Below are 72,089 nucleotides of genomic sequence, written 5' to 3'. Positions count from 1 at the left end.
GGGAAGGGATGTTTAGAATCAAGTCACTCTCCCTGCTGAGTAGGATATACTCAGTTAAGACTAACTTATTTTATTTTTAATTTATGGAATAAAATAAGCATTTCCATAACATAGGATCATAAAAAAAGATGATTGCAAGTGAAACTGCACATTTGCTGTGTACAACTTAACAACAGTTGAGACCAAAATGAATAAGGTTCTCCCAGGACTCGACTATCTAAAAGGTAGATATTTGAGGAAGCAGCATAAATTATGAGAGAAATCACTTTGAAGATGAGGGAGAAGAAGAAAGCCAGGCAGGCAAAGACATGAGAAAAATCATGATTTACCAGCCAAAATCAATCAGTCACTGGGGTTTCCAAATGGCTTTGGCATCATAAAAATAAAATATATTTCATTTTTAATTTTTGAAATAAAACAAGTATTCCCATAATAAAGGTAATTTTTAAAAGTACATTTGTAATGCAAATCCATTATGTGCAACTTGTTAGTCCTTTTAAATGTATGATAAAGTATTCGTTGAAATTGTTCAAAGTTTATTTTATTTTTAGTTTTTGAAATAAAAGAAGCATTTCTGTAACATAGTATAATTTAAAAAAAGATAATTACACATGAAGTTGCAAATCTATGACATACAATTTGTTTCCTTTTAAATATACAACAAAGTAGTAACTGAAATTTTGAATTATTGAGTAGAAACAGTGCTGCAGGAAATCCTTGATAACACTTCAGATGGAATGTTTCGAATTACATTTTATGCTTAGGTTTAGTTCATCTGATTTGCTCAGGTTCATCTGTTTCATTGCAGATCACATATAATATTATCAATAAAAAAGGGAACAGGAAAAAATAGTCTAGAATTTCACAAAGTCAGGGATTATAAGTCCAATCCTAGGATATCCTATGAAGTATTCCTAAGGAAGTTATACAACCCTGCACAAAAGATCCAGAATTTAAATGTTAAAAACCTCATCATTTAAGAGTACACTTTGACAAGAATCTTTCAGCTGTAATGCTCATAGATGGAACCAGGTAGTCCAATGAGTTAACAAAATGTGGTGCCCACAAGAGTTATTTTTTATTCTCATTTTTTTAGTGAGTGGAAGCAATGTGACTAGGCTTGACTCAGTTATTTTAAAACCAAGAAAAAACAAGATCAAAAGGAAGAACTTAACATTTCCCACTTTTGAGTTGTCCAGGAGGTCATTTGATCCTTTGATATGTAATTCAGAACTTGTAATTAGCAGAAAAAATTGGATGCTATTGGGGTTTTTTATGGCCATAGGTATTCTAGAGACCAATGATGCCAGTCAGAAGTGCAAATGCCTCAAGACATTGGAAAGAGTTCCTATACCCTCGATTAAAACAGTACTTATCTCACCACCTCACGGAGGCTGCCGAAATCTAGAATGCATGTAAGTAGCAAGTAAGAAAATTGACTTCTCTTCTCCTAATTCCATTAAGTAAAATGAGGTTAATCTGAGTTTCTCTTGCATGCCTTCCAAGGTCACAGTTTGTCCTAGGTCAGGGGTAGTGAACCTGTGGCCTCGAAGCTACATGTGGCCCTCTAGGTCCTCAAGGGCAGTCCTTTGGCTGCATCCATCGAGGCTGCAGGACCTGGGTTATGTATCTTCTGGTGTCTACCTCAGGTGTTGGGGGTTGCTTTGCTCCTCACTATTTTCTGATGTAGGAAAGTCCATCTGTGTATCTTCTAACATTTACTAAATGGTATTCTGAGCTTCTGTCAAAACTGACTCTCCTCTCCTATCCAAAGGAACAGAAAGCAGCACTTTTATTAATGGTGGAGAACCTCACTCAGGGCATTGGAGGCAGTAGTTCTCTGGGTTTAAATCAGAGGTCTAAGCCAGGAGTCTGGCAATGGATTTGTTAAAAACATTTTGATAACTGCATTTCAATATAATTGATTGTCTTTGTAATCCTATGTATTTTATGTCCTTAAAATGCCATTTTCTGAAGCGGTCCATGAGGCACACACAAAAAACCCAAACATGTAGAACCCCTGACCTATTCACTTCTCCATTTCTTCCAAAGGTCTGTTTTAACAGAAAACTCATGATTCTGGGCTGTTTCAGTTTAGTTTTTTTCCCCCTGAGAGGTAAGGAATTTAGAGTTAGATACACAGTAGAGATCCATAGGATGAGAAGGCAGAGATGACCTGTGGTCTGTTTTGTGCTTATTATGGTGCTTGGTATAGAGTAGGCACCTAATAAGTGCTAAATGATTGATTTGTGGAGGTAGTACCCACATCAAGGTAATTGTAGATCCATCCAAACACCAAAGAATAAATACCATTCTCCACTAAAGTCCTACTCAGATACTGAATCACAGCTTAGAGGTGACCCTGGGTTCTCAAATGTTATGCCAACACAGCATTGGCCAATTTGACCAAAATGGGAAGCCTTCACGTGTAGACTCAACAATGAGTTTGTTTCAGTTTCCTCATCTGTATGGGGGAGAAGGGGGGCAACATGACCTTTGACATCCCCAGAATCTCTAAATATATGACACTATGAAAATGAATGAGTCAGAAATGAACACATTGGACAAGGCAGTCTCCAAGGTCCCTTTTAGGGCTAATGTTCGGTGATTCTATAAACATTGCATACAACCATCCATAGCACTGGTCTCTTTATGTTATTAAAATAGGCATGACCTCCATGTCTCTGAAAATCTTCATCCTTTTAGACTCTATCTGCCAAGCACCTGCCTTCTCCTCATTAATAAAAGAAAAATATTGACTTTTTGTAGGCATACATACTACCTGGTCTTACAACCTCTGTCTTACAGAGGTTAGATTCGATACTGGACTGGCCCTCCAAGCCCACGGCTTTTTCATAAAAAGTTCACAGAAGGTGTATGTTTTCTTAACTCTCCCCTGACCATCTGCTAGAATTCAGACCCTATAGTACAGCTCATCAATATACCATAACATAACCCAATTTCATCTTGTTTTATCCTCACTTAATTGTCATTTGATAGAGGTGTGACATTTAGGATTGAAAAGCAATACTTTGAGAATTTGGTTTTTTGCTGTTTTTTTTCCAGAGTCACACTGAAAAATGGGAAGAAAGTATGTGTGGTTCCAAAGAAAAAATGGTTAGAGGAGGTCGTCAAAAGTAAAAGGTAGAGCAATTAGATACCACTTACTTTTAGATTCTGAACACTGTTCCTTGAGAATGTAAAGATTCTATTTCCTACACTGATCCTGTAGAATGAAGTCTGGAAAGTGAATGCTTTGCTTCATCAGCTTTCCATAATCAGCTATTCCAATTTACATTTCTCTGCAGTTAAAATTAATTTTTTAATTAAATTTTAAAAATTAAATTAAAAAGAATCAGTCCATTGACTGGTGACTTTATGTCCAGCTTCTTTTGTCTTGTTTTATTTCTAGTGGGAAAAGAGATTTTTTTTAAAAGTAAAGAATATTATTTAGCTGTAAATTTATTTATTAATTAGTATCGATTGATTTGCTCCTTAGAATCAAGGCTACCACACCAAACAGGACTGTTGAGAGACAACGCCAGGATTCCAAATAAGAGCATCTGGGCTTCCTGTTGTGAATTCTCATTTCTTTTATTAATTGTTTTTGTTCTGATGAAATACTCTTTTCAGACACTTCCTTCCTAGAATCAGATAGCCAAAATGATCTTTCTGCAGCAATCCAGCGACACATTAGCTTCTCTTTAACCAAGCGCTTGATTTACATATGCTTGATCAATATTAGTTAGCAAACTTATCAGAAATATTTAAAGATTCTTTCATATCAAGGGCACACCCAATTTCAACCAATGCTGGGAGTAAGAACAACCATGCAAGAACCTCAGTTCTCACACTAAGACTTTCCTCTATGGAAGGGTAGTTTGGACATGTCACATTGGAGCAGTGGGCATGAGTGAGGAAGGAAAGCAAGGGATCTTTTCTCCACCTGCAGAGAAATTACTAGGAGAGAAAGCTGCCCAGGAAATTCACACAGTTTTCATTGGAGAGTCTGGACAAAGTCATGTGCCAGTGAACCTTTTGGTCACAGCTTAAGCAAAAAGAATTGGGACTTGGTGACCCTAAAGATTTCCTCCACCTTAATAAACTGCAGTAAAAGAAAGCCAGGGGATGGGGCTGTGTTATGCTGTTGACATCAATAGCATGCCAGAGGCTATAAGGCAAAGCATACTTTGGTAAAATCTCACCTTTGATGGTCACTCTCTCTGCAACCTTGAGTAAGCCACCGAGCCCTCCTGGGCTTCAGATCCCCCATTTCTAAATTGCAAGGAGTTGGATGAGATAGCCCCGGATGTCTTTCCCAACCCTCCAGCTAGCATCCTTCCAAGGAACACCCCAGAATCAAACCCAGAGCAGTCAGAATTATTTACAGCTAAGCTTGTCTTATGCACCTCTTACCTCCTGTGATGTGTTACACACCAAGGAGTAGAGAATTCTGGACATAAATGTATTTTTCTAAAGTGTATCACTCATGTACTGTTCTGCAATAAACACGAACAGATGTTTTACTTAATTGTGGTTATTCTTTCTTCCTCAGCAGTCACACAAAGACTATGGCTATGTTTGTGGTGGAAATTCTGTTTCTTCATCCTGCAAATCATGACTCGGTCACATTGAGCTTTTTTTAATATCGTGTGTTATTTTTATTTTCCATACAATCTAAAATTATATGGACATGGTCAAGGGCAGTACTATTTCTAAGATCTTCTTAGTCTTAAAAATTAAACATTTTTCCACTGTCTTGTTAAAGACTAGCATGTCAGTAGGAAGAGTATATATTGAACATGAGGACAGAGGAAATCTTAGTTAAGCACCATAGATTCTTTCCATTGTCTCTTTAATGTCTCATGATATAAAAAGGTTTTAATTTTGGCATAATGAGGGTAACTAGCTGCCATTTATGTAGCTTGATATTTGAAGACTATTTTATAAACACCTTATTTTATTTTCAAAACAATTCTGAGAATTAGGCAACACCATTACCATCTTAGAGCTGAGGAAACTGAGGCAGACAGAGATTGAATGACCTGCCTAGAGTCATATAGCTAGTAAGTGTGTGAGGCATTCAGACCTCCACATTCAAGGTTCAGGATTACCCATTATGTTGCTTATCTATGCCAAAGAGTGGACTTCGGTGTCTTCAATGTTTGCTCACTGTCACACCTCCTATCTTTTCTTTCTACCATAACTACTCCCCAATAAATCTTCTTCTACCTTGATCCTATGCCATTCCACCCAAGCTTTCTACCATCCTTCTACCTCTTACTCATTCCCTTATTCATTCATTCATTCTTTTTCCCTCAAAAATTATCCTGATTTTTTTCATAGTTTTTTCCCTTTGATCTGTTTCTTCTTTTACCACTCTGAGTAATAATAGAAATATGTTTTACATGATTGCACACATACAGCCTCTATCCAACTGCATTTTAGGAAGAGGGGAGGGAAGAGAGGGAGAAAAATTTGGAACACAAAATCTTATAAAAATGCATGCTAAACATTGTCTTTACATGTAATTGGGAAAAGATAAAACACTATTAAAAAAATAAACTCACCACCATCCTGCCAACTCAAAAAAATTATCCCCAAAGTGTTCAGCAGCAAAACATCCACACCAAAGCTGGATATCCTACTTCAGTCTGGGTGCTTTACAATGGTCTTTTATTTTAATTAAACTTTTTTCAATATTGAACGTTGTTGATTTTATTGAATTCTTTTATATGAGTTTGTGTTAAGGAAGGGAGATCTTATTTGATTGGCATCTCCTGGAAGAATTAGTGTTTTCTTCAGTAGGCTAACATAGTAGAAAAACAGTGAATTTGGAGCCAATGAACTGGCTTCGATTTCAGTCTCTACCCTACCACTAACTACGTATGTGACCTTGAGCAAGTCACTTAATTGTTTTGTAGTACAATTTCTTCATCTATAAAATGAGGCGGGGTTGAGTGGGGAAAGTAGAGAGGAATTAGATTGGCCTTCTCCAAAGTTCTTTGATCACATGTCCCCTTCAGTTAAAAGTTACTCAACCTATATAATTTTATGTGCTGTTTATTTTAATACTTTATTTTTATTTTAATAATTTATTCAGTCATAACTGAAAATGGTACAGCATTTCAAATAGATGTGTCATAATAACTGCAGGTTGTTGTTTCATTTTTCGTGTTATGGAATATAGACTAATACATAGGCAGCTAGGTGGTGCAGTGGATAGAGCCCTGGGCATAGAGTCAGGAAGGCTCCTCTTCCTGAAGTCAAATCCAGCCTCAGAAACTTACTATCTGTGTGACACTGGGCAAGTCACTGAACCTTGTTTGCCTCAGTTTCCTCATTTGTAAAATGAGCTGGAGAATGGCAAACCACTCCAGTATCTTTGTCAAGAAAACCCCAAATGGGTTCACAGAGAGTCAGACATGACTAAATGATCCAATAGCCAACAACAAAAAGACTAATGCGTATTATCTTCACAGTTATAATCTACAATTTTATGTTTTTTCCACAATTCTCCCTTTTGTTATTTTCTTGAAAACATCACATAAGAGTATCATACAGTTCTTTGGAGCCAGTGGGAAACGTGGGATAGAGGGATGGGTATGATCATATTGATGTGTTTGGTCCTTTCCTTGGACTTGGCTAGCAACCAGTCTATGACCTTATGGAGGTTAGTTTTCTACTTGGGCGTAGATGACTTTGGATAAGAGAGAAACGGCGGGGGAGGTGGGTTGGAAAAGGGCATTCTTGGAGTGGCGTGGTAGGCAGGGGCACTGTGTGTGCAATGGTTATCCCCAGGGAACCATACAATATGGATCAGTTACAAAGAAGACAAAAATTCAAGTGAAGGTCAAAAGAAGGCAGAGTGTCTCCTTTGCATGTCAGAGCACATACTGGCCTGGGGTCTCTGGGGGAACCATCTCCTTCATGAAGTCCTCTCCCTTGGAATGTCTGGATCAAAGGCATCCATCCTTGACCGTCATCTGTAAATTGTCCAGTTTAATCTACCGAGATTCAGAAATATGCCTCCTTGAATACATAACTTAAGCATTCTTAACTGGGTTGTTTGCTGATAGGACCTGGAACGGAGTCCTGTTTCTAGCACAGATTTGCAGATGTTTCTGCTAGTAGATCCATTTTCTAGGTTCTAAGTCATTTTAATGCTGCCTGCTAGTAATAAGACAGTATAATTTAATACAGCCTTACAAAACCTAATGATGTTGGCCTTCCAGTAATCATTTTATATGGTGAAAGCCTGTTCAGGCCTTAAGGAGTTAGCCTTAAACATCAGAGTAATAGGGAAAACATCTAATTAAGCTCCATCTAACTCATCTGAAAGTTTAAAGAGTTTCAGTCTTCACATACCATTCGTTCTTTTTATCTGTATCTGAACCTTGGATGTGATATGGATAATACCTAGAAGCTCGAGGAAGAATCTCTGTTTTCTTTTATTCTTTCAATTTTCAATTTATAGAATAAAATAAGTATTTCCATAAAAAAGCATAATAAACAAAATGATGAAACATGAAACTGCAAATCTATTCTGTACAACTTGTTATTCCTTGTCAATATCTGATAAAATTATCATGTAAATTTTTTAGAGGAAGAATTCATGAAGAAGCAATGAGGACCTGACTGTGAATATTCAAATGGATGCAAAAGAGATTCAGTAGCTCCCTATTGCTTCTGGGATAAAATTTAAAATATATCATTTAGAACTATCAGCTTTACCTGACTTTTTCTATTGTTTTTCATTGTCACAACAGCAAAAGTTTTAAGGCTACTAATACAATTATGGTTATCATGAGTCCTTTAAGTACATTCTTTTACCCAGTGAAATATTTGAAAATCAATCACATATATTTTAGTTCTCAAATGGAAGCAGGTTAATCTTATTGTGTTCCCCATTATTCCATTAAAAATGAAAACTTTTACATCTTTATCACATTGAGTTTTTATCCTAATGCCCTTTGAGGATATATATTATCCTCATAACATCCAAAAAGAGGTGATACTATATGGACCTAATCTTATACATGATAATGTATGAATAACTCAATGAGCAAGGAGATTTCAAATCTAAGAACGAAATTTCCTCATTTACCCAGATTAAGAAGTTAATAGTTACTAGTCACAAATTCAGAGTAGTAAAACCAAACCAGGAGACTCTATTATAGCAGTTCATAGGTATGTAATGATTATAATATTAAGATTCATTATTAAACATTTGCAATTCTTCTTCCATAGAGTAGTTTACTAAGAAAAGAGGAAAGATACAACTGTAGCAATAATAGGATGGTTCACTCAGGTCCAAGACTAAAGCCACAGATTGACTTATCATAGGTATTTCATGGGAAAACTCCCTTAGCTCGATTTGATTTCAGGTAAAAGTCATAGATACTTTTTGGGATAGCCAGTCATGTAACAGAGTTCCACAATATTTGTATTTATCATAGCCAGGCTCAGAATCAATCAGGTGAGAAACATTTCTGCTCAAAAAGGAAACAGCACAATGGGAAAACTGATTGAAGAGGATCCTGTTGTTATCTTTCTGAGGTTGTCTTTTCAAGATTCATAGTCATTTATATCCAGTGGTGATGCTTCTCAGCTCACACTAGCTTTGAGTAGCTCATCAAATAGTTATGCCTGAATTCAAACTCGGAGCAATTCAAATCACAGTATTGCCTCACATAATCATTTCCAGTGTTTACAGTTTAGATCAGCTTATACTTGCTTTTTTTTAATGTTGTTGCAATTAGTTAACAATACATAAAAACATATACCTTTAGTACTTATTATGTATAAAGTTTTTCCAAAAGCAATCAGTCATCACTTTTCTTTTCTAGTTTAATGACATCTTGGAATTAAAATCAGTCATTAGAAATTAAGAAATCACATTCAGGACTTTAGTGAATACATCATAGTCCATTCAAAACCTAGAAAAACACTGGTCACTGTTAAGACTTCAAACTAACAGATATCTATATCTTGAGAAATACCTCAAGATTAACCCTGAAGACAAAAATAAAATCTTTAAAATTGGGGTCTGTCTGTTGGCCCAATATGTGACTTCAATTAATACTACTCTAGGTGTATTTTGATAATTTTCATAATCAGTAGTCAGCTCATTATAAAAACTACTTTTATAATATAAGAAAACTTGTTTTAAAAAACGCTTTTACCCCCACATTTTGGTTGTGAATGTTTGTGATGGAGAAGGAACTCTCAGTTTCTCAGTAAATCAGTTCACTATCTTAGAATTTCACAACATTATTTCCACAATTTCTTTCCTAGAGATTATAAGATTTTATGATTTCATGAAGACTAAAAATCTAAGAGACTGAAAATCTGGCAAAAAAAAATAACTTTATAGATGAGAATTTACAAAGTCTTTCATTTTTTTCCCAAATACCAAATAGTTATTATTCTTCCTTGTAAAGGAAAATATATCCACTTAAGTACTTGAGCATTTTTTAAACCATTACTACAAAAATTTCTTTTTTTAATGTTTATTTCTTTTTAGTTTTCAACATTCATTTCCACAAAATTTTTGAGTTCCAAATTTTCTCCCCATCTCTCCCCTCCCCCACCCCAAAATGCCAAACATTCTGGTTACCCCTTGCCACAATCTACCCTCCCTTCTAACATCCTTCCCTTCCCTTATCCCCATCTTCTCTCTTGTCTTGTAAGGCAAGATAAATTTCTATACACTATTACCTGTATTTCTTATTTCTCAGTTGTATGCAAAAACAATTCTCAACATTTGTTCCTAAAACTTTGAGTTTGAATTTCTCTTCCTTCCTCCCTCCCCACCCATCCTCACTGAGAAGGTCAGCAATTCAATATAGGCTATATGTGTGTAGTTTTGCTAATGACTTGCATAAGAGTCATGTTGTGTAAGACTAACTATATTTCCCTCCATCCTATCCTGCCCCCATTTCTTCTATTCTCTCTTTTGACCTTGTCCCTCTCTGAGAGTGTTTACTTCTAATTGGACCCTCCTCTCATTTGCCCTCCCTTCCATCTTTCCTCCCTCTCCCCACTCTGCTTCTCCCCTTCTCCTCTACTTTCCTGTAATGTAAGATATGTTTTCATACCAAATTCAGGGTGCATATTATTCCTTGCTTGAGCCAAATGTGATGAGAGTAAGCTTCATTTTATTCCTCACACCTCCCTCCTTTCCTCCTCCACTGAAAAAGCTTTTTCTTGCCTCTTTTATGAAAGATAATTTGCCCCATTCTATTTCTGTCTTTCTCCTCCCAATATATTCCTCTCTCACCCCTTAATTTTATTTTTTATTAGATATGATCCCTTCTTATTCAATTCACCCTGTGCTCTGTGCATGTGTGTGTGTGTGTGTGTGTGTGTGTGTGTGTGTGTGTGTGTGTATAATCCCTCCAACTACCCAAATACTGAGAAAAGTCTCAAGGGTTACAAATATTATCTTTCCATGTAGGAATGTCAACAGTTCAACTTTAGAAAGTCTTTTATGATTTCTCTTTCCTGTCTACCTTTTCATGCTTCTCTTGATTCTTGTGTTTGAAAGTCAAATTTTCTATTCAGTTCTGATCTTTTCATCAAGAATGTTTGAAAGTCTTCTATTTCATTGAATGACCATTTTTTCCCTTAAAGTATTATATTCAGTTTTTCTGGGTAGGTGATTCTTGGTTTTCCTCCCAGTTCCTTTGACTTCTGGAATATCTCATTCCACGTCCTTCAGTCCCTTAATGTAGAAGCTGCCAGATTCTGTTATCCTGATTGCATTTCCACAATACTCAAATTGTTTCTTTCTAGCTGCTTGCAATATTTTCTCCTTGACCTAGGAACTCTGGAATTTGGCTACAATATTCCTAGGAGTTTCTCTTTTTGGATCTCTTTCAGGAAGTGATCTGTATATATTTTCAATATTTATTTTGCCCTCTGGTTCTAGAATATCAGGGCAGTTTTCCTTGATAATTCCATGCAAGATAATGTCTAGGCTCTTTTTTTGATCATGGTTTTCAGGTAGTCTCATAATTTTTAAATTGTCTCTCCTGGATCTATTTTCCAGTTCAGTTGTTTTTCCAATGAGATATTTCATATTGTCTTCTATTTTTTCATTCTTTTGGTTTTGTTTTGTAATTTCTTGATTTGTCATAATGTCATTAGCTTCCATTTGCTCCATTGTCATTTTTAAAGAACTTTTCTTCTGTGAGCTTTTGAACCTCATTTTACATTTGACTAATTCTGCTTTTTAAAGCATTCTTCTCCTCCTTGGCTTTTTGGACCTCTTTTGTCAATTGAGTTAGCCTATTTTTTCTTCAGCAACTTTTTGGGTCTCTTTTAGCAAGCTGTTAACCCGCTTTTCATGATTTTCTTGCATTGCTTTCATTTCCCTTCCCAATTTTTCCTCCACCTCTTTTACTTGATTTTCAAAATCTTTCTTGAGCTCTTCCATGGCCTGAGACCACTGCATATTCCTTTTGGAGGCCTCTGATGGTAAGCATTGTTCTTTCTCATCTGAAAGGATGGAAAGAAGTATCTGTTCACCAAGAAAGTAATCTTCTATAGTCTTATTTTTCTTCCTTTTTGGGGGCATTTTCCCAGCCAGTTACTTGACTTTTGAGTCCTTTGTCAAGAGAAGGGTTTATTCTGGGGACCTGTAAGTTCTCAATTCCTCCAATGCGCCACAATCAAGGGAGAGGAGTTTACTCCCTGGCTGGGTTCCTGGCTGAGATTCAGATCAGCTGCTCATTTCCCCCAGTGCCTTCAGGCTGAGAGCTCCACAAAGGGAAGCTGCTGCTGCCACCACCACCACCGTGGCGGGGCTAGAGCCAGGGTGAGACCCTGCTCCCCTCTTGCCCTTCGAAAAAGATGTCTCACTGACCTTCCAAGCTCTATTTGGTGCCTGTGGGTTGAGGGATCCGGGAACCTCTGCTGCTGCTGCTGGGGACCCCACCTCCAAGGCCTGCTTCAGTTTCACTCTCCCAGGTGCCAGGTGGCCAAGGCCAGGATGCACTCCACCCTGCATCCAGTGTAACTGACCTTTCCAGTTGGCCCTCCAAGTCACCCTGGGCTGGAAATCTCTTTCACTCTGTCGTTCTGTGGCTTCTGCTGCTCTAGAATTTGTTGAGAGTTATTTTTTACAGGTATTTTATGGGCTGTGGGGGAAGAGCTAGAGTGCGTGCATCTATCTACTCTGCCATCTTGCCTCCACCCCCCAAAAACTTCTAATAAATGATAGTTTGAATTCATAATTTCACAGCATTCTGATCATGTTAATCTCCTAATAATACAAATGCAGTACACTACATACAATTTTACAAATTAACAGAATTTCTTATTCAATGGTTTCACAAAATCACATTATAGAATAAAATGGGAACATAATAACAAAATATTAGGGACTTAAAACATGAAAAAATCTTATTGCTAGTCAAATGATATCAATTCAGTTGAATGCATTTCTGAATTACTTTATGTAGAGAATAATTTCATTCGTTCATCAGCTCTGAAATTCTATACTAACTGTATTCAGAGACTAGTACATTAAATTAAATTGAAATCAGATTACTTTTAGATTTCCAAAAAATGTCCCCAGTAGTTACCATTCAAAACACAGATCAATCACACTATAAACTGTAACTGTCCGTAATTAATTTTTTAAAGTCCAATATAAACCCAAATCTTAAATTGCTCAACTTTAAATATTGTTACACAATTCATGCTACTTTTCTACATCAACACAAATTTCAAGATTGGAATGGGCAGCACCAAGTACTAGACCAGTCTTGTTTGGGGGCAGGGGCTTCTGCTGCTTCACTTCCCTCTCCCTTCAACCTTTCTGTGAAGTTCTCACTGCTTTGTTAGAACTGTCTTATACAGGAGACTACCTGATCATCTAGCTCTCTGTCAGAAGACCCTTTATCATCTTGTACTGGGACAGATTGACCTGTTCTCACCCTCAACCCTAGTGTTGATGCGTGGAGCCATGTACTTGTGATGCAGCCCAGTGAGCCCAGAAGCCAAATCTTTAGTGGCTTCTATGTGCAGAATAAAAGTATTGAGTAACCTCCCCCCCAAAAAAAGAATTTCAAGATTGGTTAAATAAAGTTTGGAAATCATGAGATATCTAAAAATTAATTTCTACTATTTAGGGAGGAAAAAAGTACTACTATGGAATAATAATTTTACGAGCATGGAAATCTTCCTATTCTCCTCTATTCAAAAGAGATATAAGACTTAAGCATTTCTGTCGAGCTGTAGTAAATGCTCAGTCTTTATTTATTTGTTTGTTTGCTTAAACCCATGCAGGATATTTTGATAGCTGACAAAGATGAGAACCTAGTATGGTACCGACTTACCTGGAAAGTCACTGGTTTTTCATTCATGGCTTTGAGAAATTAAAGTTGAGTTGTATTTAAAAAGCAAAATACACCTTTTCTGCTTCTAAAAATACTTTTACATACTTCTCATTAACCTCTAATTGAACTTCATGTTCATCCTGTGTTAGGGTCAACTTCCTCCAATTCTCTTTCCCTTTCTTCTATGGACTCTGACCAAAGCCCTATAAATCATGGAATTTTACCTCTCTGCTTCCTAATTATGTCTCCCTAGGTCTCTCCTTTGCAAATTTAGCACATAATTTCTTACACAACACCAATTAGTTGCAGAGCTTTTACTGTTTGGATTTTTAGGAGTTTACAAGTCTATTCCTATTTTTAAAGATAATTTTGCTTCTAATTTGCCTAAACAATTAAATTTTGTAAGATCATTCATGGAATAAAATACAGTGGCCAGACAAAACATTCTCCCAAAATTAAATTTTGCTTATTCTCAAGTTACTTCTTGATTTAAAACAACAGCATCTATTTCTTTCCACAGTAGAGAGAAGAGTTAATAATAGGTAGCTCTTAAGTACCAAATAAATTTATACAAACTAGAAAACTACTTTTTTCTCTCTCTCTGTCTTTGAATTTCACTGATAAAACTTTCCAGCTAGTTTTAGTTCTCTTTATTCTCTAGTTGGTGAAATCACCTTCTTCTCTTACACTGAATAATAAATCTGTTACTCTACAGAGGAGAGAGCAATAGAGGAGTGTGCTATTTGTATGAGGATGTTCTAAGAAGCTACAAACTTCAAAACCCCACTAGGATACTTCACTATTCACTTTTTAAAATTTCAACTTCATTTTCATCATAATTTTAGAAAGGCATGGCAAACAGATTTCCTTTCAGTTCATAAATTCAGTTTCTAATTATTTTACTAACAATATAAATTGCTGCAAACTGGAAGGAATTTCTTTCCATTGTATTTCCTTAAAAAACCTTATGACCCTTGGCTATTTCTCTAGATCATCTCTTTTTTCTTCCTCTTCAAAGATATCAATAGTCCTGTTTAGAATGGGGAACTTCTTAAAAACTTTATAAATATAGTAATTTGTAAGGATTGAAATCCCCCTCATCCGGTCATTGCTGATTCCACTCTTTGTACTCTATCCATGGTGCTACGTAGCTGCCTGATCTAAGAGCTATTAACCCCTAAAACTTGCAAAGAATTTAATTCTAATTTTTTCTTTAAAATCTCTAATCTCCTTAATCTCCAAATCTCCAACATCTATTAAAATGTTTTCAGTAATTCTATAAACCAGAAGAAAAGTTTTTCTTTCTTAGGTTATCTGACTTTATCTCTGTAATCCCAACATGGGCAAGGCTGAATGACAGAGAAAAAAATATCTTTCAAAGTTTTTTTTTTAATTTCATCTCCCACTGAAAGCCTGAAGTGGAAGTTAAACCTGCTAACTGGGACAGAGAGTTTACTATCTGGGAGAACTGCGCCAAATAGGAAACTTCCTTAATCTTCCCCAGCACACTAAACTCTTTAGCTTTGGCTTTTCAGTAGTCTCTGGCTGTCTGCATTTTCCCCTTAGAAATCTTTCAAGATAACAGAATCTACAAACAATTAACGTGACACAAGACAAAAAGGTTTTGTGTTTTATAAAGAAACAAAAACACAGACAAAACAAGACACATACTTGCTAGCCTCCTTATCTCTTACTGAAAGTCTAATTTCAAAGCCTTTAATTTGCCACCAAATTGGGGACCCATTTGGATTATTCTGCATTTTAGCTTAATCTGAGAGCTCTGTCTTTTAATCATCTCTTCCATCCTGTAGGGGAAGATCTAGACAAATAAGAATTTCTCTCAAAGGGCTTTAATTTCTTCCCTTGGACTCATGTCAAAAAAATTTTATTGAAAGGGGAACCATTTGATATTTTACTATTACCAGAGCCCATCATTCCCTTAAAAGGAGTAATCTTTCTTCAATCTTCAAAGTATGAATAGACCTTCCCCAGCAGTGTTGGGGTAAACCTTAGCCCTTACCCAACCTTCAGAGTAGGTCTAAACCTTATTGTAGTTCAGAAGAATTTAAAATCAAGGAGAGTTTGACCTCTGGGGGCAAACTTCTGTGAAAAAGTCCCTCAATGAAAGATTATAACTCTAGAGAGTTTTTATGAAAGGTTGTCTTCCTGGGGGCTGGAGTTCTGACAACCTGGCATTGTGAAATTTGAAATAACTGAGGAAACAAAAGTTCAAATTTCCAAGCATATGAATTTATTAAACAATGCATGCCAATTTCTTAGCAGATTGGGACCAGGACTCCTTAATTTGGCCCTGGACTCCAAATACAGGAGTAAACAGATTCTTATGCATTCAAAGTAATTAACCAAATAAGACCAATTAATTAAAATAAAACTATTAGTCAGAATAGAAAATTGGGCAATCTGATTTCTAGTTGGAGGAAAGACTAAAGACTTTCTGAGTTGGGAGGGGGTGCGCAAACAGGTACAATTCCCTAAAGTCAGAAAAAGAATGAAGTCAGTGTGGCTCACTCAGTTCCCATAGTCCCCTCATGTCTGAGTTGGGAGCCAAGAACAAACTACATAGATTTAACAATGAAAAGTAGCCTCAGGACTCTGGGATGAGCCTAGTCATAAAAACACAATGATAAACTGCACTATGCTTAAAGGAAACCGTGAGGAATCCATGAAAGGAGAGGGGAAAGCCTTGCAATAATCAGGAGATATGGAATTTACCCCTTTGCAATAGGTTCTCTATAGGTCTGAACTTGTATTTCTTTGGATTCTGTATATACTGGCAGAAAAATGTATCACAGACTTGAGAGGGATGTTTGGTATCAACTGTTCTTTTTACATCTCCTTAGGAAATCCTTCTAACTAAATGCAAATTCAATCTGGCTAGTTCACTGATACCACTGGGGGCAGCATATTGGTGGGGTCTTGTGATCTTCTAGAATGAAAAAAATAAATAAATAAATCTTCTAGAATTAAAAAAATAAAAAAATAAATCCTCTCCCCAGACCTCATAAGGGGACATGTAGCAGTTGTCCCCTGGACACTCAACTTCCTAACCCAAGGGTGGATTAGGAGATAGAGTCCCAGAGTCTATGTTACAGAATGGAGACAGATATATTGTCATTTTCTCTTTTTTTGGGGGGGGGGGGGGGGAACTTAGCTTGATTATTATAATTATGTGGTGTTCATTTTTAATTTTTTAGTTTGTCTCTTCCATTTGTGTCTTTTGAAGTTATTGTGTATATTGTTGTTCTGATGGATCAAAAAGTATGGAGATTTTAATCATTGTTTTAATTAACAAAATTCCTTCCTAACTGCTTTCTGGAATGTTTGGACCAATTCAAAATTCTACTAACCATTGCAGATTTATCAACAACACTGGGTGGTCATGACTTTTGTCACCTTTGCCAATTTCCTGGGTTTGAGATGAAACCTAAATGTTGTTTTGATTTACGTTTGTTTTATTGATGATATAATGAGGTCCTTTGCATCATCAGTAATAGTTTTCAATTCTTCTTTTGAGAACTGTTTGCTTATATCCTTTGATCCCTATTCATTGTGGAATAGCTTTTGTTCTAATATATTTGTATTAGTTCCCTATACATCAAGGATTGCACACAAAGATGCCTTTTAACAATGAGTGAGAAAATATGTGCTTTCTGACAGAAACTCATGCTATGAAGATTTTGAAAATGGATGGTTGGTAATATGTCTGTTATATGATTTATGTGGCTGAAAACAATGTGCCACTTAGAAAACATACATATCAGAAATATATTTTTAATGCATTTGAAAATCTTCCAAAAGCTCTGTTTTTGTGGGTTTTACATCCATTTATTAAAAATACAGAAATATAATACATTCACCTTAGTACGCAAAAATAAATGACATCAAAGGAGGTGGGAATTCACTGGCTCCATTTCAACAAAACCTTTTGCATAATTGGTAGATGGGATTGAAAAATGATAATCATGACTAGAGATATGCATTTACCCATTTGAGTACATCTTCCATTTGGAACGATGTATCTTTGTGATGCATCATTTGTATTTACGATCTCATTAAAACCAAGTATCAAAATTAACCACACTTAAAATGCACATGCTTGGAGAAGCTTTTGACTGATAGGAGGATATGATCAAAAAATTTTAGAGAAGGATGATATAGATCACCTTCCTCCTTGACTTTTTCTCTCCCACAATTCTGTTTCATTTTACATATGAAGAAAATGTAGCACAGAATGTTAAATGACTTGTTCAGCTTCAGTAAGTGGTATGGTCGGGATTCAAACTTGGGTCTTTTGGCATGTTTCCCTACCATAGAAATAAAAATTCTTCTAGGAGATTCCAATGACATAAGACCTCCCTCCACATAAAAGGACAATTCAATGTTGTACTAAAACACCAGATCGGAGTAGCATGTCCTATTCTCATGTGTAGATTTTGCTGTTTGATACTTTCAGGAAAATTCTTAAGGGAAGAAGAGAATGAATGATCAGGAAGTAGAAAAGAAGTGAAAGTATAAAGTAGCTTAGATTTGGGGTAGAAGACAGAGACGGACAAGTAAGAGTGGATAAAAAAGATAAGAGGAATGGTATGGAAGTGGCATCAAAGACACTGACTTCCCATCTTTATCTGGTATTGAATATCCGATCCTCTTATTAATTAACCTAAGCAGATAGGTAGTACAGTGGATAGAGCATTGGACCTTGAAGCAGGAAGCCCTGAGTTCAAATTATGACAAGGGCACCTACTAGCTATGTGACCCTGGGTTAATTTATTAAACTCTCTACCTTGGGTTTCTAAAAGTAAGATGGAGAGAATGATATACCTACTTCTCTCAATTTTTGTGAGGATAAAAGGAGATAATATTTGTAAAGTGCTTTGCAAATCTCAAAGCACTGTGTAATGCTAGCTATTTACAGTCATTCCTGAAATGCACCAAAATTAAAATCTTTTCAAATGATGAGGCATTAAAGATACAGCGGAAAGAATCTGTAGTGCTTAACCATGATTTCTTCCAACCTCTTTATAAACTCTTCCTGACAAACTACTCTTTAACAAGACAGTGGAAAAAAGGTATAATTTTAAAGATGAGAGATTTTAAGACTAAGGAGATCCTAGAAATAATGCTGCCTTTGACCATTTCCATAAAATATTAGATTTTCTGAAAAATGGAAACAGCAAAAGGTATTTTTGAAACTCAATGTGACAGAGCTGTGATTTTCATTATGAAGAAATGGAATTTCCAGCATTAATAGAGGCATGATCATTGAATGAGCACTGAGAATGAATTTGTCATAATTAAGTAAAATATGTTCTTGAAAAATAGTCCATAAGTAGTACACATTAGAAAAAAACACATTTATGTTCAAAATTGTATGTAACACATCACAGGAGACAAGAGATATATGACAAGCTTAGCTGTAAATAACTCTGATCACTCTGGGTTTAATTCTGAGGTGTTTCTTTGAAGGATGCTAGCTAGAGGCTTGGAAAAGACATCAGGGGTTATCTCATCCAATTCCTTGCAATTTAGAGATGGAGGATCTGAAGCCTATGAGGGCTCAGTGACTTATTCAAGGTTATACAGGGAATAACCATCAAAGGTGGCATTTCACCTCAAATCTATTGTCTGCAGAATCAGTGTACTTTGCCCATACAGCATGCCTCTGTCAAAGTCATACGTCAAAATCAACAGCATTACACCAACCATCGCTTGGAGGAATATTTAGGGTCACCAAGTCCCAATCCCTTTTCTCAGTGTGTACCTGAGAAGTTCATTTGCTCATGACTTCCTCCACACAATCCAATGAAAATTATGTGAATTCCCTGGGCAACTAGATCTCCAAAATCTCCTAGATTTTGGAAATCCACAAAAAGATTCTTTTTTTCCTCCCCTAGCTCATGGAAAATGCTCCAATGTGATATCTAAGCTACCCTTCCATTTAGAGGAAGCCTTACTATAAGAATTGGGACTCTTGTGTAGTTAGCCTTACATATGGCCTTTTATGAAAGAACCTTTAAATGCTTCTAATACACTTATTTATTTTCAATTTATGGAATAAAATATCTATTTCCATCTCATAGTACAATAAAAAAAAAAAGATTATTGCACATGAAACAGCAAATCTACTATGCAATGGCTCTCTTGCTTTCTTTCCTTAAGCTCCTCCTTTTTTTTCAGACTTTCCTACTTTATTTCAGGGAGTAACAGTTTATGTGAAAAAAAAGTAGCCATGAGGACCTGGAGCAACGTCATGTAGTTGGTGAAAAAAACAAGCTTAGCAATGACGTGCTTAGACTTCAAAGACTGATGACTCAGCTGGCTCTACTGGGAACCTGGGTGATGGGAGGATCCTCAATGGTGCAAATAAATAAGAGGCTCTGGTCCCAGCAAGAGCGCACAAGAGATTCAGACCTGTTACTCAAAGCTGACTCCTCCTTCCCAAGTTAGAATGGCATTAGCTGCTGTATGTCTGCTCTTTGGTCTACTGATGGCCATTGCTAACTCTTCAGGCCAAGGTAAGAATTATCATGGGTATTTTTCAGAGTATTCCTTTTGGAAAAAAAAAAGTTAAAAATGCCTAAGCCAGATGGATTTAGAGTCAAGTCACCCTCCAATGCTAGAGAGAATTTTGTTGTTGTTTTTCCACTGTGTCTTTCTCTTCATGACCCCATTTTGGGGGATTTTCTTGGCAAAGATGCTGGAGTGGTTGCCCATTTCCTTCTCTAGGAAACTGAGACAAACAGGATCAAGTAACTTGTGTAGGGTCACCCATCTAGTAAGTGTCTGAGGCCACATTTGAACTCCCAAAGATGGGTCTTTCTGATTCCACGTCTGGCACTAGCCACTACACCACCTAGTTGCACCACTGAATAGAATAGTATTCAGTTAAAACCAAGATGAACGAGCTTCTCCTACGGCTCAATGTACTTCCCTAAAAGGTAGGTATTTCAGAAGGTGGCTTAGACTCCAGGAGAATTCACTTTGAAGATGAGGGAGAAAGAAGCCAGGAAGGCAGTGAGATCTGCCATCATGAAACAGCAGTATCTCTATATCTTGGCTATCAGTCACTGAAATTTTCAGTTGCCGCTCACTGCTGTTGGGGCATCCTTCATAACAGCCCAGGTGGAATGTTTTGAATTATGTGTTATGCTTACGCAAATTGGTTCACTTGGGTTCATTTGTTTCACTGTAGAACAAAAGTAATCCTATCCAAAAAAGAAGAAAAAGGGAATAGGGAGAAAATAGTCTCGAGTTTTACAAAATTATGAGTAAATCTTATCATTTGATGATAAACTTGAAATATATATTCATGAAGTATTCCTAGAGAAATGATACAACCTTATACACCATATCAAGAATTAAAATATAAAAACTTCACGATTTAGGATTATGCTTCCACAGGAGACTTCTGACTATAAAGCTCATAGAAATAGTTGATCAGATGATTTGACAAAATGGAGCACCTAGAGGAGCTATTATTTCTTCTAAAGTTTTTTTATATATTAAGACTTTAAGAATTATGACTAGGCTTGTCTCAGTCATTTTAAAACCATAAGGAAGTAAGAAATCTTTACCATTTCCAATTTTTGGACTATCTAGGATATAATCCATTCCTTTAATATGTAATTTACAACTCAAAATTATCAGAATAAATTGGATGCTTTGGGGTATTTTTTATAGCTCCCATTGTTCCAGAGATCAGACATGAAAACCATAGCTGTTTATGCCTCAAGCTGTCATCCAAGACCTCTTTATATCAACTTCCGAAAGTGGTTATCATTCCACCTGAGGATGGATGCAACAAAAGTGAACTGATGTAAGTAAGAAAATCGATTTCCCTTCTCCTAATTCCATTAAGTAAAAGGAGGTCAATGACAGCTGATCTTCCCTTGTATGACTCCACAGGCAAAGGCTTCTGTAAGATTATTTATCTTCTGTCATCCACCTCAAGGTTTGAAGGTTTCTTTGTTCCTCCCTATTCTCTGATGTAGGAAAGTGGAAATTTCTCAGGGTTATCTGCTGCTGTTTGATAAATAGTCCTCTGAGCTTCTGCCAAAGCTCATTCTTTCCGCTATCCAATGTACTAAAAAGTAGCACTTTATGAACGGGGGAGAATCCAATTCGGTGCATCTGAGGCAGTGCTTCTATTGTTCTAAATTCAAAAAAAATCTAAATCTGGGATCTGTGAGCTTGTTAAAAAAAACCTTGGATAAGTGTATTTCAGTGTGATTGATTACTTTTCTAATTCTATGTTTTATTTTATGTACTTGAAAATGATCTGCACCCAAAAAACGGGGAAAGAATACCTGTCTGAATCTCTTCTCCATGGCCTCCAAAGGTCTGCTTTAATGGAACATTTACTTCCTGACTGTATAAATCCATTGAATCCTGTTTCCCTCTGAGAGGCAAAGAATTGATTATTAGACACATAAAAGAATTGCACAGGATAGGAAGGCAGCGGTGGGATGTAATCTGCCCTGTGCTTAGCACAGTGCTGGGTACCTAGTAGGCATTGATTAGTGCATGTTGATTGATTGTTGGAGGTGGTACCCACATCAGTGACCACAGAGTCATCCAAACATTGAAGAATAATACTGTTCTTATACCTAGAGGGCTATAAAACCATGCCTATCCTTTGATCCAACAATACCACTACTAGGTCTGTATCCCAAAGAGATAAAAGAAAAAGGAAGAGAATCTGTATATGCAAAAATATTTGTAATAGCATTTTTGTAGTGGAAGAGATTTGGAAATTGAGGGGATGTCTATCAATTGCAGGTGCCCCTTGGTTTTCAAAGGCTATGATGACAGAGCCTAAGCTTGAGCTGATTCTAGCCAAGTGGAAAGTAAGACTCAATAATGAGTTAACTTGCATCTGCATCTTGACCCAGAGAGATAGAGGCAGAGGTAGGGCCTGGTTCAGCTCTATAAAATGGAGCAAAGTATTTACTTTCTTAGAAATCCTGAATCTTAACTCAGAAGACCTTAGTTCAAATCCAGACTCTCCCACTTCCAAGTTGTAGGACTTTGGACAAGTTGCTCATCTTCCATGGGCCTCAGCTTCCTAATCTGTACTCTGATGCTGTTGACCTCTAAACTTTCCTCTTAACTCCTCTGGCTTCATTTTCCTCATAAAGTGAGGGACTTGAACTTTGAACTCTACATGACCACTGACTTCCCATGAAGCTTTAAATCTATGAACTACGAAAATTAATGGGTCTGAAATGAAAGGGTTGTACTGCTTCTAGGTCCAATGTTCCATGTTTCCATAAACAATACATACAAACACTACTTTCCCATAACAGTTATCTCTTTGATATAACCTCCACGTCTCTGAAAGTCTTAGTCCTTTTCATCTACAGTCTACTAAGAACCAGCCTTCTCCCTGACTTTAAAAAAAAGGAAAATGGACTTTTGTGTGTGTGTGTGTGTGTATACACATATATGTATATATATAAATATATATATAGTATGTGTGTATGTATATACTATGTATATACAATGTATATACAATTATCCCTTCCACCTCAGAAGGACCCCTTGATCAGGAAAATCTGCATAAATTTTTTTGGCTTTCCCTTCATACCAGAGAAGAAGTTTCAACTATTACGGTATTAAAAGATAAAATATGCTGATATTATATGATACTATACCTATATTTTATGCATTTCTGAGCTCCTAAACTTTTCCTGTATTGTCTACTGACTTTCACATGTCATCTGTGGTTTCTGTCACACTCCCACAAAATTTCCATTTAATTTCTTTTTTTCTTCTCTTTTTTTTTTAATGTTTATTTATTTATTTATTTAACTTTTAACATTCATTTTCACAAAATTTTGGGTTCCAAATTTTCTCCCCTTTTGTCCCCTCCCCCCACGCCAAAACACCGAGCATTCTAATTGCCCCTATCACCAATCTGCTCTCTCTTCTATCACCCCTCTCTGCCCTTGTCTTCATCTTCTCTTTTGTCCTGTAGGGCCAGATAACTATATTTCTTTACCTATATTTCTTATTTCCTAGTGGCAAGAACAGTACTCGACAGTTGTTCCTAAAACTTTGAGTTCCAACTTCTTTTCCTCCCTCCCTCCCCACCCCTTCCCTTTGGAAGGCAAGCAATTCAATATAGGCCAAATCTGTGTAGTTTTGCAAATGACTTCCATAATAGTCGTGTTGTATAAGACTAACTATATTTCCCTCCATCCTATCCTGTCCCCCATTACTTCTATTCTCTCCTTGATCCTGTCCCTCCCCATGAGTGTCGACCTCAAAATTGCTCCGTCCTCCCCATGCCCTCCCTTCCATCATCCCCCCCACCCTGCTTATCCCCTTATCCCCCACTTTCCTGTATTGTAAGATAGGTTTTCATACCAAAATGAGTGTGCATTTTATTCCTTCCTTTAGTGGAATGTGATGAGAATAATCTTCATGTTTTTCTCTCACCTCCCCTCTTTATCCCTCCACTAATAAGTCTTTTGCTTGCCTCTTTTGTGAGAGATAATTTGCCCCATTCCATTTCTCCCTTTCTCCTCCCAATATATTTCTCTCTCACTGCTTGATTTCATTTTTTTAAGATATGATCCCATCCTCTTCAAATCATTCTGTGCACTCTGTCTCAATGTGTGTGTGTGTGTGTGCATGTGTGTGTGTGTGTAATCCCACCCAGTACCCAGATACTGAATAGTTTCAAGAGTTACAAATATTGTCTTTCCATGTAGGAATGTAAACAGTTCAGCTTTAGTAAGTCCCTTATGACTTCTCTTTGCTGTTTACCTTTTCATGCTTCTCTTCATTCTTGTGTTTGAAAGTCAAATTTTCTTTTCAGCTCTGGTCTTTTCATCAAGAATGCTTGAAAGTCCTCAGTTTCATTGAAAGACCAATTTTTCCCCTGAAGTATTATACTCAGTTTTGCTGGGTAGGTGGTTCTTAGTTTTAGTCCTAGTTCCTTTGACTTCTGGAATATCCTATTCCACACCCTTTGATCCCTTAGTGTAGAAGCTGCTAGATCTTGTGTTATCCTGATTGTATTCCCACAATACTTGAATTGTTTCTTTCTAGCTGCTTGCAATATTTTCTCCTTGACCAGGGAACTCTGGAATTTGGCCACAATGTTCCTAGGAGTTTCTCTTTTTGGATCTCTTTCAGGAGGTGTTCTGTGGATTCCCTGAATATTTATTTTGCCCTCTGGTTCTAGAATCTCAGGGCAGTTTTCCTTGATAATTTCATGAAAGATGATGTCTAGGCTCTTTTTTTTATCATAACTTTCAGGTAGTCCCATAATTTTTAAATTGTCTCTCCTGGATCTATTTTCCAGGTCAGTTGTTTTTCCAATGAGATATTTCACATTATCTCCCATTTTTTCATTCTTTTGGTTTTGTTTTGTGATTTCTTGGTTTCTCATAAAGTCATTGGCCTCCATCTGTTCCATTCTAATTTTGAAAGAACTATTTTCTTCAGTGAGCTTTTGAATCTCCTTTTCCATTTGGATAATTCTGCTTTTGAAAGCATTCTTCTCCTCATTGGCTTTTTGAACCTCTTTTGCCAATTGAGTTAGCCTATTTTTCAAGGTGTTATTTTTTCAGCATTTTTTGGGTCTCTTTTAGCAAGGTGTTTACTTGTTTTTCATGCTTTGCTTGCATGTCTCTCATTTCTCTTCCCAGCTTTTCCTCCACTTCTCTAACTTGATTTTCAAAATCCTTTTTGAGCTCTTCCATGGCCTGAGCCCATTGAGTGGTCTGGGATACAGAAGCCTTGACTTCTGTGTCTTTCCCTGATGGTAAGCATTGTTCTTCCTCATCAGAAAGGAAGGGAGGAAATACCTGTTCACCAAGAAAGTAACCTTCTATAGTCTTATTTCTTTTCCCTTTTCTGGGCATTTTCCCAGCCAGTGACTTGACTTCTGAATATTCTCTTCACACCCACTTCGCCTCCAGATCCACCCAGCCAGCACTTGGGGTCTGAGATTCAAATGCTGCTTCCCAGCCTCAGGGCTTTGGGTGGGGGCAGGGCTGCTATTCAGTGTGAGATTAAGTTCATGTGCTCAGGTGGGGACAGGGCTGCCTCACTGGGCTCAGTTCCCTCAGGGGGTCTATGCAGAGACCTTCAACGATGGATCCAAGCTCCTGCCTGCTTGGGGAGCCCTTGTCTGCTCCCACCTCCGCTGTTGCCTCCCGAGGGGGCCTGAGTTATGGGGGCACCCCACTCCCCTCTCTACCCGCCAAAGAGACCCTCTCACCAACCCCCATCACCTGTGGGTGGAGGGACCCGCGGGGCTGCTAGAGATTCTGTCCCTGAAGCCTGCTCGGATCAGCTCCTCTCGGTGCCACGCGGCCACGGCAGGGCTGGGCTCGACTCCACATCTGCAGCATGACGGACCTTTTGTGAGAGGTTTGCAGGGCTCTCTGGAACAGAAATCTCCTCTGCTCCACCGTTCTGTGGTTTCTGCTGCTCCAGAATTCGCCGGGGGTTCTTTTTTAGAGATATTCTATGGGTTGTGGGTTTGGAGCTATGTGTATGTGTGTCTTTCTACTCCACCATCTTGGCTCCATCCCCTCCATTTAATTTCTTATGCCAACCTATGGTATATTGAAACTACAGTGGGGAAAGTCCCCATGTGGAAGGGACAATTGTATGAACACACACACACACACACACACACACACACACAAAGGGAACAATGTGATGTCTGATGTCACTAACAGGAGCCACAACAGCCCTCTGATAGAGGCTTAGTGCTGTGCTACACTGCTCAGGCCCTCCCTTTCCATGACTTTTTCATAAATAGTTCATAGAAGCCATCTTTTTTTATTGTCTCCTGACCATCTGCTACAATCCATAACCCAAAGTCTAGCCTATCATTCAACTTCACTTTGTCTCACCTTCACCAAATTGTCATTGGACAAAGGTGTGGCATTTAGGATTGGAAAGGAACATATTTGAGGATCTCTTTTTTCTGTTTATTTTTTTTAGGTTCCTTTTGAAGGGTAATAAAAAAGTATGTATGGATCCAAAGAGCAACTGGATACACAATGTCTTACATGATTTAGTAAGGTAGGCCATCATTTCTCAGATATATATAGAGAATTATAAGAATTTAAGTCATTCCCCAATTTATAAGTGACCAAAGCATATGAATAAGCAGTTTTTGGACAAAGCAATCAAAGTGATCTATAGTCACATGAAAAAATACTTGAAATCACTGTTGATTAGAAAAATTAAAAGAACTCTGAGTACCACCTTATACCTATCAGATTGGCTAATATGACAGAAAAGGGAAATGACAAATGTTGGAAGGTATGTGGGAAAATTGAGACACTAATGTATCGTTGGTAGAGTTGAGAAGCAATCCAACATTTGAAGAATAATTTGGAATTACATCCAAAGACCTATAAAACTGAGCATACCCTTTGATCCAGAGATACCACTACTGGGTCGGTATCCAAAATAGATTTTTTCAAAAAGGGAAAAGACTTATATGTACAAAAATATTTATACCAGCTCTTTTGTGGGAACAAAAATATTGGGAAATGACTAAAAAATTTGTTGTATATGATTGTGCTATAAGAAATGACAAGCACAATAGTTACAGAAAAATATGAGAAGACTTATATGAACTGATACAAAGTGAAGTGAGCAGAACCAGGAAAACATTGTATACAGTAATAGTAATATACTATGAATGACTTAGCTCTTCTCAACAATATGATGATCTAAAATTCCAAAGAAGTCATGATAAAAAATGCTATCCATCTCCACAGGAAGATCTGGTCAAATCTGAATGCATATCAAAGCATACATTTAAAAACAAAAACAAAAACAAACAACACTGTTTTTCTTGGGATTGGTTTGGTTTGGGCTTTTGGGGGGAGAGGGTCTATGTTTCCTTTCACAATGTGACTAATGTGGAAATATGTTTGGCATGATTGTACATGTATAACTGATATCAAATTGCTTGCCTTCTCAATGGGGTGAGGGGCAAGGAGGAAGAAAGAAAATTTGAAACTTAAAATGAATGTTTAAAACTTTTTACATGTAACTGGAAAAGTTATTCTGAAGAAAAAATAAGGTAGGCCAATTGGACATCATTTGCCTTGAGACTCAGAACATTGTTCCTTGGGAAACTAAAGATTCTGTCTCCCAGGATGGTCTCCTCAAAGGAAGACTGCAAAGCATGTATTTGGTTCAGAAGCCTTTCATGATCATTTATTCCAATTTACCTTTCTTTGCACTTAGAATGAGTCTTATCCATTTAAAAAGTCTATCAAATGAGACTGGTGGCTTCATTTGATAATTGATATTTATATTTAACAATAATATTAATAATTTAGACTAATAATAAACAATATCAATAATTAATAATAAAATAATAAATGTTTCTTTATTTGTTCCATAGATTGTCGGCTATCTCAACAAAAATGGCTTTTGGATATGGGTACCACATGTAAGATCTGCTAAGCTCATCTCCCTTCGCATTAAGAATTCTCATTTCTTTTACTAATTTTTAAAAAATTTCAGTAAAAGGCTTCTTTTAGTTACTTCTTCCTAGAAACAAATTGCCGAAATGACCTTCCTGAAATAATTCAGCAGTACATTAGGTTCTGTCTAGGAAACAACCAAATGCTTGATTTACATATCCTTAGTCAACATTAGTAAATAAGTTTGCTAGAAATATTTAAAGGTTCTTTCAAATAAATCTTAACCAGTACTAGAAGTAAGGCTGATCATGCAAGAACCCAATTCTTGCACAAAGACTTTCTTCTAAATAGAAGTGTAGCTAAGATATCAATTTGGAGCAAGTGCCATGAGTTAGAAAAGGAAGCAATTCATCTGTGGATTTCTGAAATTACTAGGAGGAAAACCATCTAGGGAATTCACATAATTTTAATGGGATTGTCCAGACAAAGCAATTGAAACTCTTGAGCACCGACCAGGTAAAAAGATTGGGACTTGGTGACCCTAAAGACTCCATAAGTGACAGTCTGTGTCATGCTACTGACACGACAGTATGAGAGAGGTTGTATGTGCAAAACACAATGACTCTGCAGACAAGAGATTTGGAATGAAATCGCACTCTTCTGTAACCCTGAATAAGTCACTGAGCCTTCCTGGAATTAAATCCTTCATCTCTAAATTGCAAGGAATTGGATGAGATAGCCCTAGAGATCTGTTCCAAGCCTCCGCCTAGCATCCTTGAAAGAAACACCCCAGGATTAAACCCAGAGCAATCAGGATTATTTACAGCTAAGCTCGTCTTACAGATCTCTTGCATCCTATGATGTGCCACATACCAAGGAGTAGACAATTCAGAACATAAATGTGTTTTTTCTAAAGTGTACCACTAGTGCTGTTTTTCAATAAACACAAATAGATAATTTACTTAATTGTGATAAATTCTTTCTTCCCTGATAGTCACTCAAAGACCATGGCTCTGTTTATGGCAGAAGTTGTATTTCTTCATAATGAAAATCACAGCTCTATCACACTGAGTTTTTTAATGTGTTGTTTACATGTTTTAGACAATCTAAAATTGTGTGGAAATGGTCATAGGTAGCATTATTTCTAGGATCTTCTTAGTTCTACAATTTCTTATTTTCCAATATTTAAAATAGAACACTTTGATGCTCAAAATCTTCTAAAAGTGAATGTGGAAAACTATCTTTACACATAATTAAAAAAATAAAATACTATTAAGTGAGGGAAATAAAACAATATTTCTTCAAGTCTATGACATATTCTCCCACCAGTACAGCCAGAATTCAGGGAAATATGGGTTTAAATCTACAGAGATTCTATAACAAGAGGTAAATTTCCATGTCCTGATTATTTCAAGTCTTTTCTCTTCATGAATACCTCACAGAGTTTCTCTTGAGCCTGAGTCCTGAATACATCTTTTCTCAGGATGTCTACTTTATCTTTGACTCACAATTCAGGCATTGCGGTCAGATGTTCTGGGGAAGCTGCCAGGATGCCCGTTGGTTGTGCAAACCTTTTCAAAGTTCACAAGGTCATTCTCTGGTTGAGATGGAGGAGAGAGAAGACTAAGGCTCTCCTCCTCCTCCCTCTTAAGTATCCTCTCTCTGTGGGATTCATTTGTCTCCTCTAGACCAGCCAGATGCTAGAATACTACAAACCAGTTTGACTTATTGTTTTATAAATTCCCCTCAAAAGTGTGACTGAGCCTCCACTTCTCATCTAATGACTATTATTTCAAATAGATTAAGGGCTTTTCATGCCTACTTTAGATGCCTTTGGCTGATTGATTCAGTAAAGACTGAACTACCTGATAAAGGTCTGTAGTTACTATAAGCGAAGGGGGCTAATTGTTTGATCCTGACCCCCTCCACCCTTGTACTTTAAAAAATTTCTTTTCATTTTAAAAAATTTCTTTGGTACTTTATTTTCCTCAGTTACATGTAAAAACAATTTTTAACATTCATTCTTAAAACTTTGAGTTCCAAATTCACCCTTATACTTCTTAATAGATTTGGAGCCTGTGTTGAACAAGGCATATGCTGAGGGAATTCACTGATGTGCTGGTGCATTTTTCTGATGTTCTATTACTTCCCTCGCCCCTTTCCTTCTTCTACATCATTATGAAGGATGGGTCCTTTGAGGGAGCGAGGAGGAAGAGTGATCCTAGAATCATTTTCTGTGGTGTCTGCCGCATAGAGTGGGCTAGTCTTTTCCTCAAAAAGGTAGTGAAATTGCAAGGGGCATTTCATTGGTCCGGGGGGGGTCTCGGTGATATCAGTACTAAAGCCAGTACAGGAAGACTCATTAACCCTTCATCAGGGTGTCTTGTCGCACTCTCTGACCAGTGTACCTGCTTGGCTGATGCTGAGGTAGGGAAACTTTGCCCACATGAAGCCATGTGGCCTCCTTGCTGACTGTTGCTTTCAGGCTACGGAAGGAAGGAAAGAGGAAACAAGGAAGGCATTGTGATAGGGACCTTACAAGGATTGCCTCATTTTACCCTCACAACAACTCTGGGAGCTAGGCTTTATTATTGCTCCCATTTTACAGATGAAGAAGCTGAGGTAGATAGGTTACTTCTGTCTACCCAGGGTTATGCAGATTAAATAGTGTGTGTATTTAAATATCTGTTGAGTAAGATACTATTGCCAGTCACTTGTTATCACAGAAAAAGGTCAGAAAATTTGAGTCTGGAGCCCAAATTTAAGCAGAAGGGCACCTACCAGAGTCATAAGGTTTTGGGGTTTGGGGGGTACAGTGGGAGAAGATCTGGGTCTATATGGTGGGGCAGGTTTTCCTCAGAAGATTCTTTGTAGTAGCAGTGAATTACTGAGGTTGTGGTTATATTATAACCTGATCCCACACACAGGCTTGGGGGCCTGACTCTTGGTACAGAAGGGAGAAGTTTGTGAGCCTACAGTGTTACTGAGAAAGGGAGAGTCTCGGTGATAATTGGCCAAAGGGTTGATGGGGTTATTTCAGAAATGAACCTCAAAGGTGGACAGGCCATGCATCTTCCCAACTTTGAGCTGTTTCATGGCACTCCTCCTGGATTTATCCCACAGCTTTGTTGAGATGTATGGCTGTCAGTTTGCAAACAACTGAATTATTTTGACCTTAGATACTCCTTCTAAAACTATCACTCTTCCATTTACCTCTGAATTCTTAAAAATCACTTCTGCTTTTAAGTTTGAACAGAACCGAAGGTCCACATTGCAAAATCTTTCTACTTTGGTATTGGCGTAGACTGTAGTATTTTACATGTGCCTTGAGGGAGTTGTTTGGATAGTGCAGAGGCCTGGTGAGGAAGACAGATGGCACGTGGAAGCTTACAGTGGACTACAATGAGTTGAGAGATATCATCAAGCTGGTTTCTGTGACCATCCTCCCTGTCACAGGTTTGGTGGGCCAATTGGGGCCGTAATGCCAAGCCTGGGGACACCAGGTAGCCACAGAGGATACCAGAAAGTATATGGGGGCCAAGTAGAATGGGTACTAGAACATCTAAGAACATAAGCACTCATCATAGCCCTTTGCTGACTGTAATCAGAAACCACAAGGTACCTCTACATTTCTTCCCAATGGCCAGCCTCATATTTGTCTGTCCCCAAAGACCGTGGATGAGACTGCTGGGAGGTATCTTGCTTTGGAAGATGCCTTGCTTTCTAATGGATGGGGAGGGTGAAACTGTCTCTGTATACCTACATAGCTCCCATGGAAAAAAGCCTCAGCAGAGGCCTCTAAAAGGGCAAAGAGTTGGCATTAGTACCTCCTTGGGGTTCTCAGAGAGGGCAAGATCCTGGATGCTGGTCCAAGAGAAACTGAGTGGATGTCAGTGTGGAGGAAGGTTATGTATGGACTGTCCCTGGGACATCTTAATAACTTCCCAAGGGTCAACTTGGCCTCCAATGATGATCAGAGACTGCTAGAAAGCCTGTGGTATGGACCAGATGTACCTGGTGATACTTCAGTTCATAATCTCCACTTCACATCCTTTGATGTGGACCACAAAGATGAGGCATCTGCCACCATTAAGGTTCTTTAAGATCATTAAGATTCAGAGCAAAACTTGAGATTTCTGGTCTTTGTTCCTTTATGTATTTAGTCCCCTTTATACCAGATTTCTCCAGGAGCAACTGTTACGTTGCTTGCTGTCTGTTTTGGGGGGTTTTTTGGTTTTTGGTTTCAGAATCTGCACTAAATGTTTCTTCCAATCCTGTCAGGACAGTTAGGTGGTGCAGTGGATAGAGTGCCAGGGCAAGAGTCAGGACGACTCCTCTTCCTGAGTTCAAATCTAGTCTCAGACACTTGCTAGTTATGTGACCATAGACAAGTCACTTAACTCTGCTTACCTCAGTTTCCTCATCTGTAAAATGAGCTGGAGAAGGAAATGGCAAACCACTCCAGTATCTTTACCAAGAAAGTCCCAAACTGAGTTGTGAAGAGTTGGATATGACTGAACAACCACTACCAGTCCCACCTTAAGCTTATCACATCCCCAAGGTTAGGGTTGACCACTTATAGCTTTGAAACCAGTTAAAACATGGAAGGTTCCTTCTGAGACCTTTGTTGGTAGTGGTTGGGATTTGGTAGAAACAACATCTAGGTGTACAGGTCAGTCTGTTTTGCAACATCTAATAAAGTCTCTGTCACAGAGGTTAAGCTAGTTTTTTCCTAGAAAGGTATAAAGATTTCATTGATCCAGGAGACAAAGGTCTGAAGCATTGATATAGCTTCCCATCTGCCTAAAATATAAAAACCTAGCACACAAGGAGTCAGAGCTCTTTAGGTTTCATGGATACCTCACTGTTGTGTGCCTCAACATACGTACTCTCCTGATGAAGTATCTGCAAAGCAAACAATCCAACTGAACCAATAGTGCATCTTTGCTAAATATCATTTCCAAGTTATTGTTAAGGAAAAAATTTTTATGAAATATTATGTGATCCATGAGTATGTAATTTCATTCTAATCTCAAGCCTGCACCACCAGCCCAGCCCAAATCAGACCTGGTCCAGAATATCTCTCTAGCCACAAGGAGATAATAATCATCCTATTCCCAGATGAACTTAATTCTTACAAGTAAGGAGGAAGATCAAGCAAGGTTATTTAGATCACTCCCTGTCAACCCCTAGCACCAAATTCCTGTTCCTATGTAAATTAAATGTAAACAGAATGGGACAGATCCTTCAAACTGTTACTTCAAGACCTTAATTGGCTTTTGGCTCAAACTGCTTACAAAATACTCTAAGATCCCATCGCCATTTTGAATCTCTGGCTAAGACCAAACTATGACGCATGACTTCATATTCAAGGCGAGGAAATGTACGTATATACTTTATTTCTAATGTGAAGAAATTATCAGAAAGCACTCCCATCTTTTGAGTCTCCAAGTAACACTCAAGGATTAAAAGATCCTAAGTCTAGTATAGTCCTGGCCTTGGACCTAGAGTCAAACTAGGAAAGCCAAAAAATAAAAGGAGAATAACAATTTTCCCATCAGCACAGTCTAGACTTGTGTCTTCAGGATTGGAAATCACAGTTGCTCCATGTAGGAACATTCCTCTTCTCCCAAAAGGTGTGAGGTCTCAAGGGGTCTCAGGAGCCCAGAAATAATAGAATGCTAAATTAAGCAGCAGCAGAAACAATGAAACCTTGTGATTCTGCGTCAGTACCTGACATCAAACCTTGACAAAATATAAAGGAAAGTCTCTAAGTTCCCTGACAGAGTATGGTGTGCGTTGATACATTTCTTATCTCTGCTTCTTCCTGTTCTCTCTTCTTCCTGGGATGCTTTTTGAAACTTCGGCATTCTTGTAACAAGAGCCGGGTCTCAGTCCTTATCTCGTCAGCATCTTCACTGGGGCTGCATCATTGGTTGCTGAATCCCTTAAAAGAAAGACAGTAAACTACAGGACTATGTCAGATACAAATCAGTTGGTCTGGTCTGCTAGTAAACATTTACACACTGTGATAGGTGCAAAGAAGAGTAAGACTCTCTGTCTAATGGGGGAGACAACATGGAAATAAATATGTATAAACTACATGTGAGATAAATTGGAAATAGTCAACAGAGGAAAGACACGAGAAGGGAAGATTTTAGCTGGACCTTTAAGGGGACCAGGAGGCAGAGATGCAGAGGGAGACTATTCTAGGTATGGGAGACATCCAGAAAAAATGCTTGAAATTGAGGAATGGAGCATCTTGTGTATAAGGCAAACACGATCCTGGGAAGTATCCACAGACTTCACCGGACTTTCAGATATGTTCATGAAGCATAAAAAAACACATAGAACTACAAAGGGAACCAATTATATTGAAATCTGTGTAGTATAACAACCCACATTTATGGTTTCCAGTAATGATTAAGATCTAATCCTTAATTCTGGTAATGACTAAGGTCTAGTTGGATTGATCTAGTCCAAAATGTAGCTGAACAAAAATCCCCTGTCCATGACTGATCAGCTGCCACATAGCCTTTGTTTGAAGAACTCCGGTGAAGGGAAATCCCACTCCTTCCAATGTATCATCCAATCCCACTCTGCCATTGGTCTAATTATTATGAAGTTTTCTTAATAAGGCTTAAATTTGCCTTTTTGTAATTGTTCCCCTTTTCTTCCAGAGGCCAAATTCCATTGGAAATGCGCAGGGACCCTGGGAAGAGACCATGATCGGAAATGATGGATGGTAGAAAGCACAAAGGAAGTAGTTGGGCCAGTTCTAAAGGTGCAGATGGAGAAGGCTTTACATAGGAAGGAGTCGATGGGATCTTCTGGTAATGCACAGATTTGATCATATCACCTCATGGTTCCAAAACCTTCAATTCCCACTCTGGAGACCACAAGATAATTCAGTGGAATCCAGAGAAAGAACTGTGGAATCAGAATGTAGAATGAAGCAGACTATTTTCTCTTGTGTTTATGTTTTGGTTTGTTTTGGATTTTCTCATGGTTTCTCCCATTCATTTTAATTCCTCTATGCAACATGACTAATGCGAAAATGTGTTTAATAAGAATGCATATATAGAACCCATACAAGATTGCACTCCCTCTCATGGAGGAAGGCAAGAAGGAGGGGGAAAAATTTAAGACTCATAGAAGTGATTGTTGAAAACTGAAAAAATATTAATTAAAAATAAATATTGACACAGTGACAAAAAGAAAAGATAATTTGACAGAGCATTTGAGCCTGGAGTTAGGAAGTCCTAGGTTCAAATTCATTCCTGGGTTAAAGATCAGATACTTCTTAACTGTTTGACCCTGGGCAAGTCACATAACCTTGGTCTGCTTCCATTTTCTCAACTGTAAAATAATGATAATTATAGTACCTACTTCTCAAGGTTGCTGTTAGGATTAAATGAGATAATCTTCCAGTCCTCTCTCATTATGTATTCCTGAAAGTAGGCCCACTCCAAGCTTCCACACACTTGATTGGAATGCCAACTGAGCATATTCCAAAAGGATAGAGACCCAAAGGAGACATGCATGATGGAGGTGGTGGGTATACTGCACTGGTATACTACATGTGCAAAATTCTTTGCAAACTTTAAATAGCTACATAATTTTTAGTTATCACTTACCATCTCCTAAACATAGCCCAGAATTTATCATCTCTCTGTGCTGGTCATGCCATTGCCAATACCTAGAAAATCTCTCCACTCCTACCCCACAACAAGTTTATGCCTTTTGAAATCCTACCCAATGGATGCAGAAAAATTGGGACATTAATGCAGTATTGGTGGAGTTGTGAACTGGTCCTACCATTCTAGAGAACAATTTGGAACTATGCCTAAAGGGCTATAAAACTGGGTATACCCTTTGTGCTTTTCCTTTGCCCTTACAATGCTACTACTAGATCTGTGTCCCAAAGAGATCAAAGGAAAAAGAAAAGGGCTTATATGTACAAAAATATTTATAGCCACTCTTTTTGTGGTTGCAGAGAATTGGAAATCAAGGAGATTCCTATCAATTGGGGAATGGCTGAGCAGGTTGTGGTATATAAATGTAATGGAATACTATTGTGCTATAAGAAATGATAAACAGGAAGACTTCAGACAGGCCTGAAAAGACTTATATGAACTGATGCTGAGTGAAAGAAGCAGAACCACGGTAACATTGTACATGGTAACAGCAGCATTGTGTCATGATCAACTATGATAGCCTTAACTCTTCCCAGCAATTCAACAATCCAAGACAATTCCAAAAGACTCATGATAGAAAATTCTACCCACATCCAAAGAAAGAACTTTGGAGTGTGAATGCAGATAAAAGCAGACTATTTTCACTTTTTTGTTGTTTTTCTTTGTCATGATTTTCCCCTTTTGTTCTGATTCTTCTTTCACAACATGACTAATGTGGAAATATATTTAACACAATTATACAAGTGTAACCTATAACAGATTCCTAGCTGTATTGGTGAGAATGGACAGAAGGAAGGGAGGGAGAAGAATTTGGAACTCAAAATCTTACAAAAATAAATGTTGATCTTTAAGTGTAATTGGAAAAAAATAGAATACTATTAGGAGACAAAAAAAGAACAAGCATAATTGTATCCAAAAAACCTGGGAAGATTTACATAAACTGATGCAAAATGAAGTGAGCAGAACCAGGAGAACATTGTACACAATATTCAGCAATATTGTACGGCGATCAACTGTGATTGACAACCATTCCCAGCAATACAAAAATTCAAGACAATTCTGAAGGATCTATGATGGGAGAAAGAACTGATGTAATCAATGTGCAAATCAAAGCACACTGGGTTGGTTTTTTAAAAATTTCTTTATTTGGGGGTGGAGGATTGTCTGTGTTTTCTTTCACGACACATCTAATAAAGAAATATGTTTTGCATTACTACACATATATTACTTTTACCAAATTTCTTGCCTTCTCAATGATGGAAGAGGGGAGAGAGAGTGGAAGAGAATTTTGAACTCAAAATTGTTAGAAATAAATATTAAACTTATTTTTACATGTAATTGGGAAAAAAATAAAATGTTAAAATTTTTCAAAAGTCTATTTTGCTTCTGACCACTGCCTCCATTTACCTACCCTTCATCTTATCACCTCCTCCCTTTATCTTCGCCCCTTCTTGTCCTATTTCCCTGTTGGATAAGATGAATGTCTATATCCAACTCTGTGTTCTTCCCTCTGAACCAGGTCAGATGAGACTGAGAGTTAAGCATTGCCTTCCTCACCCCACTCCCACTGTGTTTTCTCCTCCATTGTAAAACCTCTACCATATATGCCCGTTTTATGTGAGATAATTTTCTCCATTCTTCTTCTCCCATCCCCCTTCTCCCTGTGCACTTCTCTTCCTCACCCTTCCATTTTTCTTTTGAGATCATCTCAACGTAATAGACTCACATGCATGGCATCTAAGTAGACTCCTTCTGTCTTAATGGTAATAAAATTCTTAGAGGTTACATATATCTTCTTCTTATGTAGGGATGTAAACAATTTAACCTTATTGAGTCTTATATTTGACTGTCAAATTTTCTATTCAGCTGTTGTCTTTTCCTCACAAATGCTTGAAAATTCTCTATTTCATTAAATATCCATTTTTCCCCTTGTAGGATTATATTCAGTTTTGCCAGGTAGGCAATTCTTGGTTGTAATTTTAGCTCCTTTGCCTTCCAGAATATCATATTCTAAGCCCTCCACTCCTTCATGGTGATAACTGCTAAATCTTGAATAATATTGTGACTCCACAGTATTTTAATTACTTGAATTATTTCTTTCTCACTGCTTGCACTATTTTCTTCTTTACCTGGCAGCTCTGAAATTTGGCTGTCATAGTCCTAGGAGTTTTCAATTAGTGATCTCTTTCAGGAGGTGATCAATAGATTCTTTTTGTTTCCAATTTACCATCTAGGATAGCTTTCCTTTATAATTTCTTGAAATATGATATCTAGGCTCTTTTTTAAATCATAGCTTTCAAGAAATCAAATAATTCTCATATTAACCTCTCCTTGATCTATTTTCCAGGTCGGTGGTTTTTCCTATGGCATATTGCACATTTTCTGCTATATTTTCAGTCTATTGACTTTGATTTATTGTTTCTTGATGTCTCACGGAGCCATTAGCTTTCACTTGTCCAATTCTCCTTCTTAAAGAACTATTTTCTTTTGTGAGGTTTGGTACCTCTTTTACCATTGGGCCAAATCTGATTTTTCCAAAAGTTAGCACAATGCTTGGCACATAGTAAGCTCTTAAGAAATGTTAAATAATTGAGTTATTGGTTTTTATTTAAATTTTGTGCCTCTTTTGCCAAGTTCTTAATTCTCTTTTCATAATTTTTTGCTTTGTTCTCATTTCTTTTCCCAGTTTTTCTTTTATTGCTCTTATTGACTTTGAAAGTAAATTTTGCCATTTTAAAAGTCTCTGTCTTTGGCTGTTCTAGGAAAAGTCATTGGGTTTATGTCTAATCTGCATTTTTCTTTGAGGCTTTGCTTGTAGATATTTTCATATATTGTCTTCTTCTCAGTTTATATCTTCAGCCTCCCTGTCATGATAGGACTATTTTGGGGTCAGGTTTTTTTGGTTGCTGTTGCTACTTGCTTGCTTATTTTTCCAGCCTACTTCTTGACTTTGGACTTTGTGTTAGATTTGAGCTCTGGTCCTCACCCAGGTAAGGAGCCCACTCCCTTGTGATGTCAATTCCTCCTTTCCACCCTGGAGCTGTGATGGGAACTGGGTTATGGGTAATGGAGATGCCAAATGATGCCTGATCTTCTGCCCAATGCTAGTACACACATCCCCCTGAATCTCTTCCCAAACTTACTATCACCGTGCACTGGAAACTCCCAGTGCCACCACCACTGCTACTGCTACCACAGTGGCCCACAGCTAGTGCTGCTTTCCCCTCCCCCCAGGCCAAACTCCTGACCACTCCCCACCCTAGTGTCCACAGACCTCTCTGTCTTCTGAAGCTGTCCTGGGCTAGAAAAATGACTCCTTGTGACTTTTTGTTAGTTTTCCCATTCTAAATTCAGTTTGACATACTTTTTAAAGTTGTTTAAAGCTTGGAAAAAACAGGCAAAATGTTTCTAATGTTGGGAGAGCTAGGCAAAAATTTTGCCAAGATTCATTCTGCAGTCTTGCCTCTGCCCCTGAAAACATTCATCCAGAAAAAGAGAAGCCCAACATGATCTGCTCTGAATTGCTGTAGCATTTATTTTCTGCACTATTCATTTGGCAATTGTATTGCTTTGTGTCAACTACTGTAATATATTGCATTTTATATCACTGTTACATAATAATTCATGTACTTATCTTATTTTCCTAATCATACTATCATGTCAAATCCTTGGGGGCAAAGACCCCATCTTACATGTCTTTGTATTTCACGTAGTGTTTCTCCCATAATAGGCATTCAATCAAAATTTTGTTTCAAACCCAGTATTAGCCTTATAGGTTTACACACTCTGGGAGCTACAAATGTCTTTTCAGTTTTGAGAGGCTGGTGTTGAAACCTGTTAAATATATATTCAAAGGAAAAGTACACAATGTAATCCTTTCAGATTTGTCACAGTCCTATAGTGGCATCCAGTGGTGGAAGGGATAATATAGAAAACTCTCAAGCAAGAAGTATGGAATTAACTTTAGGAAACAGGACTAAGTAAGGATGATAGAACCTAAAAATAGTATATATCTTACTGGAGAGCCACTGATAAAATGGAAGGAATGTCAAACTCAGTATTCTGCAGTAACTCTGAATTTATTCCTCCATGTAACAGCACATGAGAATCTTCTCTTAGATCAAATAGCATTATCAAGCACAGATTTCAGTTGAAATCAGTGTTCAGATTATTAGTTTTATACAACATCTCAACACATCCCCATAATTATTGTTTTGGATATGCTAGTCCAAATCAAAACAAAATTCATTCTCAAAATTGGCTTATCTATAGTACTATATAGCAATAGATTGGTCATTCAGTGTCCTTGCCTGTGTCAAAATGTTCTCCTCACCTTTGAGATTCTTTGAAACTGAAGGTTCCCCTCTGGACATAGCATACTTCTACTTTTCCTTACTCTCTTTGTAGTAACTGGTAAGTAGTTAGAAGGAAGCTTTGGAGACCGCTAACTCCCATCTGTAACTGGGCAAGAATACCTTTTGTAGTTTCCCCTAGAACAGGCCACCTAGTTTTCATTCAAAAATATCCAACTGAGGTAAGTAAGGCCCAGTTACCAACAATTTCAATATCAGATAGCTTTATTTTTTTCTTAGATCAAGTTTAATATCTTTCTATAGCCCCCACTTGTTATTGTTAAGTTCAACTGCTAATGACTCCATTTGGAATTTTCTTGTCAAAGATACTGGGGTAGTTTGCCATTTCCTTTTCTGCTCATTTTACAGATGAGAAATCAAGATAAAGAGGGTTAAGTGACTTGCCCAGGGTCACGCAGCTAATAAGTGCCTAGGGCCAGATTTGAACTCAGGAAGATGACTCCAAGCCCAGCACTCTATGCAGTATAGCTGCCCTAAAAATGAGATGCTTGTGGTTATTCTGTCTTGTGCAACTCTATGTGAACTAATGGACTTTTGTCCAGGGGGTTTTCTTGGCAAGTTATACTGGAGTGCTCACCATTTCCTTCTCTAACATTCCCCATTTTACAGAAGAGGAACTGAATCCAATAGGGTTTAAGAGATTTGCTTAGGGTCACACAGCTAATAAGTGTCTGAGGCAAGATCTTCCTGACTCCAGGTCCATGCTTTATCCACTGTACCACCTAGCTACCCCTCCTACTCATTAATCCTATGCTTTTAGGACAGAGGTCTGCAAATTGAAGGGATTGCTGCATGACCCTAAGGGGTGTGTGATCAACTAGCCAAAGGGTAGAAGTGAATTACTTTTCATCCTTCCTGTTATAGGCAATTGTGGGACTTGTCTCCAATACAATCATGTCTATCCTTCACTCATTATCACTGAAAACTCCCCCTCTCTGTTTTCTCTCACCACTGTGCAAACTCCCAAAATCTACACACACACACACACACACACACACACACACACACACACACACACACACACACACACACACACACACACACACACACCCCTTTTGTACCAGGCACCAGTCACTCATGCAGTTATAAACTAACAATGGCACAGAGTCCCCCAGAACAGTCAACCCTAACTCAAGTCACCAGGGGTTATGGCAAACCCCCTTAGCTGGCTCTGTATCCATTGGAAAGAAGTCCTGCACTCAGGGGCAAGCTAAGAACTTTCTCCTTTTCATTTCGTGCAGGACAGAGTGAGTCACCCAGGACAGCAGGCATAGATGGGTTATAATCTATATCACAGATCTCACTAATTTATCATTCTTCCAACATCTACTCTCTACTGAACATCCTTATTTTGATTGAGAACACTATCCTTTTTCTCACCCAGGTTTAGAACCCTGGTGTCATTTCTGGCTCCTCACTTTCAATAGAAAGGAAGGAAGGAAGGAAGGAAGGAAGGAAGGAAGGAAGGAAGGAAGGAAGGAAGGAAGGAAGGAAGGAAGGAAGGAAGGAAGGGAGGAAGGAAGGAAGGAAGGAAGGAAGGGAGGGAGGGAGGAAGGGAGGGAGGGAGGGAGGAAAGAAGGAAGGAAGGAAGGAAGGAAGGAAGGAAGGAAGGGAGGGAGGGAGGAAGGAAAGAAGGAAGGAAGGAACAAAGAAAGAAAGAGAAAAAGGAAGAAAGGAAAAGAGATAAAAAGAAAGAGAAATAAAGAGGAAGGAAGGAAGAGAGGAAGGAAGGAAGGAAAAGAAAAATAAGCTATAAAAGAAAGAAAAAAATTCTCAAAAATCCCAAGGCCATTTGTATTTACAAGTGGATTCCATCAAAATTTCAAAGAATATATTATATAAAGTGCTTACACTAATAGAAAAGAATCAGCTCCTTCTATGGTACAAATAGAATATAGATGCCAAATCAGGGAAAGACATAGTATAGAAATAAAACCATAAGTCAATATCCATAATGAATGTTGATGCAAAGTTGTAAAGAAAACATTAACAGAAGGCTAAAACATCAGATTGGAAAGATTTTATACTATGACCAGTCTGAATTTACACCCAGTAATGCAGGACTAGTTCTCATGATTCTTTGGAGGTTTCTCTACGAAATCATGAACAGGACCTATATGAATCCAATTACAAAACATTATTAACAAAAATTCAGACCTAAATAAGTGGTGAAATATTCATTGCTTATGGATGGGCTATACTAACATTGCAACAATTACAAACTACCCAAATTAATTTACTTATTCGGTGCCACACCAAACTAGCAAAGGATTATTTTATAGATCTGGAATAAATCATAGAGAAATTAACCCAGCAGAATAAAAGTAAATAATATCAAAAAAAGCAATGAAAGAGACTGAGAAGGACAGGGACTTGCGAGGCCTCGAGTCAGAAGAACCTGGCTCAGATCTAGCCTCACACACTTACTAGCTAATGGGAGCCTGGGTAAGTCATTGTCATTCTCAGTTTCCTCAACTATAGAATAGGAATAATAGTACCATCTGTCTCCCTTTGTTGTTATGAGGCTAAAATGAGATAATACATGTAAAGAAGTTTGCAAACCTTGAAGTGCTATCAAAATGCTGTTAGCATCATCAGCACCATCATCATCACCACCACCATCAGCAGCAGCACCACCATCATCATCATCACCTCCATCGTCATCATCACCTCCATCGTCATCATCACCTCCATCGTCATCATCACCTCCATCGTCATCATCACCTCCATCGTCATCATCACCACCTCCATTATCACCACCACCATCATCATCATCATTATGCCATCAGTTAGAAGGAGAACAATTAATGGGGCTATAATAGCTGCATTTAGTTTTTGCTAGAAAAATCTGTCTGGTACTTTCATCTCTGAAGAAGGAAACTTTGTAGAAACTTCGTGCTAGAGGAAAGCCATAGATTCAGTCAGGCAATGCTAACACTAGTCACTTTGGGAGTAGAGTCGGGAGGATTAAGTAGATAGGAGACACAACCCATTCAGGAAGGATTTAATTTCTAGGTGGTAAAATACAGAATTCCTCTTTACTGGGGTCTCAGGTAGGTTTCTTTGCTTGATGAATCAGCAAACCATACCATTGACCTTCCTCCTGCCTAGGACTCCAGCTATTTGCTTAAGACTCTCCTCATTAATAGAAATGAGTAGAAATAAGTATTTGAAGGGTTCTTAAACACAAAAGAAATATTAGCCATCTTCCATTTGGCCTCAATGAATAGAATCATAAGTAGTGGGTGGAGAAAGATTTAAGCCCAATGTCAGAAAGACTTTCGAGTCAATGAGAGTTGTCCTGAAGAGAGGCCTTGCTTCAGGAGATAGGGAGCTGCCCTTCATGAGAGGTCTTGGAGCAAAGGCTGAAGGGCCATTCATCAGGTATGTTACGGAGGACATTCTTCTTTGGCCACAGGTTGAGGCTTTCTGAGACCCATTTAGACTTTGGGAGGCTAAAATCTGGGGTCATTGTTGACCACTCTATTCCAGCCTATAGAGGCTGAATAGAAACACCCTGGCCACTGCTGAGATCAATGACATAATACTTCCCCGGATTCAGCAAATGTATCCAAGATTATATTTTTTCTACATCTTCACAGTGAAATACTTAGTGAAACAATTGGAGTTTCATTAAACCAGAACCAAATGGAGATAACTCAGATATAATGAATACAGAACAGTCTTCCACTGAGGCAAAAGGATCATTCCATTTCCAATTACTTTGCTGGTTTTAAACAGACAGTTGGCCACTGGACTGGGGAGGCTGAAGGTATTTGATAACTACTTCAGGTAACTCTTTAGGAATAGACAGCTAATGCCACGTGTTGCCCATATAGGCTATGTGTATTCACAACAGCCTTGTCTGGGGAATACGTCATGGGGAGGCATGAATGGATTTTCTCTAGTCTTCACCCACGTTTCTCCAAGAGAGGCTGATCACTGTCCAAAGGGGTAGTAGGAGATTGGGGCCAGTAGGTAACCTGCTCTATTCTCTTCAGGGAGAAAGGGTACTGGGATAGAATTATTTCTATCCACTACCCTGAATCTCGATATTGTTAGTTTAGGGAAATATTTTTTTAAGGTTCATGCTGAGTTTTTGATCACTAGCCCTTAATGGGGAAAGAGTATTTCAAGTTATATATCCAAGGCCAGAATCCTTTCCCACCAAATGCCAATCACACAAATGAACCCTTTTCCCCAAGCCAATAGCAAACAGAAATCAATGAAATAATACACATGAGAAAATTCCAGGCAATAGACTTATTTCTACTCATTTCTACTAATGAGGAGAGTCTTAAGCAAATAACTGGAGTCCTAGGCAGGAGGAAGGTCAATGATATGGCTTGTTGATTCATAAGAGAAGGCTACCTGAGACCTCAGTAAAGAAGGAAAACCTCATCTGTATTCTACCACCTAGAAATAAATCCTTCCTGAATGAGTTGTGTCTCCTATCTATTTAATCCTCCCAACCCTACCCCCAAAGTGACTAGTCTTAGCATTGACCGACTAAATTTATGGTTTTCCTCTAGCATAAAGTTTCCACAAAGTTGAATCAGACAGATTCTTCTAGCAAAAACTAAATTTTCAAAGAATATTCAAGTTGAAGAAGGTGCCTAGTGAGTGTTGTTTTGGGGGACAACTTTCTGATGGGGAAGTGACTTGATCAGTCACAAGCTGATTTAAGGCCAGCAGACTTAATGAAAAGAAAATGTTTGTGTAACGTTGGGGAGACATTAGCCAAATGCTTGGGTGATTTTGGCAATGCTAAAGTAAATAGAGAACAAAGAATCATCTACAGTTTCTACTTCTTCCTGCAAACATAAAACAAAAAAAAAAATATGATTTAATTTCCTAGAACTATCATTTTCAGTTACAATTGGCTACTAACTCAGCCTTCCCACCTCCATCTCCTCCCTTCAGCGCATTTTTGCAAGCCTGAAAAAGTCACTTTCTATTAGTTAAAGATCTAATCCTATCGTTGCCCCATTTAAAACTTTCTAATAGAGTCCTATTTCACAACAATCCCCCCATCAGACCTATTTCTCCATTTTCCACTTGAATTGGTGGTCTGGTTCCCTGGAGGGCAACTGACTACTTTTCCCCTCACAGTTCAAGGTATAACACTAATGGGCTAGGATTGCTAGTGATACTGTTCTCAAGTCCCAATCTGGTGTATTTCTCATTGATTATTAGTCAACCAGACTGAATTCACTTTTAGAAAAGGGTCTTTACTAAGATGCTACAGTAAGAGTGGCCAGTACAAAATATTTCCCTGAACTGAGGGCACATTCTCTCCCTTAAATACAATCAATTCCTGGGATAAACAGCCTTAAATTTAAAGTCACATATAGTGACAGGATACATACGTGGAGAAAATGTGGCAACATAGAACAGATCTTCTGCCTACCAGCAGACCTACCTTCTATGGAGTCCTCAGGACGTCTCCCTGAGTGGTAACTCTCTGCTATGCTCTGGGCGTTGGTGTTCCTGGTGAGTTCTAAAGCTGCCTTTCCTCGATTTATATATTTTGTTTTCAATGTGCCTCTCAGCACTGGATGCAGATTCTGCCAATCAGTCACTTCCTGGTGCTTCAGAGGACACCGCTACCACCTGCAACGCACAAAGTTCCAACGATACAGTCAGAGGACATGGGACAAGACATGTCAGCCAACTCTAGATATAGAGGTGATGGACTCAGAGTGTAGACTGAGATTTTTTTTTTTTGACCTGGCTGTATATACTGCTTGACTATATATTTTAATGAGTTTTGTTTTTCTTGTTCTCTCAATGGGGATGAGATAAGGAGGAAGTGAGAGGCAGAAAATTTGAAGCAGAAAATAAAATAGAAGTTAAAGAAAACAATGAAGGAAGAGAAAACCTGGAAGAAGAAAACCTCTAGGAGAATGAGTAAGGGGGGAAAAGGAAAGCGGGAAAAGGAAGGAGGAAATCTTGTTTCAATAGTGAGAAAGAGTCCCACTGATGAATTCTCCCAATGGGGTAAAGGAATATTCTATAAAGGAGGATGGAGATCTTACAAAGCACAGAACCTCCACCAGTTTGATGCTAAGAGAATAATCCTGCTCCAGGAGAAGGGGAATCAGAATTCCTGGGTGGGAAGGTGACTCTGACATTACAAGCTTAACATTTTTCATAATATGTTCTAAATAGAAGCATGATCTTAACATTAAAGATCATACTATAAAAAAATTAACAAAGAGCAGCTAAGGATAGGAGATGAATTCTTAACCAAGCAAAATATAGAGACAATTGCAGAAACTAAATAATTTTGATTACATGAAACTGAAAATCTTTTGCACAAATGTAATTAATGAATATATAATAAGAAACACTCAAAGACCAATATACCTTGGCATGACTGTGCCTTTCAAACTCTATCTCATATGATTTCCTTCCATACATGCTGTACTTCAAGCAACCTAGACCGCTTATTATGTATGGGAAATTCAAATAGAAATTGCACAAATCACTGCCTCACTGGTTACCGAGGGTGTGGTGTAGGGAAGTCACTGCTGATTCTCAGTATCTGGGTTTCATAGTTTTAGAGAGGCTTCTGGGGACTTAAAGGTACAGAATTGACTAAATCAATCTAGATGGAAACTACCCTTTCCCCCTTTTTAGGGGGCTAAAATGGGAGGCTACTTTCACCAGACACTGTAAAGATGGATTATCATTGTAGCAGACTCTACAACAGGGAACATGAGGGAAGGGAGTTCCTAAAGGAAATGGACTTGGTAAAGTAGACCTGTGTGAACCCCCAGATTCTGTCTGGGGAGCAATTAGATCCCACTTTCTGGGGGAAGCTCCATCAGAACAGCTTCAGATTTTAGCTCTGGGTCCATCCCCTCACCAGCACCACATAACTACACAAGTGTAAGCTGATCAACTGAAGGAATTGGAGCGGAAGGTAGAGATAACTGTGGCTTGAACAATACTGCTGTCATTTCAAATAGGCACTTGGGAATGGCGGAGCCAAGTCACAGTCACCTATCAGGGGGGCAGAGGACCATGACCCCTTCTGCCATGGACTTGATAGGAAAGCGATCAGTGCTGTAGAATCAAACTCAAATAGAAATGGGGTAACTAATCTGTACATAAAGATCCCTGCAGGACATAAATTGACTTAAGTTTTAAAATGTAATGTTATCTGTGTTTTATTTTGCTTTTATTTCCTTTGCCATATATTTCCAGATTACATTTTAGTCTAGTTCAGGCTGCACTGGAGAGTGCTGCTTACTTCCTTGCCATCCACCACTACACTGTTGACCAGGCCAGATGAAACCATGTGGCAGAGGCCCTAGATCAGGTGATGATCCACATGCGGGATTGAGTACACACACCTCAATCAAGTTTTGGGGAAAAGAGTTGAGAAAACCAAGAGGGCTCTGGGCACAACCTAGAATAAACAGTTGATACTTGCTTTTCCATGATCCAAGTAGAAAACCCAGAGACTTATCACACTCTTTAGGTTTTAAAGAATGCACCTGGATATCATGATGGGTCATGTTCCCCACAAGGAAGTGTCTTTCAGGTGGGGGTCAGAACAAGCTATAGCCCTGGAAGATGGAAGCAGACTCCCCTATGACCCCACAAGGCCCATGTTTCTGGAGCTCTCTTTCTGGAGCATGAAGACCATGCTGAGTGGGACCTTCAGCCAGTGCCAAGGCAAGGGGTGACAAAAACGAACAGTTATTAGGTTGCTGAGGCTGAAAGCTCCTGTTTACTCTGTTTACTCTTTTAAAAAAAACAATCACTCGTGTTATTGCTGCCTACGTGCTACTGAAGAGATGACACAGGACATATAATCACCCTTTGTCTAGAGTTGAGTGATGCAAGACATTTCTCTCACAGTAGGCACACCGTCCTAAACAAACCAAGTGCCCCCCAACCTGTCCCCAACTAACAACATGTCACTCCCTCATCTCAGGCAAGAGGTTTGCCCCTGCTAAACAATCAATGCATCATGATGAACATGAATGCCCAGGTCAAGTGTCTAATATCTCAGAAACCATATCTGTGACAAATCAGTGTTATTGTAAGAAGGGGAAGGTCTCTCCAGTCTAGTGGTTCCTGGAATCCAATCTCTAGGAACTTACCTGAAGAGAATAGACTACTTTGAGACACCCTAAACTGCTTCCTCAACCTACACAGAGTTTTCTTGACTTCAAGACCCTTGCTCCCTTCTAGGGCTATGAACACCCTAAAAAAGAGCACAGGTTCCCCTCAATTAGCAGTCTTCCCTTCATCTGGAAGGATTTGGACAGCTCCTTTCCAGAAAAAAACTTGAGGACCAATGGGTCCAATTGTTGCTTTCAAATAGCACAAGGGAAAAAAACCATGGGAGGTATATGATAGAATCAACATCTACCAGCACTCCCCCACCACTCCCATCATTGGGAAAGAAAAAGTAACAAATGAACAAATTTATTTTGATAAATTGAAATTTTTATATTTTTAGTGAGCAAATCTATTCACTTATTTTTTACCCAACTTTTTCAAAACAGTGCTTCCTAGCACCCCCAGCTACATTAAACAAAAATCTGAAATGTCCAAAAATACCATCATTAACCCAAAAGCAAAACCTATATTAATAACCAGTCAGGCCAAAAAAACCCAAAAAACAAAAAATAAACCTTTGCCACACTGACCATGCCCAAAATAGCATGTAACAAGGGAAACAATTGGTTTTTTTCTGATTTGAAGTGAATAAATTTATGTATCTTGATAATGGAATTGGGGTTAGGAATTAAGGCTTATTTTAATAAATTCATAAATTTATTCATTTATTTTTTCAGTACACAAATCTATTCACTCATATTTATAAGAAAAAAATTCTCTATTTTGGGGAGGCAACTTTTTCAAAATGACCTTCCCAGTACCCCAACCTAAATGAACAAAATTTGAAAAATATCCAAAAATGCCCTCAGCAATTTATTGCCAACCCCATATTACAAAGCAGCATGGGCAGAAGAAACCCACTGCCACTTTGGCCATGCCCTAAATGGTGTGTAACTTGCTCCATTTTAAATGAATCACCTCTCTGGCAGTAGAGAAGGGACAAAGTTAATCTTCAGTCTTCTAGTCTCCTGGCTTGACTTTGCAAAATCTTAACTTCAGGGTTACAAAAACACCAAAGTCGGGTGACGAGCCCTTCATTATTCCTATGATCATGGCCAGAATCCTTTTTGTGCCACAAGCTTGGGTGCTCAAGATCCCCAGCACTAAGGGGACAGTACCTGATGCACTTCTTTTTCCTATCTTTTATTTGAACAAATGGACCAATTGATCTATATTTAAATTTAAATGAACAAATTTATCAACCTACCAAGACAGGACATGATTGATCTGAGGTTGTGGCAAGGTTTAAGCTTTGCTTCCCTTGACTCAGTTTTCTGGTAGGCTTTGGCTATGTACATATGACCTCCTGGTTACCTAGGAGTATAAATGGTCCCATCACCAGGGATTGGGACCCCTCCAAAGTAGTGAGTGCCAGAAGACCTGGGGAATCTTACAGGGGAAAAAATGAATGTTAATTGAAATAGAAGACTTCTAAGCATTCCCAATGAAAAAAGTTAAATAGAAATTTTGAAATACAAACACAGGATTTGAGAGAAACATAGAAAGATAAACATGAGTGAACAAGTATAAGAGAATAAAGGATAAACTGTTTAGATTCTGATATAAGGCAAAGATACAAGTACGTCCTCAGAACCTTATCTTCATTAGAGTTGGTGGAGGGAATCCAATTAGACAAGGTCTGCGGGAGGTTCTGTTATACCTTGATGATCTTAAAGAAAAGAATGAAAAGGAAGGGGAGGAGAATATAATGGAAGAAAAGGGGAGAAGGATTAGAGGAAGATCTGGGAACATCACCTCACATAATCAGGTTGTACAAGTATATATCTATACAAACAAGGAGGAAGGAGGGAGGGCAACTGACATTTGAACCTCATCACTCTCATTCAAACAGTTCAAAAGAAGGAAGAAAACAAAAAGACATACATACACCTGTAGAGTCTGGTACAAAAATCCATTTCATTCAACAAGAAAATAGGAGGTTCTCCAATTGATAAATGATCAAAGGATATGAACAGGCAGTTTTCAGAGGAAGAAATTAAAACTATCTATAGTCACATGAAAAAATGCTCTAACTCACTATTGATTAGAGAGATGTAAAGCAAAACAACTCTGAGTTACCACATCACATCTATCAGATTGGCTAACATGACAAAACAGGAAGATGATAAATATTAGAGAAGATGTGGGAGAGTTGGAACAGTAATTCTTCGTTGGTGGAGCTGTGACCTGATCCAACCATTCTGGAGAGCAATTTGGCTGAACAAGTTGTGGCATATGAATGTAATGGAATACTATTGTGCTATAAGAAATGATGAACAGGAAGACTTCAGAGAGGCCTGAAAAGACTTATATGAACTGATGCTGAGCGAAAGGAACAGAGCCAGGAGAACCTCATACATAGCAACAACCACAGTGTGCGAGGAATTTTTCGCAATGCAAGGACTTAAAAAATTCCCAGTGGTCTCTTAAGGCAAAATGCCTTCCATATCCAGAAAAAGAACTATGGAATTCAATTGCAGAATGAAGAAGATCATTTATTTTTTTTGTATTATGTTTTGTTTTAGGATTTCTCCCATTCATTTTAATTCTTCTATGCAACATGACTAAGGTGAAAATTTTTTTAATAGGAATGTACGTGTAGAACCTATATAAAATTGTATGCCATCTCAGGGAGGGAGTAGGGAAGTAAGGGGGAAGGGGTGGGGGGAGGGAGGGGAAAAAAATCTAAGATATATGGAAGTGATTGTAGAACACTGAAAACAAATAAAATAAAAAAATAGAAAAAAAAAGAACCTATATAAAACTATTTGCTGTCTCAGGGGGGAGTGGGGAGGTAGGGGGGAAGGGGTGGGGGGAGAAAGGGGGAAAAACTAAGATATATGGAAGTGATTGTAGAACACTGAAAACAAATAAAATAATAATTAAAAAAAAGAAAATAGGAAGAAAATAGCTGAAGGGCATGGAGGGATTGGGAAGAGGCTAGACTACGAAAGAGATTAGTTCTAAGCCAAACATTAGTTCTAAGCCTAAGAATATACAAAAATCCGTACAGCCCTTTTTGAGGTGGCAAAGGATGGGAATATGAGAGTGCCCATAAGTCAGGAATTGGATGAACAAGTTATGATATATAAATGTGGTGAATATATGCTGAATTCTTATCATCATAACAACCAACCAAGATCCCAGGTGAGCAATGATGCTACCTACCTCCTGACAGAGGGGGAAAAGGACCCAGACCATAGAAGGAGATTTTTTTTGATAGCTAATATGGAAATTTGTTTTGAGTGATAACACATTTATAATGGGTTTTGTTGGAGAACAGAGAGAAGGTTGGGTGGGAATATGAAGGTGGAATTTGACTGATTAAAATAAGTAAAATATTTAATATGTGTGTGTATGTGTGTGTGTATGTATATATGCACCTGCTTATATGTGTGGGGAGAAGGAGGTGTTTCAAAAAGCTGGAACATTATCAAAACACTAAAGTCACAATATAAGGAAACAAGGAAGCAGGACTTTGTGCCTGGCTTCCATGATGAGATATTTGGATGGTAAGGGTTCAAATGCCAATGGAATTGTCAGACCAGCAAAGGCCTAAAGAAAGGCTTATCATCCTGTGAGTGCAAGATGATCAAGGAACTCCTTTGATCAGTCCCCTACATCCTTACGATAATGGGGTTGGACTACGTGATGCCTAACTATCCATGACTAATCTGAAATGAACAGAACTGGTGCCCCAGGATACCAACATCTGGGGGAAAGTTTTCCCTTAAGGGGAACACACCTCCTCCTCACAGTTTTACCTCAGTGACTACCATGAAGCATGAGCAACCTGAAGCCAGGTGAAATATAGTCTTGGAGTGGAGGCAGCTTGACCCTTATTCCTGTGTGGGTTTCCCTAGTGCCTCTCTCCTAGGGCATGTTTCTTCCCACAACCCCATATGGACAGGGATGGATCAGCCCCTCTCTCAGCTCAACTGGACCCCATGAATGGGGTCTACTCTGTAATACTATTGTTAACACCACCTAACCACTATTCACCTAGGTTTACCTCAAGTGAAAAAATCCCTACTACATACTGGGACTATTTCTTCACCATCCAAGACTCCTACTACCTACCATTCATGCCCTTAATGAATATTTTTCCTGGCTTCAAAGGCAGTGACAAGAGGCTGATTTCTACCTGTGAGACCATTTGAAAATTAAATCTGCACCACATTGAGAAGGGTATCACAGAAGTACAATTTTCCATCTAGAAGTAACTTAGGGTTTCAGAAATCCTTTAGTCCCGTATCTTTATTTAGCAGATGAAGAAGTGACCACTAAGAACCCAGTGAGTGGGAGAACCAAGATGACAACCTAGCTCTCTTGACTCTTCTAACCGAATTCTTTCTACTGCCCCATGAGGCCTTTCAAGAGAGGGTAGAAAAGGAACAAAGATTCCCTAAGTGACCCCATTTCCCTGCAGTGAGGCTATGTCTGTGGCACAGATGGCATGGAAGCCAGGCAATGGAAACCCATCCTCTCGACTTCAAGATTCAACTTCAACTTAATATTTAGAAGTAATTGGCAGGTAGACTCGGACTGGGAGCTAATAACTAGGTCTTACAGCCCTTAACTCAGTCTACTGGTATTTTGCCAAATAAACAGTTTATGCTCCATTATTTCCCTTGGAAAGTCCCTGGTTCAGGCTGAACAATTTCACCCCAAAAGGCTCTTTGAGCTTGAAGGCCAGGCTTCTTCACCACACTTTTTGTTTGATCCATAAAGAAGGCAGTGAAATATCCAAGAGACCTGGACAGGTCATTGTTTAATTAAAATGCAATCAAAATAAACACTAAGGGAGAGACATGGCTCCTGTTACCTTGCTTACCTAGTAGAAAAGTTCATCCAGTACCAACGCAAATGCCATGTGTTTGGGAAGGTGAGAAGTCAACACTCAGCACAGAAACTAGGCACCCTCAATTCTCACCTCCCCACAAAAAACAGCCCTGGGAAATAGGTTAAATTCTGCCTCGAATGATTCATACTCAGCTCTTCTCTACACATGTAGCATTCATCTCCCCAACCTGCTCCGCCACCTGTCTGTCTCTGTTTGTCTCTCTCTCATTGTCTCTGTCTCTATCTCTCTGGCTCTCTCTGTGTCTCTGTTTCTCTCTGTGTCTCTGTTTCTCTGTGTGTCTCTCTCTGTCACTGTTTCTCTGTCTCTTTCCTTCTCTATCTCTCCCTCTCTTTGTCTGTGTGTGTCTCTGTCTCTCATCTCTCTTTCTGTTTCTCTCTTTCTTCCTTCCTTTCTCCCGTTCTCTCTCTCATTCTTGCTCTCTTCATCTCTCATATCTCTGTCTCTATCATCTCTCTGTATCTGTCTCTCTGTCTCTCTCTGTCTCTGTCTGTCTGTCTGTCTGTCTGTCTGTCTGTCTGTCTGTCTGTCTCTCTCTCTCTCTCTCTCTCTGTGTGTCTCTCTCAGGTGTTAATGTGTAGTCCAGTCCCATAAACCCACCTCTCACAGATATAGTTACAGTAAACATATTACCTCTCCCAGAGGTAGTTGGTCTGGAAGGTCTTCAGCTTTTTAGAATCTCCTGTTTTTTAAAAAGAGTCTAAAAGAAAGAATCTTTGAGGGGAAAATTTCAGCCTTCTGACAGCTGATAGGAAGGTGGGGTGGGAGGTAAGAAGCACTGAAGGAGAAAAGCCTTTTATAAGCCCCTGAACTTTACACCAATCGAGGAGCTGTGTCTATTTCTTCTTAACTTGGGGTTCACTTTAAAAAAGTATCTTGATAAATGCATTTCAATGTAATTGGCTTCTTTTGTCATCCCATTAGAGGTCATAGAGCACTGAACCTGGACTCAGGAAGCCATGCGTTCAAATCACTTACTAACTCTGTGACCCTGAGCAGTCAATAAACATTTATTAAGGCCCTACTATGTGCCAGGCACTGTACTAAGTAGTAGGGATATAAAAAGAGGCAAAAGACAGTACCTGCTCTCAAAGAACTTACAGTCTAAGGAGGAAGACCGCATGCAAACATATATACACACAGCACGCTCTATGAAGGAGAAGTAGGAAATAATGAACAGAGGGAAGGTGCTAGCACTAAGAGGGGTTGGGGAAGGCTTCCTGTAAAAGATAGGATTTTAACTGGGACTTAAGAAAATCCAGGGAGGTCAGTGGTCAGAGAGGAGGAGGAAGATGTTCCAGGCATGGGGGACAGTGAGAGGAAATGCTTAGAGCAGGGAGATAGAGTGTCTTGCTCATGGAACAACCAAGATGCCAACTTTACTGGATCGAAGAATAGCCATTGGACAGTAAGGTGGAAGAAGACTGGAAAGGTAGGAGGAGGCTAGGTTAGGAGGGGCCTTGAATAACAAGCAGAAGATTTACATTGGATTCTGGAGGCAAGAGGGAATCATTGGAGTTTATTGAGTGGGGAGGGGGTGGCATGATGAGACATGGACTTTAGGAAAATCAATTAACTTCTGTCTGCCTTAGTTTCCTCATCTATAAAATGGGGATGACAACACCTACTCCTACCTCCCCATCCCCATTGTCCTGAGGAACTGATGAGATATTTGTAAAACACTTTGCAAACCTTAATGTACCATGTAAAGGCTAACTGCAACTATTTTCATTTAGACATTTCAAAGAATTATTGTGAGATGTGGTCCACAGGCTTCACCACACGGCTGCCAGAATCCCAGTCCTCAGGCTGTTCTGAAAAGTGTGAAACACAGCATGGACCCTCCAACTCAGCTGTTGTGTTTGTGGGGTAACTTACCAAACTGCTTCTTTTCTTTCTTTTTTCAGTCTTTGTTATGAGAAAAGGCTTGATGGTTCAGGGAAAAAGAAAGGAGATATTAGAAAATCATGGTGACATGAAAATCAAAGAGAGATGGATAGATATAGATAAATACACATGTATACATTTATATGTTTTATAGCATCTTATATACATTATAATGTGAGTATATAGACATGTGTGTATGTGTATACATATATACACCTGCATATATCCTTACATATACATACGTACATATAAACATACCTACATGTATACACATAAGTGTGTGTGCATTTGCGTGTGCGTGTGTGTGTGTGTGTGTGTGTGTGTGTGTGTGTGTGTGTGTAGTGTATCCTGCCACCAAGTAAGGAACTTGCCTACTTCTCTCTGACTTTCTATTTGGTTCACTGTACCACAAGACTTAGGAACAGGTTGCTGCATCAATCAGGAAGATTCTGGACTTCCCAGATGAAAGCTGAAATGGGGTCTTCTATCCTCACCCCCTTCCTCTTTATGAACAGGGAATCCTGGTTGGCATTCTGCAGTACGAATTTAGGAGAGCCTTGGAGTAGTTCCCCTAGACAGGCAAAGATCTATCTGAATTCAGCCAGCTTTCAGGGAGAGCACAGGAATTTCTCCTTCAATGAGCCAAGTGCTCTGCCTTCCAGCCCAGCTAGGCAGAAAGATGAGGTGACTAGGAGCATTTAAGTACAATAAAGACTTATGGATGTGACGGACGCTGTGCTAAGCATTGAAGATTCAAATATGAGAGAACATTCTTGTCCTCAAAGGGGGAAATAGCACACGAGAGAGAGATCAAAGCAGAGAACTGGTAAACGCACCAAGGCAAGGAGGCTTGACATCAACATCAGAAGTACAGCCAGTTGGGTCAGCCAGGGCCCTTCCCCAAAATGGAGGCCCCTGGGAGGAACTCACCAATGGAAGCAGAGGCCCAGCATGGCGTCGGAATATTCCACTATAAGAATTTGCAAAGGTCAGCAGCAGAAAGTCAGTAGTACAGTCAGGAGGAGAATGAAGAATACTTAATAAAGGTTCTTTCTTTCTTTTGTTTATTCATGTAGCTCAAACCTTTTATTTTCTAATGAGAAACTGAGATATAAGGAAGTTCAGTGATTTGCTTAGGGTCACACAGCCAGAAAGTATCAAAAGGGAGACTTGTACCCAGGTCTCTCAAGGGGGAGACTTGTACCCAGGTCTTCCTGGCTGCAGAACCAGGTCTGTAGTCGAATAGACACTGTAAAGGACGTGTATGACCAGAGAAGGTGGGCTGGTCATAATCCTGCGTAGGGAGAGTAAGACATAATAGCTTAGATGAATCAAATGTTGCCGTGACATCTATGAAATATTAAAAAACCTTCAAGGAAGGTCTCCAAGGCATTGAGTGGATTTTGCACTGATGATTTATAGGAGGATCGAATTAAGAATCACCTAAGGTGAGACATCGTGGATGGATTGAGATTGGTAAGATTCACATTCACGAGATCAAGAATACAAGGGAGAAGCTCAGCCAATAATCCTTGTACTACCTAACTCAAAATGAGGTGAGAGAAAAATGTTTTGGAAACATGCATCATTATCTGCCTAGTAATACAAAGGTGATAACAGATCTATCCAAAGTGGGGAGAAGGACGGTAGTCACTTGAGTTCATTGGGTTCCCCTGTTGCATTATGATAAAAGCTGCCGTTTTGTGGTTCATTAGTAGTGACAAAAACTGATGTCTATTGGTGTGATCCTAGTTTTTTGCCAAGTGGCTTATGGCTTTTAGTCATACTAAAAATTCTAATAGGCATTTCAAGTTTGTACGGCATGCACAGCCCGGTTCACTGGTGGGGCAAGATGCCTGGTGTAAAATTCCCCTGCTAAATTAGAAGCAGATTCCTCTCCCTTGCAGGGGTGAATTTTCCACACAAAGATATCTGGGGGATTATTATATCGATGCCAAGGATGGCACCCGCACCTGCTGATCACAGTAACAACATAGAATTGGGACCATTCCAGGGCTATATGGTCTCCGCTTTCCTATCTCCCTCTCATACTGGAGCACAGCTGTTTAAAACATTCCATTCCTTTCCATCCCTAAGCCTTTGGGATGATTCTATCTGTGGCTCAGAAACTCCTGCCAGAAAGCCCACATAGCTTCAACCTGAAAATGGAACAATGTTGCCCTCTGGTGTTACTAAAGCAGAAGGACCTTCTCTTTATACAGTTGGTGATGGATTGAATAGGTTGACCAAAGACACTTTTAACGTACTTAAAGTCAAAGGGGAAGGGGAAAAGGGTTTCTATGTGTTTCCTTTGCCAGCCATTGTCTTGGAGAAATCTCTTTTGTCAAGAATGTCAGGGTAATACTCAGAGTAGAAAACCTGGGTTCTAGTTCAGACTCCCCCCCCCAACCCCACTATTAATATGACTTTGGTTAAGTCATTTCTAAGCCTCAGTTTCCCCAATTGTAAAAGGAGGATATTGGCTCCTGCCTAGAGGACTCTGGCATGACAACACTACTGTCTTCTTTCACTCTTAAGTCAGGGTGACAAAGTCAAATCAGATGCTTAATGACTACTTATGAAGCCTCCTTAAGGGTACCATGCAGACTGCCGCAACTTGGATTCACATTCTAGTGCCTCACGTTGAAGGTGGAGATAGTAATGGGAATGTAGGAAGCAAACAAGCATTAATTAAGTGCTTACCATATACCAGGCATTGTGCTAAGTGCCTTACAAATGTGTTATTTAATTTTTATAACAACCCTGGGAGTACCCTAGGTACTCTTGTTATCCCATTTTACAGATGAGGAAACTGAAGTTAAGCAGCATTCCTGACTCAGTGCCCAATGCTTACCCACCACACCACCTAACTGTCTACAGGGCGATTGTGGCTTTTCTTTTTTTGACACAAGGAGGAGCCAGAAGCAGTTACTGTGCCCACAATCTTCACTTCCTTCTCCCTGCACCCCATTTAGTTCCTTGTGTTTATCTCTGCTCTAGTGCTGGACAAAGCACAGCTTCAGCTGATCCTTTAAATAGCCCCTCAGCACCAGCTGTCTTTTCTTTTCCTTTTCTTGAAGGCAACAAAGTTGATACCACTGTCAGTAAGAAAAATCTGCTGACCTTTTGACTTTAAATACCCCAGCAGACCAGCTGTCTTCCATATATAGACCATACATGAACCGAGTTAAAGCTTCTGTGGCTGCTTAGCCGAATACATCACTACCAGATTGTCAGAGATTTAACCCCATGCTTCCTGGATCTGCTGATAGAGATAAATTATTAATTCAGTTTACTATAATTTAGGTGTAAAGCATTTACTAACCAGACTGAATTTTCTCTATTCCCTGCTTGGTTGACAATCAGTTACCTTCATAACTGTACAGGACAGCGGATAAAAATAATTTGAAAACTGAAAGGCAGATGAGTTCTATGGTATATGTATATGTGCATAGTTCCAATAGTCTCACAATATCTGCGGCTGCAAAAGCTTTGCTCATTTGAAGAGAATTTTTTTTGGAACAAACCTCCCAGAAGCCTATGCATAGGAACCCCAAAAGTGATACTGTCACCCAGCACAAACTCTGGGTAGGTACACTTCTGAAGATTGGAGTTTAAAAGATTGATAATAAAAATATTTTAGCAGCACTTTTTGTAGGAGAAAAAACTGGAAACCCGAGATGGTCATCACTTGGGGAATGGTTACATGAACTGTAGCACCCATAGGAAAATAAGAGGATATTACTGTACCCAGAGAAATGATGAATGAAGTATTCAGGGATATATTACAGGAATGGATACAAAGGGAAGTGCAGCACTGCAACAATGCAAGAAGGAAAGAAATTTTTTTTTTAAAACTGAATGTAATTATTCTTTTCTTTTCAAAGTTGAAGAAATTGCATTTAATTTTTTAACATTTCTTTTTTAATTTATGGAATAAAACAAGAAGTTCTATAATATAGTACAATAAAAAAAGATGATTATACATGAAACTGCAAATCTTGTGTAAACTTACTATTCTTGTCAAATATATAATAATATTATCGTATAAATTTCATGCTTTGTAATTATAATGATGAAATTTGACATTGAAAATAAGTTGAGAAAATGCATTTCTTGCCATCTTCAAATGTAGAGGACTATGGGTGTGGAACATTCCACACACCATCGAACTTGGTTGATAAGAACAGTTTTCTGAACTTCATTCTGTGTTTTTGATTTTTTGTTAAAAGGCATGGCTTTTTGAGTACAGTAGAAAGTAAGTATAAATTTGGAAATTAAATTGATGTAAAATAAAAGATAACCAACCCCCAAAACGAATTCATTATCTCCATTCTCCAAGACTTCCCTTCCCCTCTTCCTAACTTTCCTATCGTCAGTGAGGATACCACCATCCTCAACATCACCCACGTTCCCAATCTAGATGCCTCTTTGATTCCTCATTCTCTCTCAGCCTCTACATCTAATCAGTTGTCACATCCTGCTGATTCTATCTTTGTAACATCTCTTGTATAGGCTCCCTTCTCACTACCAACATCCCTGGTGCAAATCCTCATCACCTCCCACACCTAAATTATGGCAATAGTTCACTGGTTGATTTCCCTATTTCAAGTCTCTGGTCTCTGTAATCTCCCTTCCACTCAGCTACCAAAAGTGATTTTCCTAAAGTGCAGGGCTGACAATGTCTCTCCCTTCCTATTCAAAAAACTCCCTATCACTTCCACAATCAAATATGAAATGCTTCATGAACTGGCCCCCTCCAGTCTTCTTCTATCCCCATACTCTGTGAACCGGGGACACTAGCATACACGCCATTCCTTGCATAAGACTCCATCTCCTGACTGGGATTATCACTGGCTGTCCCCATGCATGGAACGTTCTCCCTCCTCAGCTCCATCTTCTGCCTTTCCTGATTTCTTTCAAGTCCAAGATAAAATCCAACTTTCTACAAGAAGCCTTTCCTGATCCTTCCTAAAACTCGAACCTTCTCTCTGTGGTTATCTCCAATTCATCCTATAAGTATCTTCTGTACATAGTGGTTTGCATATGTCTCACCCTTTTGACTGGGAGCTCCCTAATAGCAAGACTGCTTTGGTTTTTCATTGTATCCCTGGCACCTGGCATATAGTAGGTGCCAATAAATAATAAATTACATATTGTTATAAATTATGTAATATATGATAACACAAATATACTGTATGTAACATAAATAATATTATTATAACTTATAATAATAAATGCTTGCCAGCTTTAATTTGGCTGAAAAAATACCTATGTAATCCCTAGCTGCTACAAGGCAAGGTTTGGCTGTATAAGGGAAACAAAATAAGAGACATGAATTTTTCTCTCCTTTCTCTGCTCTCATTAGAAGTTCAGCTGCAAGACTGCACTTCCAAGAAAGAATGGCCGTTCTCACAGGACATACCTTTCCTCCCTGTAGGTAGCCTTGACCTTCACGTCAAAGGCTGCAGTCTTTCCGTGAGGCACCCAAATACTTGCCTCTTATTATAATAATGATTTGTTTTGGCCCAGGGCTAAAATGGGTCTCTCTGCTACTAAGGAACTAATAAAATGATTAATAAACATCACCATAAGGTTCTCCCACAATTAGCCTGCCCCCAGATAGGAGTCCCTGGAATTTTGAATCAAGGTCTAATTCTCTGACCTAATTTTATTATGTGTAAACCAAAGTATTTGTTGGTATCCTCCCTTTGCCCTTAATTTATAGACATGCAGTTACAATAAATTGTAGTTTTTCTATAAAGGGAAAATGCTTTCACAGACAAATTAAATCAAGTAAATAAAGGATAGTATCAGCAAAACAAATGCACATATTTTCAAACATTTTAACATCTGACATATATGTCTCTTTCTATACCTCTAGTCCACCACCTTTTTGTCAAGAGGAAGGAAGCATGATTCACCATCAATGTATCATTTCTGGTTTGATTTTGAATTCTCTATGCGAGATGGTGGTGAGTTACCTTTCCACCTCTGTCCTGAGACATGCTCTCCAAAGTCATATAGGCATTAATTAAATTAACTGGCTCTAAAATGTGGACTCTGTAGTTTAAAAAGAGATTTTATTTCCTCTAAGCTTCAAAGACAATCTAGCCCAATCTTATTTTATAGTTGAAGAAGATAGTACTTTACTACAAGGCTGTAATCATCAAAATAATTTAACATTAGACAAGAGAGGGGTTAATCAGTGGAACAGATCAGGTACAAAAAAACAGACACAAACAAGCACCACAGCCAGGTGTTTGATCTCACTATTGGGGCAAAATGTCACTCAACAAAAAAGGCTGAGAAAACTGAAAGAAATATGATGGAAACAAGGTATAGACCAGTACCTCACACCACATACCAAGACAAGCTCCAAATCGGTACATGATTTAGACATGAAGGGTGATACCATAAACAAATTAAACAAGCATGGAAGAAAGTACCTGTCAGATTGATGAAAAGGGGAAGAGGTGGGTTTTTAAAATATTTTATCTTTTTCCTAATAATATGCAAAAATTATTTTTAACATTAATTTTTTAAAATGTTAAGTTCCAGGGGCAGCTAGGTGGCATGGTGAATAGAACACTGACCCTGGAGTCAAGAGAACTCTGAGTTCAAATCCAGCCTCAGACACTTGATAATTACTAGCTGTGTGACCGTAGGCAAGTCACTTAACCCCAATTGCCTTGCCTTCCCCACTCCAAAAAAAATGTTAAGCTCCAAATCCTCTCCCTCCCTCTTTTCCTTCCCTCTCCTTTCTCTGAGACAGTAAACAATAAACAATTTGATATCAATTTGATATAGGTTATATATGTATGATCATGAAAACATTTCTATATTCATCATGTAGTTTAAAAAGGCACAGACCAACACACACACACACACACACACACACACACACACACACACACAAATAATGAAAGTGAAAAAGAGTATGTTTTGACCAACATTCAGACTCCATGAGTTCTCTCTCTGGGGGGTGGATAACATTTTTCATCATGAGTCCTTTGGAATTGTCTTGGATCATTGTATGGTGGAGAAGAGCCAAGTCATTTACAGCTGATCATTATACAACATTGTTGCTATTGTGTATAATGTCCTCCTGGTTCTGCTCACTTCATTTTGCATCCATCGAAAGGGGAAGAGTTAATGACCAAGCCATAGACAGTCAATAAACGTTAAGTACAGTCTTATGAACAACAAAATAGAACACTAGACGTGCTTTTTGATACCCATGATCCCTCAAACTTCTTTAAAAACAGAAACTATGCACCAAAGACAAAGCAACCTCAATCATCTCTGTGGTCTAGGACACCCATGAATCCAAGAGGTTTAAGAAAACAACCACCAAACAAGTTCACTGAGCTGACGCCAAGTTCACTGAGCTCCCCTCCCCTATCTCCCATGCTCCTGGTAATGAGGGAGGCCACACCAGCAGAACCAAGGCCCTTACACATAGTCTTATGACAAAACCCACCCCCTCACCCACTCATCTTTCTCTGCTTTCATTGCCATAGAAACCCGGGCTCCAGATTGCAGACTTTGAGTTAGTACTATGGCAGACCTCCCTGAAGCATTAGCACTGAAAAGCTATAAACTGCCTGTGCTGGGTCAGAGAACTGAGAAAGATAGGGAACAAGTCAGGACACCAGGACAGGACATCCTGTGGGGTGAGGTGGGTAGCACTCTTCTAAGCCTGAGGGATATAGCACAGCTTCCAGCTGCTGCCAGTTCTGACTGCCCAATCACTTGGATTCATGCACAACATAGAAGGAGGGTGAGAGTCTTTTGAGATCCAACCTCGAAGGAAATGACTAACAAAGGGGACACAGTCAAGAAGTGAATAGGGGAAAATCAGGGAGAAAAGATTAAAATTACCAAAGATCTGGGGGAAAAATTCAAAGACCTTGAATATAAATAGATAAAATCAGCAGAAAAAACATGCACAAGAGAAAGAAATATGGCCTTCAGGATCTAGTAAACTAGTTCAAGCCTCTATGTGAGTTCGTCCTTCATTGCCAAAGAAGACCGTGCCATCAGAGAAATGATGACATGACTTGCACTTGACTTTGTTTTGAGTGAGGGAGGGCTGTGCAGGTCACCAGCCTCACTTTTCCTCCAGAGCCATCTGAATCCAGTGACCAGATATTCATCAGGATGACTGGAGATGACCCAGGATGAGGCAACTGGGGTTAAGTGACTTCCCCAAGGTCACACAGCTAGTGCGTGTCAAGTGTCTGAGGTGAGATTTGAACTCAGGTGCTCCTGACTCCTACATTGGTTCTCTATCCACCGCACCACCCAGCTGTTCCAAGCCTCTATGAAGAATTAGCACAAAGGAAAATGATCAGAACATAGAACCACAATATGCTGCTCCTAAGTGGTTCAATTATGAGAATCATGGGACTAGAATTTATAAACTGCACAGACAAAAAAAATAAAACCCAAACTTGTAATCTGTGATGGTGAGTCTCACCAGAGAAACAAAAGTAAGAACACAAATGTACATAAGTGAAGAACCATCTAGACAAAAAAAAGCAAAACATAAGAACATTAAGATATACTCATTATGGAAACAAAAACATACTGATCCTAAAGATGGGATGCGTGGGGACAACCTACTGATCATAGATCTGCCAAAAAACAAAACAGGACAAAAAAACCTTAATATCATTATGCAGGAAGTAATAGAAGAGAAGCTCCTACAACTTCTGAATATAGAAAATAAAATGTCAACTGAAAGAAACCACAGATCTCCTCCAGAAAAACAACAAATAAACTCAGGGTTGCAAACTTGAAGAAACATAGTGGTTAAATGTAACTATTCAATTCAGAAACAAGTTCTGCAAGAGATCAGGAGAAAGACCTTCAAGTGCAAAGGAAAGGAAATTGGAATAATGCAAGGCTATTCTGCACCTGTTATAAAATGTAGAAGGGATTGGAATAATGTGTTCTGAAAAGCAAGGGAACTCAGGATGCAGACCATGGTGACCAGCTCTGAGTATCTGAGCTTAATCACACACAAAAAAAGATGGATGTTCAACACTAAAGAGGCATTTGAAACATTTTTAGAAAGAAAACTAGAACTAAAGTGAATGTGTTTTGAACATCCCAAACAACAGAAATATGGGAGGAGTGAATGAATAAATGCAGTAGACCAAGGCAGCAACAGAAACAAAGCGAGATACTTTCTAAATGTACAGAAGGAGATAAGGGTAAAGCTGGAAGTTTAGTGGAGATAGCATGGGGCATGGGACATTATGGACAGAATCTCCTGACACACTGCCTACAGGTGATTCATTGATTCTGGGAGGATTACACTAAAACATGAAAGGATATATGAAAGGGGAAAGGGAATAGGGAAAGAGAAAAAAATGTGTGACATAGAGTGAAATCAAGGGCTAGAAATGAGGAGGGTGACCCATTGGTTTCAGAAAGAGAAGAGCCTAGAGAGAAGGTGAGGAGGGGAGTAAAGGATTGAAAGGAAGGTGAAGAAGAAAGAAGGCCTTGCTTTAGTGATGGGAGGGGGCTCCACTGATGAATGGTCCTAGGGGTGAAGAGACAAAGGAGATTAGGACTGCGTCCTAGGTACAGCCTGGGGGATTTAGGGTTTAAAAAGTCTACTCATTCTACTTCAAAAACAGGGAAGTTGGAATTCCTGGGGGAGTGGGACTGTATGAATCCTGGTAGAAGATTTTGAGGCAAATAAGGGGGAAAAAAGGTAACCAGGAGAAGATATAGATCAGTGCTTGGTCATATAATCAAGGACATGCTGGAGCAAGGGCCTTATTACCTGCAATAATTGGCATTATTTTGAGGTAAGTCACAAAGGAAAAGTAGAAATCACAGAGCGAGCTCTACAAGGCAGGGGCAGAAACCACCAGGAGTGGAGAGCCTAGAATGGATACTTTGGAAGCTTTGGTAGCATGAGGAATGCAGAGAAAAGAGAAAGTCTAATAACTATAGGGGTCATGAATCAGAGAATGAGGGTCTAGAGTAGAGAAAGGATGGATAATGAAGAAAATGAGAGAAATACTTTTTGGAGAGGTGCTCCCAAAAAATGAAATTTAAAAAAATTAATGAACAGGAATAGTTGAAGGTGAAAATCTGATAGTTATGGTCAGATAAGGGGAATTCAGAATTCTTGAATATGGAGATGGAACATTGATAGCTGTTGGCAAGATCAAGGGTATGCATACCTCTGCATGAGGCTGAGGTGGGGTGAGTCATGGGAAGAGAGTAGGTTGAACCACTGAGGGGTTAGGGTATTTGAAGGACAGCAATGTGTATGTTGATGGTAGGAGTTGGGAAAAGAGAAAAATAGTGAGCCAGGTACTGGATTTCTTGAAGAAAAAACGGGAGTGACCTGTATGTCTACAGGCAACAGCTACCAGAATTTTGATTAAGTGGTAGATATGGATTGCATGACCCTCAAAAGAAAAGAGAAATGGAGGTGAGGGAAGAACCTGAAAGTAAAAACAGGAATGAATAAAAATACTTCAAGGACTGGAAATGGTGGCCAGGTAGGCTGTGTCCTTAGGAAGAACCAGGTCTCAATGATTGCTAGAAGATTGAAGGAATAGGAGAAGAAAAGATTTAGGATGAAGAGAAATTTGTTGCCTATGGAATAGGCATTCCAGAAGGCACAATGAGCAGTTTGGATAGGATTGGAGATCAGGAAGACTGAGGAAGAAAAAAATAAGGAATGGTGATGGGGAACGGGGATGAGGAATGGATGATGACATATATCACTGGGAGGTGTAGAGTATGATCAGGTTTAAGAATATTCATCACCTAGTAGAAAATTCCTGTTTCCAGAGGGGACTGGAGAGCAGGCAGAAGACAAACATAGCACAAGATGGAAGGCACATGGTAAGATGAAAGGGGCCCTTTCACTTCTCTCACCACTGAAGGCTGGAGATGAGACAAGATATGGATGTTCCCACCACTCTGACTTGCCTCTTCACCTTCCTTCAGGGAATAGGTCCAGGAGGAGATAGAAGGCCTGAGATCAGAGAGGTCAGTGTCTTCACACTGGAGTCCCACATTAGGGGAGGTAGGAGATGAAGCTGGCAGGTGGAAGTTGCCCAGGAGGAAGTTGAGTAGGTAATGATAGAAGTCAGCTGGACCTTTATTGCCTTCCCTTAATGGACACACTAAGAAGGCATGTAGTGAGGGGAAGGTCACTTCCTTTTCCCCCTGAGACTAGAGATCAAACCTGTGCAGTAGGAGGTAGAAATCTCACGCAGAGTGAGAAGTCATGTTGGTACAAATGGAAGTCACAGTTGGAGAGGTCCACAGGAAATAAAATGGATAACGATTACATAAAAGGGTTTTGCATAAACACAATCAAAGCAGCTAAAATTAGAAAAAAAGCAGGAAGCTGGGGGGCGGGGAATCTTTGTAGAAAATTTCTCTGATAAAGGTCTTATTTCTAAGATACGTAAGGGGCTAAGTCAAATTTATAATGAGTCATTCTCCAGTTGATAAATGGACAAAGGATATGAATAGCCAGCTTTCAGAGGAAGAAATCCAAACTATCAATAGCTTTGTGAAAAATACTCTAAAACACTAATAATTAGAGTAATGCACATTAAAACAATTTAAAGTCCTGCCTCATAGACTAAGGATGGTAAAGTTCACCAAAAAAGGAAAATGACAAATGCTGCAGCAACTGTGGAATATTAAGATACTTTAATGCACTGTTGGGAGAACCATGAACTGGTCCAGCCATTCTAGACAGCAATTTGGAACTATGCCCAAAAGTCATTAAACTGTGCACATCCTTTTATCCAGTGATACTGCTACTAGGTTTATAGCCCAAAGAGATCAAAGAAAGAGGGAAAGGATTCATGTGGATAAAAATATTCATACAGCTCTATTTGTGGTGGCAAAGACTTGGAAAGTCTTGGGGAATAGTGGAGCAAGTTATGGTTTATGAATGTGATAGAATACTATTGTGCTACAAGAAATAATGAAAGGCTAGTTTGGTTCTTTTCTTAAAACTTGCCCAAAGACTTGATTGACCTAGGAGGCCAATGTATAAGCCATGTCTCCATTGGTATAACTTCCTGGTGGTCTCTGACCATATTGAGATAGTTTCTTGGTAATATTAGGATGTAAAAAGACTCATTCACCTGGAGTCAGAGTCCTTCAGACTTGGTGGATACTCTAAGGCTATCCAAGTAATTCTACCCTACATTGCCTGTGTTTTCATCTCCAGTGCTTAGCATAGTGCCTGGCACATAGCGGGCACTTCATAAATGGCTAATTGACTGCTGACCAGATGAGTTTCCTTTTGGAGGTGAGGCAGGACGTGTCTGCCTAAGCTAAGTGCTGAGGTGTCTTTATTGGATCTTTTTCTGTGCTATGGCTAAGTAAACTTCTTTTTATCAACTGCTAACATGAGTTACAAGTGTCTCATTTCATTACAATATGGAACTAACAGGCCACCTTTCTGCGTCAATTCTGCCAATTAGAATATCCAACATGAAAACTGACTAAAAATTAGAAAGTTAAATGTTCAGCTAGAAGTGAATCAAGAATAAATGTTTTCATGTTCCTAAGCTGTGAGTGTATGGGGGTAGAAGGCTTCTCTCTCTCTCTCTCTCTCTCTCTCTCTCTCTTTCTCTCTCTCTCTCTCTCTCTCTCTCTCTCTCTCTCTCTCTCTCTCTCTCTCTCTCTCTCCTCTCCACAGATAGAGAGATATAGAGACGGATGGATGGATAAAATTTGAAAAATATTAAGAAAACAAAGAGCATCTTTTGACTAAAAAATCTAAAGACCAAAACATAAAGAAGGAATAGGAAGATGAGGAAAGAATTGCTCAGCATTTGAGAGAAAAGAGACAAAAGGTTTTTAATTCCTCCTCTCTTTTATTGATTTTGTGATAAAATAGAGATAGAATGTTGTAGTGCAGACAACTGGGGCAGAGTAGCTGTATTCTATTAACAGAAAAGGAACATTCTGACATCATTGTAGAGGAATCCAACAGAGGTGGGACAATCCAACATTGCTGGAAGTGAGGACAAGGTTTAAAAACTTCAGAAGACCAGCTTCTGTAAGCTGGGATCATTCTTCTTCACACTGCCAGCTGAAGGAAGGAAATGTGGAACAAAGGTGTGGACATCTCAGGGAAAGGAGATTAGAAAGGTCTGAAAGCGGGGGAAGGGTGGGAATGGGTCAAAATAGCATAATATCAAATGAAGTGGGGAGGAAATGGTGAAGATTCAGTATACCACATGCTGGGAAAATAACACATAAAACACAAAAATAAAAACAAGAATAACAATAAAAACGAACAAGGAAAACTCAAGGACTGAGTAACAGGAATATTGTGTATAATAGTAGACCATGATCAAATGCAAATAAGCAAAACAAACTACAGAAATGTGTGCAGACTTAAAAGAAAGGAAATTGTGTGTGTGTGTGTGTGTGTGTGTGTGTGTGTGTGTATGACTGTGCTATGGATGGAAAAAACATTAACTTAATTATAACCTTTAATGAGAATGGATTCAATCCTCTCAATAAAAGAACAGATAAGAGAGGGTTTAATTCCATTTAAGATCAGATAATTTGCAGCATACAAGAAATATATTTTAAAGTATACACAGTGAAAATAAGAGAATGGGACAACATGCATTTGAGTTTAGGCAATTCTTTAAAAAGGCAAAAGTTTTTAACATAATTTCAGCTAAGGCACCATTAAACATTAATAATATTGATAATGTTCATGATTTTGAGTCATTTTCAGTCATGTCTGACTGGGACCCCATTTGGGATTTTTTGGGCAAAGATACTGGAGTAGTTTGCCATTTCCTTTTCCAGCTTGTTTTATGGATAAGGAACTGAAGCAAATGGGGTTAAGTGACTTGCCCAGGGTTACATGACTATAAAGTGTCTGAGGTCAGATTTGAACTATGGAAGATGAGTCTTCCAGGCTTCAGGCTCTACATTCTATGAACTGTGTCACCTAGATAATATTAAAGAGACAAACAGGGAAACTATATTGTGCTTAAAAGTACTGTAGGCAATAAAAAAAAAACCCACTAAAATGTATGTGCTTGAAATTACAAGCTTCAAAGTTCTTAAAAGAAAGGCTAAGAACAAGGACTTTGATAGTAATACAATAATGATCAATGCAATAGAACAAATCAGAAACAATAAATAAAATAACAAGAGAATATTTATCTACAGCAATCTTCAAAGGGAAATTTGAATCTGAAAACTAAAAAATTACAAAAAACTATAAAATAAACTATAGAAAACTAAAATAAAATAATAGTTTATAAAAACTGTAAAATAAAATATAAAAAGATAAGATCAATTAACTGTGATTTTCAAAAAAGGAAAATAATCTAACAATTCTAAAACCAGTACAAAGGAAAAAATCTGGAAAATAAGAAAAATAAACTTTTTAAAAAGATTGTAGGATGTATTGTTTCAAACTGGTTATTTTGAATACTATAAAAATCAATAAATCATGAATGAACTTGGTCAAAAAAGAGGAAAATCTAAATTTATGACCAAGTTGGATTCAGATCAGTTTTAGAAATGTGCTTTTGATTATGCTAAATAAAAAACCCTTCCATACCAATGCTTTTTAGGGTTTTTATCATAAATTAATGCTGTATTTTGCCAAAATTATTTTCCATATACACTGAAATGCTTTGTGATCTCTGTTGTTATTTATGTACTGTGCTCTAATTATAACGTTCTCTTTTTTTCCAAAGTATCTAGTGTTTTGGACAATGTCTCTGCCTTTTACTCAACATATTTTCCTCTCCTGAAATTTACTGATTCCTGCCTTTAAAGTTCTAGCTATGCTTTTCTTTTTTAAATGTTTTTAATTCATTCTGTGACCACCTTTCTGAATCATTCTGATAGTTCTTGAAATTGGTTCATGACCAAAAAAGACTGACAAAAAAAGCAAAAACAACAAAAATTGCACAAGTATTTCTAAAAATACATTAGAAGCTCCCAACAAAAATTATAGCACTCATTTATATCAAAGACTCTAAAAAAGCATAAACTGGAAGATCCTTATTTAATACAATCAAAAGTATCCGTCTAAATACAAATGCTCACATTATCTCCCATGGATAAATACTAGAAGATTTTCCAGGACAAATAGGGAATTCCTCTTCTTTCCATTGCTATTAGGCACAGTTCCTCAACTGCTAATTAGCGAAATGACAGAACAAATTTAAGTGTAGTCAATCCTCAGTTTTCGTGGGGATAAGGTTCCTAGAAAAACAGAGCAAAAGTCAGAAACACAAAGGTCAGAACCTATGGGAAATAGGGGGTTAGCTTCCCACAAACACCAATAACTAAAATATTTCACTAGAGATTGTTGAAAACACACTTTTCTTAAGAAATACAGGTAATGGGGTATAGAAATTTATCTTGCCCTACAAGAAAAGAGAAAAGATGGGGATAAGGGAAGGGTGGGGTGATAGAAGGGAGGGTACATTGAGGGAAGGGGTAATCAGAATGCAAGATATTATGGGGTGGAGGAGGGGAGAGATGGGGAGAAAAATTGGAACTCAAAATTTTGTGGAAATGAACATCGAGATCTAAAAATAAATAAATAAATAAAATACACTTTTCTACATACAACTCTTTATAAGAAAAATTAATTCTGATACTATGTACTTTTCCTAACACAGTAACTGTGAAATAACACCTAAAATGCAGCATACAAAATAAAATTGGTAACATGCAAAACATTTTTCTTGTTAGTAATTCCCTAGAGTTCTGTGACCTTTTGTGCCAACATCTCAATGAAAAAAAACCCAACACAATAATTTCAGACAAGATTTACTTTTCATAATACATGAAATCTACAGTACCAAAAATTATGAAGAGCAAATAAAATTCTTAAAACTTAAATATATTTTAACCTGAATCTTAACTTCTACTGAGTTAGATGGTGGTGTGATGTTGTACTATACCCTATAATGTTGTAAACTTTTATACTTTGGCCACCCTCTGAAGACCAAGGGAGATGTTGCTGGGACATTAGCTGATGCTGTCAGAAGATGATGAAACTGGCAAGATCTCAATGTCATCTCCAACTCTTGTTTTTAACAATTGGTAGACGGTATTGGAAACCATGAAGGACACACCAGCTCAAAATAATCCAGCAGCAACATCTGTTTCATGCACTATTTAAGATTCATAAGGATCTCAGGGTAGAAGAGCACAGGAGAGGCAAGGTTTCATTTAACTTTGAGTCTACAATCAATGATTGGATCAGCAGTCACGATGTCTCTAACCAGAAGGTCAATTATGCCAAGCCACCCTTCAACTTGGAAACTGAGTTGCACGACTTGGGAGCTTGTTCATTTTCATTGATTTTGCTGTCCCGCAGAACTTCCTGAGTCTCTGATTTTTTTTCTTTTTCCCTCCCCATATTTTTTTAAATTTTAGATAAATACAAAAACCTAAATACATAATAAGAAAAGAAAAAGAAATATTATAAACTTAAATAGAAAAGAAAAAAGAAAAAACATGTGCACAGCAGAACATAGGAAAAAATTCAGAACATATAGCAATAACATCATTTCAAGGAAGCCTCTCTAATAAATATTGTGTATTAAGGTGAAAGCTGTCCATCTTTTCTTTGCATCCTTGAAGGTTTTTTTTTTTTTGTTCTCTGCTGTACACTTTTTATTTTGCTCTTTTTTCCTCAACCCCCCCACCCCCTCACCCCAAGGCTACAGTTGAGTATGCATATGTTTATATATAAGTATTGATACATACACACACACACACACACATATATATGTATATACACACACACACACATATATACACATACACAGAGGTATATATATATATATATATATATATATATATATATATATATATATATACATATGTAAACATATACTTTTCCTAAGAGATTCTACTCCTAATATTTTTATGTTTGTGCACATCTTTTTTCCTATTTCTCCTAATTCCTCTACTTCTAGCTGCTACCTTGCCATTCTGGCAAAGGCAGCAGCAGACAAGGGCTCCCAAAGCAGGGAGGAGCTCGGATCCATTGTCAAAGGTCTCCCCATAAACCCCCTGAGGGAACTGAGCCCAGAGAGGTAGCCCTGTCCCCACCTGAGCACCTGAACTTAATCTCACACTGAATAGCAGCCCCGCCCCCGCCCAAAGCCCTTAGGCTGGGGAAGCAGCATTTGAATCTCAGCCCCCAAGCACTAGCTGGGTGGATCTGGTGGTGAGGTGGGTGTGGAAAGGAAACTCAGAAGTCAAATAACTGGCTGGGAAAATGCCCAGAAAAGGGAAACACTATAAGATCAAAGAAGGTTACTTTCTTGGTGAACAGATATCTCCTC

The 72,089-nt window shown here is 38.5% G+C and overlaps 2 protein-coding genes and 1 long non-coding RNA gene across 3 annotated transcripts in view; 2 read left to right on the top strand and 1 right to left on the bottom strand.

The window, feature by feature from the left end:
* CXCL13 (C-X-C motif chemokine ligand 13) overlaps positions 1–4,531 on the top strand; it is a 4,742-nt gene extending 211 nt beyond the window's left edge. The window contains exons 2-4 of the mRNA XM_072623651.1: positions 1,286–1,415; positions 3,067–3,144; positions 3,500–4,531. Coding sequence (XP_072479752.1) covers positions 1,286–1,415; positions 3,067–3,144; positions 3,500–3,557 — 266 coding nt within the window. The 3' untranslated portion in view covers positions 3,558–4,531. The remainder of the gene's footprint in view (positions 1–1,285; positions 1,416–3,066; positions 3,145–3,499) is intronic.
* A 15,199-nt stretch (positions 4,532–19,730) lies between these two features.
* On the top strand, positions 19,731–28,739 carry LOC140513736 (C-X-C motif chemokine 2-like). Its single transcript, XM_072623650.1, has 4 exons — positions 19,731–19,882; positions 21,048–21,183; positions 26,334–26,414; positions 27,757–28,739. The coding sequence occupies exons 1-4, from the start codon at positions 19,816–19,818 to the stop codon at positions 27,806–27,808; spliced, it is 336 nt and encodes a 111-aa protein (XP_072479751.1). The 5' UTR covers positions 19,731–19,815; the 3' UTR covers positions 27,809–28,739.
* A 267-nt stretch (positions 28,740–29,006) lies between these two features.
* Positions 29,007–71,433, bottom strand: LOC140513737 (uncharacterized). Its single transcript, XR_011970297.1, has 3 exons — positions 69,829–71,433; positions 45,271–45,461; positions 29,007–33,725 (listed from the first exon to the last, which is right to left on the bottom strand). It is a non-coding gene; the product is annotated as an uncharacterized lncRNA (long non-coding RNA).
* Between the last annotated feature and the right edge of the window lie 656 nt (positions 71,434–72,089).

Source organism: Notamacropus eugenii, chromosome 7, assembly GCF_028372415.1.
Source record: "Notamacropus eugenii isolate mMacEug1 chromosome 7, mMacEug1.pri_v2, whole genome shotgun sequence".
In the NCBI taxonomy this organism is placed as follows: domain Eukaryota; kingdom Metazoa; phylum Chordata; class Mammalia; order Diprotodontia; family Macropodidae; genus Notamacropus; species Notamacropus eugenii.
Note: the sequence above shows the minus strand (reverse complement) of the source record. Positions and strands in the feature narration are given on the sequence as shown.

Excerpts from the sequence above, each read along its gene's own strand:
- LOC140513736 (XM_072623650.1), top strand. The coding sequence starts at position 19,816 with ATGGCATTAGCTGCTGTATGTCTGCTCTTTGGTCTACTGATGGCCATT. Across the intron at positions 19,883-21,047 it reads TGCTAACTCTTCAGGCCAAG|CTCCCATTGTTCCAGAGATC; the intron begins GTAAGAATTATC and ends TATTTTTTATAG. Across the intron at positions 21,184-26,333 it reads TGCAACAAAAGTGAACTGAT|GTTCCTTTTGAAGGGTAATA; the intron begins GTAAGTAAGAAA and ends TATTTTTTTTAG.